The sequence below is a fragment of the Ipomoea nil genome, unplaced genomic scaffold (assembly GCF_001879475.1).
Source record: "Ipomoea nil cultivar Tokyo-kokei standard unplaced genomic scaffold, Asagao_1.1 scaffold1993, whole genome shotgun sequence".
Lineage (NCBI taxonomy): Eukaryota > Viridiplantae > Streptophyta > Magnoliopsida > Solanales > Convolvulaceae > Ipomoea > Ipomoea nil.
Window position 1 is genome coordinate 2,492,302 of NW_017618421.1, and position 72,089 is coordinate 2,564,390.

Genomic DNA, 72,089 nt, shown 5'->3' on the forward strand with positions numbered 1-72,089 from the left:
AGTCATCATCTTCTCCAACTTTATAACCCTTCCAAACACCTTCGAAACTCTTCATCTTCCATAGTCAAACTCTCTTCAAATTTTTACATCTCTCAATCTTCATCAACCTTCGACTACATAATGGCAACAATCGGACAATCAAGTTCACAAGTCAATGGAGAACAACCCTTGCAGATTAATCTCACCAAGTTGGCCACCAATGTCAAAGCAGGAGGAAGCTTCGACCCTACTGGATTTCTCAAAAATGCCAAGAATTCGGAGCATATCCATATCCATGCAATTCAAAATGGTGGTCTAATGAGGGTATGTTCTTATTCCTACTCTGGATATTATGATGAGGATGTAGCCGATTTCTATGTCAATGCCAAGGTGAATGGTTGGACCATTGATTCCACTGTTAATGGAACTCCTATCTCCATTGGAGAAAATGAGTTATACTCAACCTTTGGACTGCCCATGTCTACCCCAGAACAACCCTTGCTAGATTTAGACATGCATCTATATGACCGTACTGAGGTCTGGGAAGAGATTAGAAATGAGAAATCATCTGTTGAACCTAATCTCTCTGGAGATAAAACTGATTTGAAGCCGGGATATCAAATGTTGATAAATGTGATATATAAGTGTATTCTGTGCAAAATAAACAGTATGGAAGACATATCTCCAAAAAGAATTGGCTATTTGCATGCTATTATGACTGGTGTTATGGCAAATTGGAGTAAGTTGGTGATGAGCAGAATATGTCATTTTGTTAAGGGTGCAAAGATTAAGAATGGGAAGTTCAGCCGTGTTCTAGGATTTGGTCTACTGATTGGAGAAACTTTGAAACTAAAAGAGTTAACCATGAGATTAAGAAAACCATTTGGAAACAATCGAATTCTTCACAAAGATTTTGAGGTATTATATGAGTCCAACAAAAGAAAAAAAAAATCTCGAGCACTACCAGCCATAAAAAAGACTAGTGCAAGACATCATCAATGAAAATCTTCAACCCGTACCCCAAGCCAATGATCCTCCAAGCCACACTCATACTTCTAGCCACAATCCCAATCCAAGCCACACTCATACATCTTGCCACGACCACAACCTAAGCCAAACTCACACCTCAAGTCCTAACCAAAATTCCAACCAAAATAATGTCCCAACAACCCAACCTCTCGGGTAGAATCCATAGAGGAAGTTCAAAGTGAGATTATATGTCAATTTGATGGGTTAGACTCAGTTTTGGTGACTGAATACCAAAGAGTATTGAATTGGAGAAATTGGAGACTTGATACATATCAAGAGTTGATGTCACGTGGACCTAGTAAGGAGAATGAGGAAGTTTTTGCTTTAAATTGGATTGATTGTCATATTGTTTCTCAAGCCACAAGAATTTCAATTATTAATGCTATATTTCAAGCCAAACTGAAAGCAAAAAATGTCCAAGCATGTTCAAGTCAATGAAGTACAAGAAAATTTGCCAACTGGAGATGATTTTTTAGATGATGATGACATTGATCGAGTTATTGAAATGTCTCGACATATCACAGACCCGGAACTGGCAAGTGGCTCACAATCTGAATATTTTGGTCAGTTTACTAATCAAGGAAACAATGTGGTGAGTCCAAATTTTCTTGATATTGATCTGTATGATGTGAGTGTTTTGAATCAGACTGAGGTGAGCCATGCACAAATTGAAAATCAAGCCATGCAAGGCAGCCAGCACATTGAAGAAGCACAATCTCAACATTTTGAGAGTGGACAAGGTGATACATTTGTGCTAGAGCATCTTTGTAACACCCCGAAATTTTTCCACTTTTAAGACTTATATAATAAAGGTAAATTCTCATTAATTCCCAAAAGTATAATATAAGAGTATGGGGTGCTATGCCACACCTGTGCTAAAAAACTCAGGTGCACAGGCTAACTATCTAAAATCCTCAATAATGTCAATACGTAAGCATGGCACGCAGGCCGAAAGGCTTCCAATCTCTAGCGCGCTCAGTGTCTACTCATCCGTGACTGAAAGCCAAATATATCTGTTCAGCGAGAGATGCTAGTAACCCACTCCAACGCGTTGAAATATATTATATATATATATATATATATATATATATATATATATATATATATATATATATATATATATATATATATATATATATATATATATATATATACGAAAACTATTTTGAAGCAGGAAGATATATGCTTAAGAGCCGGGAATAGACTCAGTAAATAAGCACAACAAACAATAATAATTAGTTAAGTACAGATATCATCATAAGGAGTACGCATTTAAGGTCACAGATCACTTTCCAATTCCAAAACACATCATCATCCAATCACTATTCATATCACATAATCATTGATGGCGCCACGGGACCAATCGCATGCCCCGAACATGAGGATTAATGCTTATAGCATTAACACAGCCCCGCAGCACCCTACCTCAGTACCGCGGTATGAGGGGAGTTGATCGCAACCAACCCTTTGAGAACCACTTAGGAACTCAACGTCGGACCACGATCCGACACACCGCTGACGCACACAGTCGGTGGACCATGATCCCCTTTACAAGAGGGGACTTACGACCCTACACACACTCGATGCGCACAGTCGGTAGACCATAGTGGATCAAGCCCGGCTTACCGCTGAGCTATACTCAGTCGGTGGGCGAAGATCCTCGGAGACTATGGCCCTACACACCGCTGTCCCACCATTCAGTGGATCGCAGCCAGTTGTAGCCCTACACACCGCCTGATTACTCAGGTCGGTGGACTACAGCCTTCCTCGGCTTATTGGCCCTACACACCGTCCTGGCGCGTTCAGGTCCGGTGGGTCATAGCACCGAGGCCCATATTTGGACTTGTAGTCCAAGAAGTGTATCAATTTGGCCTTAGCCACTTCTGAGCCTTAGCTCAGGAACAATCCATTGGCCTTCAGCCACTTCCGAACCTTCAGTCCGGGAACAATCCATTCGGTCTTCGACCGACTTCCGAACCTTAGTCCGGGAACCACCCAATTGGCCTATAGCCAAAATGGGGGATCATGCAACACATAACACGTAGGAGCACGTAATAGCACATTGGGAGGGGAAAGACATATAAACAAACTTACGTGTGATCATTCACATACTAAGAATAATTCCTAAGGGCTCATACAACTTCCTCCTAGGTCCACGGGTTACCAATTCAACTAGCATGCGATTCCTAAGACTCTTTTATCCTACGAACGGTACCCGAAACATCAAACTAGACTCAGGCACGACAAACGGGGTCCATTGGGACACCACGGGGGATGGGGAACATCAAATGGGGAAGCCGGGGACCCAGGGTGGGGTACGGACCAGCGGGTAGCCGGTGGGTGGGGGTCACCCGCCGGCTGCCCGCTGGAGGGCACAGCCGTGCCCGCCGGCAACCCGCTGCCGGGCTGTGCCCTTTGGGCAACGGGTAGGTGGTGGGTTCCCCCACCCCACCTACTCCCCACTGACTCTTTACTCGTATACTCGTCCCGGGAACCTTTATGGAACCCGAAACCATGCTTAGAAACTTTTAAACTCAAATAATGACATCACGTAAGCAATTAACGGATAAAAAGCAAGAATCACGTAGGACTTATCCTATTACGACTTCTAAATATAAACAACACCCGAACATGAGAAATCCCACCCAAATATAAATCAAGATCATCACAATACAAACTCTCAATCCAACCTAGGGCTCTAATTTTACCCAAATCATCAAGAACATATTTTATCTTTAATATCAAGAAATATCAAGATCCGTCAAGAATCGTCATATCATAATCAAGAACTTCTTTTTAACATCAAGATCATCAAGATTAAGAAAGCATATAAATCATCTTATCAATCATCAAGAACATAACATCATTATCATAGAAAAATTCAATCAAGACACAAGAATTTAGAGGGAGGCCAAGGAAGGAAATTATAGCGAAGAAAATAGGTTTTGTTGAGACATGGGTTACCTCTTAGCCTTAATTAATTTCCTTGGCTAAAGGTATTTCTTTAAGATTTCTTCTTTCTTGATTTCTCCTAAGGGGATTCTTGGAACTCCTTGTGTGGTGAAAGATTATTTGTGATGTGTGATCTAGGTGCCTCCTATGACCCTATTTATATATATATATATATATATATATATATATATATATATATATATATATATATATATATATATATATATATATATATATATATATATATATATATATATATATATATATATATATATTCCCCCGGAGTCCTAATTGGGGTCTAAATACTATGGGCTTGCTAATTCTATTCCTTATAGGACTAAGGGGGTTGGTTATAAGGATGTGGGCCCATGGACTATGGTGGACCTTTCTTAGTTGATTAATGGGTTTTTAATTCTCTTTTTAGGGTAAGTGATTAAATATTTGTTTAGGGTTAGGGGTCGTAACACGGGGTGTTACAATCTTACCCCAGAAAGAGCAAGGCATGAACAAGGACAATCTCAACTGCCTGGTGACAACTCAGCTCAAGAAAGAGCAAGATCTCAACCCATTGTCCAAGAACAAGACCATGAAGCTACTGTCTCGAATGACAATTTGAAGAAACTGGAAAATGTTGTTTTCAGTCTAGTGGACAGGATGGAAGGTTTGATCCAAGGAATTTATACTCATGTGGATCATGTTGTTGTCAACACTCATATTGGAAAGCTTGAAAAATCATTTGTTGATAATCAAAAGAGTCAACAAAGTTTGATTGACACACACCAATCCTTGGAGAGACAGATTGGTGGTTTGAATGCCACTGTCAAAGGTGTACTCAATGAATTCTTTCTTCAACTTTCTCAAGCCCTCGAGAATGATAGACAAGCCAGTGAAGTGGTCTCCGTGAATCAAAGCAAAGGAATTCTCAAAGTAGTTCATCAACAGGAGAATCAACTTAGAGATGTCCACACAGATATTGACTCCATCAACACCAAAGTTGGATGTCTTCGTGGTTCCTATGACATTATTGCGGAGTTTGTTTCTTCCCTTAGAGCATCTGTTCATGAGTTGGTTGATTACGCCAAAAAGGGGGAAGAGAGATTTAGTCATTTGGAAGGAATGTTAGAAGCTATCATGACTGCCATGACTACCAAAAATATTGGTGCAAGCAGTAGTAGAGGATGCATATCTGACAGAAGCAATATTGCAAGAAAAGGAGGACTAGAATATTAGTTTGGTGGTGATGCAAGCAGTCCAGGAGGATCAAGCAGTGTTAATACCACTAACAGATCATTTCGTGATATTATTTGTGCAGGTGGAAATCATGAGCAAATTAATTGGTATAACAAAGCAGCTCTTTATTTGGAATCCACGCCAAGAGATGGCAGAATTGAAGTGCCAAGAATGGTAAATCTAAATGATCTACCAAAAGGAATGAAGAAGAGTGGTCCAAGTGATCAAAACATGGGGATTTCAAGTGAGAACTTCAGACGCATCAAAAGCTATGCAAGATCCATTATGATGATGGTGCTTCTAGACTACATCAAGATGAATGATGCAGTATTGCAAGGAGACAAGAGTCTAGAAGAATGCATAATTTGGTATGAAGAAAGTATACTACCCGGAGACAACATCATTGAAGCTTTCAATTACTTGATTGGGCATGTATGCAAAGATTGTGCTATTAGTGAAAATTTCAATGAAATCAAGAAACATATCAATCATGTGTTAGAAGAACGGAGAAACAGGATAATCAAGTGATTTGTGTGATTGATGTTACAATGTTTTGTTTGATCTACAAACTCTAAGTATGATCATGAACAATTTGCTATAATATCTTTGCTCTTATTATCTGATTATGATGCTTATAGTATTCTGATTATTATTATTTTTAATTTGTCTTGAAAGGTAAATTTTTAGCTTAGCTTGTATAAATCGCATAATTGGTAAAATTGCAAAATTCATTAACATTAAAACTCCAAATATGCGAATAGGAAATTTTTGCTAAAAATACCTTTCCTAGAGTCACAATCAATTGTTAAACTCATCATGGCTATGTCAAGTTTAATAAAATCTTTTGAAAAATAATTTTTAAAAGACAAGCCAAATGACTGAGTATAGGTTTTGGCGTCATCGAAAAGGAGGAAAATTGATAGAAATATTTTTGTAATAAAGTTTTGATGAGCCAAATGTACTTTAGATCCCCTTAGAATTTAGGTCTTTAGTACAGGCATCATAATTCAGAATATCAAGTCAGTATGCAAAGGAAAATCTACTACATGAAGAACAAAATTAATTTGGAGAATTAATTTTGGTCCTACGAGTATTCATCCAGAAGTCAAGCATTTAACAAGTGTTACAAAGAATGATTGGATGAGCCTAACGGCGAAATGGTAGAAGTCCTTACATACAACAATCACACCCAAGATCAATTCTTCACCCCCCCCCCCCCCCCCCCCCACCCCCGCGCCCCCCAAAGACTTTTTATAAGCCGGAATTCAAAGAAGCAAAATGTCAGCACAATGTCTCAAAAAGAAGGTCACAATGTGACCAAGACAAAGAAGCAAGATGTGTCAAGTCAAACAAGCAAGAAGTGCAAAATAAGCACAATGCGTCTCAAAGGAGCAAGATGTGACAAACAAGCAAGGATGATCTAAATACTAAATAAATTTGAATGACTTATCCTAGAAATAAATTCTATCAGAAGGATTTATTGCAAAGAGACGTTGGAAATTCAAAATTGGCAAGGATAATAATATTTTAGAAACAACTTGAAAATCAAGTTGAGATAAAATATTATCTTGTCAGGCAAGTTGACAATCAAATCATATTGAAGACCTACCATTGTCAACAATATCAGGCTACAAGATTCAAACTTTAAATATCAAAATATCACACTTCAACGGATATATTTGATTATTTATAAAAGGCCATGAAGACTTGAAGAAAATACAAGAGCACGAGAACACACAATAGAAGCGGATGAGCAAGTGCAAGTGCTAAATATTCATTGAAATATCTAGAAGAGAGACTTAGTCTGAATAGTCTCAAAAATAGTTGGAGAGAGATACAATTACCTTTGTATTTGTAATTGTAAAAAGAATATAGCTGTGTGCAAAATACTCTAGTGAGTGTAGCTGTGTGCAAAACACTCGTAGTTGCTAAGTGTAGCTGTGTGCAAAAAACTTAGTTGGCGTTTGAGTATAGTTGTGTGCGAAGTACTCAGAGTTGAGTGTAGCTATGTGTGAAACACTCGGAGTTGGGTGTAGCTGTGTGCAAGACATCCGGAAGAAGTGCTTGTGTAGCGCTTATTCACTATTGTAACTGTGTGTAGAAAATAGTGAATTACTCCTAGAAGTGAATGGAGTAAAGTGGACTAGGAAGATTACGCCACTTTCGAACCACTATAAATTGCCTCTCTCATTTACATATCGCACTTACTTAACTCGCTTTATTTATTTAAGTATTTGACTAACCCGTTTACTATTCACTGTAAATCTTAGTCTTTCGGGTTTAGTGTGTTTTCACGTATGCATGTAACTCAAACTTTCCATGCTTAACATTGAATTATTCTAAGCAAGTTTGACGTGTTGCATGTGACATTTATCACACGGTTGACTTAGCGCGAAGTCTTATTTATAATCTTGAATAATATTGTTAAATATTGAGTGAACCATCTCCTTTAAATATTCAAGATATTCATGTTACTTTGCACATCATCTGAACTTATCTAACATGTGCATGTGATTAAATTTATTGATTGGGCATAACTCTTTACACACATTTATTCCGCTGTACACTCCAAATTAAATACTTCTCTATTTACTTGTTATTTAGAGTTGAAATTACCAAAGAGTTATTTATTGTGAAAAAGTTTAAACAATATATTCAACCCCCCCCCCCCCCCCCCCTCTCGACTTTTTACCATCCTATCGGGACCAACAGTTAATTGAACTAATTATCCATGTATAATAATTAATAAATATTAGACTAAAATATAATATATTGGAATAAAAAAATTTATTGCAACATTTAACAATAGAATAAATCATTGTGTATAAAACACAAATCTAAACCCAAACATTATTCAACATTATTCAAGAACATCAACAAAAAAAACCCCAAATACTTAACAAACAAAAAAAAATACAACTTTAAAAAATTTCTCATAAAAAATTCATAAATAGTCCACCAATTCCCAATTAAACCCAAAACTTATGCAATTTCAAGATTTCTCTAACTTCATAATGGATTTGGCCTTCTTCCCCACATTTGATGAAAATGAATCATCCAATTTATGCTTAACGTTGTGGTTGGAAGATCCAGATTCAATTATTTCAATTTCAGCATCTTGTTGGTGTTATTCTTTTACTGGCCATGGTGACCTCACCCCTAGAAGATAATTCCTTAAAAATAAAAAACAAAACAAAAAAGTGTACATAATTTTTTATTGACTAATATTTAGGAAGTTAGAAGAATAAATATAAAAATAGTTTATTAAATTACAAAGAGAAATTACCTCAACACTATTAACTTGTCCAAGTTGTAATATGAAAAATGCATCTGAATCCTATAGAATAAAAGTACATTTATTATTTAGTTTTTATTATTTAAAAGTAATAAACTATAAACTATTAAATTATAAATAATTGAAATTTTTAGATATTTTCAACATGGTTCTCTAGCAACATAATATCACGAACTTTTGAAATAAGTCCTGGTTCACGACAAAGATTCATACATATTTAATATGTTTTCTGGCTTTACTTAATTTTAAACAGAACGTGTTGGTCAACTATAGCATCCATTTCAGGTGGGAATGAATTCATTTCATCCTAAACAATAAAGAGTATTCAATTAGTACAAAATGAATAAAAAAAATTGTGTGTGTGTGTGTGTGTGTGTGTGTATATATATATGGAAGGGATCAGGTGCATTTGGCTTCCCGTGCGGTTGTACAGTTGATTAATGTGCGTGAGTTTTACACTTAATGTGTGTGAGTCTTGTACTTAATGTGCCTGAGATTTGTACTTAATGTGCGTGAGTGTTTAATTTTAATGTGCGTGAGTTTTGTACTTAATGTGCCTGAGTATTGTGCTTAATGTGCGAGAGGTTTGTGCTTAATGTGCGTGACTTTTAACACAATCGCACAGGAAGCTATAAACAAAATACATTCAGACCACAAATGTGTTCAGATACAAGAAAAAAGGACAAGCATTATTGGCTCACGATTGGAAGCTCACACCATTCCACACTTTGAGCTTCAACCAATCAAACATTATACCAAATTTAGGAGAGGAAAATTTGGTCGGGAGTGGTGGATGGGGGAAAGTTTATGTTGTGCCTAGGGGTGTTAGCGAACAGAGCTTTCGGCAAACTACTCGTGTTCGTGTTCGGTAAGCGTTCGTTTATGTTCGTTTGTTAAGGTAAACGAACATTAACAAACAAAATTTAGAGCTCGGTTAATAAACGAACAGAGCTTGAACAGTTGTAAGCTCGTTTGCTAAGAGATCGTGAACAAGTTCGTTTACTAATGTTCGTGAACAAGCTCGTTTATGTTCGTTTAATAATGTCCGTGAACAAGCTCGTTTGTGTTCGTTTAATAATATTCGAGAACATGTTCACAAAAATATATTATATTATATTATATTAGTTTTGTAGTTGTGTTGTTTGTTTGATTATTGTTCGTGAACGTATATTATTTATTGTTCGCGAACAAATTGTGATCATGAACATGTGCAGGTGTTTGTTTATTAAGTATTCATGAATGTAAATGAATATGCTCGTGAACGTGTTTGTTAATAAACATGTTTGTGAACGTGTTTGTTAACGTTAACGAACACGTTTGCGAACGTGTTCACGAACGTTAACAAACATGTTCGTTAACGTTAACGAACACGTTTATGAACATGTTCGCGAACGTTAACAAACACTAACGAACACTTAACAAACGAACACGAACAGGATTTTCAAAAACCTTAACAAACGAACACGAACACGAACACTCCAAATTCCTTAACAAACAAACACGAACAACCTCCGTTCGTTTATGTTCGATTCGTTAACAGCCCTAGTTGTGCCGTTGAGTAATGGAGGGAAAGCTGTTGTGAAGAGGATTTGGAGCAAGCACAAGTTGGATGGGATGCTTGAGAAGGAGTTTCAAGTAGAAGTTAAAATACTGGGAACAATTCGTCATTCCAACATAGTGAAGCTCTGGTGCTACATTTCATGTGAAGACGACACATTTATGCACATTAACATTACACACTCATGCACATTAACTACAAATCTCAGGCACATTAAACACAAGACTCAGGCATATTAAGTACAAAACTCACGCACATTAACGTAACATTACACACTCACGCACATTAAGTACAAAGCTCAGGCACATTAAGCACAAGACTCACGCACATTACGTACAAAGCTCACGCACATTAATCAACCGCACGGGGAAGCACCCAACCGCACTGGAACCTTTCACTATATATATATATATATATATATATATATATATATATATATATATATATATATATATATATATATATATATATATATATATCTAAAAACATAATAAGTCTCAATCAAAGTTATATCCCTCATTTATGTCCATGTTTTTAATGCTAATCATTTTGTACATTGTGCTTTTAGAGTTGTACTATATAATTTTTTAGACAAAAATAACCCTACCATTATAACTTCCGTTATCTTTTCCAATATTGTTACCATACACATGCATCCATCGTATATTTTCTTATATTCTTTAATGAGAATAATATTTGTAGACATTATATATTGAATTATTATAATAAATAAATTTGATTTTATATAATTTTGATTAGTAGGATTTGTTAGTTATTTTAAAAAAATATAAATATTGGGCATATGTTTTTTGCGCATCGCGCATAAAAAAGACTAGTATATAACTATATATATAAGAAGCATAATATAATACAAAAAATATTTCTAACCTCCACATAAGTTTTTTTTTTTTTAATTTTGATGCAGATTTTCCAAACAACTCAGTCCATACACAATCCCATAATTGGAACGATGCATTCCCACGGCCATCAGAAACCCTTATGGTAACTTTATATTTAAAGGTACCATTGGGGCAATATTACAAATACACCAAATTTTCAATGATCATATAGTCTTTTTTTTTTTTAAATGTAATAGTGCATCAAAAGAATATAGATTTTAATAATTTTTTTCAAAAAATGTGGTGATATGTTTATTTTTCATACTGTTTGATGGAAAAGTATAAAAAAAATTAAAGAATTAATATATTCCTTTTAAGGACAGATTTCAATATGCCAATACATTTACATAATTAAGATATTATTATGCCAAAAGAATACCAAATGTAAATAACAACATATACCTCCACATCTTCAAGCACGGATTCTAAGGTTGCTCCGCGGTTATTCTTGACTTCGTAGAGACGAATCGATTGTACTTTCATTGCTCACGCAGCACTGTAGGCGTTTATTTTATTCAATAAAATAAAAATAGGAGCCATTATATTATATGTAGATTATTTTGTATAGAGAATATATATCTGAACCAGTGAGATTCAATGAAATATATGAAATTGGTAGTGGTAATATTTTTCTTGAAATGCTTGATTTGTATAGTGGTAGTGGTAGCATAATTGAAGTTAGGAAATTTGATGAAATTAATTATTATAATATTATATTTGGTAAATTGGTAATGATTTTTGTATAATTGATTTAGCATTTTTGTAATGATGTATTATGTATATAATGTATATAAAGTATAAGTATATGTAAAATTAATTAATTATTATAATATTATATTTGGTAAATTGACAATGATTTTTGTATAATTGATATAACATTTTTGTAATTATGTATATAAAGTATATGCAAAATAAATTAGCAGAATTGAAATTGATGGTAGTGGTAGTATAATTGAAGTTAAGAAATTTGATGAAATTAATTATTATAATATTATATTTGGTAAATTGACATTGACTTTTGTATAATTGATTTACATTTTTGTAATTATGTATTATGTATATAATGTATATAAAGTATATGTAAAATAAATAAATTATTATAAATTTTATTTATAAATTTTTGGGATATATTAGAGATTAGAGATTAGATATTAGTGATAGAGATAGAGATAAAGATGATTGTTTACTTTTAATTTATTAGATTCCTTATCTAATTGTTTTGCTCATTTTGTTCGTAGAAGTTCTAATCAAGCCGCCAACATCTTAGCTAAGATGGAAGTGGCTCGTACTAGTCATCAGAATTGGTTTGTGCATTGTGCGTATAATTTTTCGGAACAAGGAGTAGGACAACAAATACCTGGCGACGTCATTCAAAGAACGAAACCCACAAAATCACAAAGGGGGATGTTTAGAGCCCCAGACCACGCAGCCAAAGTGTAGCAGGAATTATTCAAAAATTAAGCATGAAGAAGAAGTCTAACTTACCTTAATTACTATTCCTATAAAAAAAAAAAAAAAAAAAAAAAAAAAAAGCATACCACCCAAATTAATTAGAACCATATATGGAAAAAAAATTACTAATAAAACCCTCTAACACCAAACAGTGTAGATTAATTTTTTTTTTTAAAGATGAAATCTCATCCACATATCAACAAAAATCAACGATCAAGATTAATCCACAATCCTCATAGGAGAAAGTGTAATCATTTGGTCCTATATATATATATATATATATATATATATATATATATATATATATATATAGAGAGAGAGAGAAAGAGAGAGAGAGAGAGAGAGGTTCTCGTGCGGGTGAACGCCTCAGGGCAGTTGTGCGGTTTAATATGAGCCATTCATCTCGCTTAAATCAACGTCTAAGATTACTAAAATTAAAAAAAAAATGCGGTGGTAATTTTGTAATTTTTGCATCTAAGTCAAAATTAAGGTGAGTGGTTTTGTGATTAATATGCGTGAGTTTTGTATATAAGGTGCGTGAGTCCTGTACGTAAGGTGCGTGAGTTCTGTGCTTAAGGTGCGTGAGTTTGTACTTAATGTGAGTAGTTGTTAAAATTTAAAGTGTAGGCTTTTGTGCTTAAGGTGAGTGAGATTTGTTCTTAATATGCGTGGAGTTTGTGTTTAATGTGCGTGGAGTTTGTGTTTAAGGTGCGTGGGGTTAGTGATTAATGTCAGTAGTTGTTAAAACTTAAAGTGTGAGCTTTTGTGCTTAAGGTGCGTGAGATTTGTTCTTAATATGCGTGGAGTTTGTGCTTAATGTGCGTGAGGTTTGTGCTTAAGGTACATGAGGTTAGTGATTAAGGTCTGTAAGTCAATACTTAAAGTGCGTCAATTTAATGCTTAATGTGCGTGAGTTTGTGCTTAATGTGTGTGAATTTTGTACTTAATGTGCGTGAGTTTGTGCTTAATGTGAGACATCTTAGAATCTTAAGTCTGTGAGTTTTGTGCTCAATGTGCTTTGTTCTGTGTTTAATGTGCGTGGTGATTTGTGTACTTAAGGTGCGTCAAGTTAATGCTTAAGGAGTTAAGGTGCGTCTAACCGCACAACCGTACGGGAAGCATAAATATATATAGAGAAGCGTTCAGGTACGGTTGATGCTTCCCGTACGGTTGTACAATTAGACGCACCTTAAGCAGGCCGGTCCTATCATTTTATAGGTCCGGAGCAAAGTAAAAATAAGGGCCCTTAATATATAAAGTTATATATATATATATATATATATATATATATATATATATATATATATATATATAGCGAGTTATCTTCTTCAGCTGAAATCATGAAGACGGAATTGTAAGGGGCATGTGCAATTGATTTTAACGTCAGGGGTAGGGATGTCAATTTAGCCCGAACCCGATGGGCCAACCCGAAAAAAATCGAAACCGACAGGGCTATGGCCCAAACGGGCTAGCCCGAAAAAACACATTAGCCCGACGAGCCCGAAACCAATTAGCCCGATACCCGATAGGGCTAGCCCGAAATTAAAAGGGCTAGTCCGAGAACCCGAACTATTGAAAACTATTCTTTATTATAGAAGTGATGTGAAACCTAACATATATGGAATAATTATTATACTTTAAAATAAATAAATAAATAAATAAATAAATATATATATATATATATATATATATATATATATATATATATATATATATATATATATATATATATATATATATATATATATATATAATTTAAATTAAAACTTAAATTTTTAATTTTATAAAATTTAAATCAACTTTAATCTAATATTTTGACTAAAAATTGATGACGACGGAATTTTTCGTCCCCGCTAAATTCTCCGCGGGAACGTAGATAGGGACTATTTTTAATTTTTCGTTGAGGACGGAGATGGGGAGTATACTTCCCGCCCCGTCCCATTCCGTCCCGTCCCGCCCCGTTGTCATCCCTACTCTAAATATAGGTACTCACTTTCAGTTTCTAATTTTAGTTCAGATGGTTCAACCCGCCCGATTAACCCGACAACCCGAAGTTTAGAGTTAGGGTCAAACCGAACCCGAGAATAAAATATTAATAAACCGATTAGCCCGAACCGATTAGCTCGACAACCCGACAGGACTAGCCCGAAACCGAGTGGGCTGGCCCGATTGATATCCCTAGTCAGGGATAACACTGGAATAATCCCCAATAAAAAAAAAAATAGAAAGGAAAAGAAAAGGCAAGAAAAATCACCGGCCATAAATCAATTATTCAAAGTCAAGATTCTATGCTCCACAGCATTTTCTTTTTTTAAATTTAATAATCTTTAATAAAAGAAAAATAGAAACAGTAAAACAACGTAGGCACGCTACCTAAAGAAAATGACGTCATCCGCGACATCAGCACAGCTCACCAAGGAGACGTGACAGCAGCATCTGCTGCGTCACCCAAACCGTTTTCACACTTCCACCTACTACCTCATCAACGCAACCCGCCCGGGTCGGGTCTTTTAAAGACTCGGTCAAACACAATATTGTTGCGTTAAACTGGATTTGCATGCATACCATTTTGCGGCATTTGATTGATTTGCATACTTTTTCTTTTAAAATCTTTTTAGGATTCCAAATTAGAAAATGAGTAAATTTTTTTTTTTTTTGATATACCTAGGTTTCTATCATCAGACAAAATGACTAATTTCCGCTCTATTGTATGCACCTCCTCTTTTGAATGAGACAGCTGACCTGAGTAAAAATTATTTTTTAAATGTCATATATATATAAACCAATTAATAGCAAGACATAAATGTATTAGAAATATATATAGTTTTAGAAGGCCAATATTAATAAAAAATAAAGTTAATCTTAAAAAAATATTATTTCCCTATTATAAAAAATAATGTTAGATTTAAAAATAAAAATAAAAAGAGTAAGTGTCTCGTGAGACCGTCTCATGGAATCATGAGTGATTATTCGAGAGATGAACCATGTCAATATAAAAATGTAATACTTATGTTTAAAAATATAATACTCCCTCTGCTCATTTTGTTTGTGATTCGATTAACGAGGCTTGACTAAAGTTATTTTTAATTTAAATTTTTATAATATTAAATTTAGTATTAATATATAAAATTTTTATATTTAGAAATAACATTAATAGATTTTACAGCAATAGTCTCTCAAACTCGGAAAGTAATAACGAAAATATCTAACTCAATACTATTAAACACATAAAAAAAAGAAAGTTAAATTTAAAAATATTTAAAAACTACTAAAAAACAATGAAGAAAGAGTTGGCTTGACAAATGAATAATAAATATGACATATAAAATAAGTCAGAGAGTACTAATAAGAAATAAATTATTTGTTATTTATAAGAGAAAGTGTTAAACTTTTGAAGAAAAATATAATATTTTTAAATCAAAATATAAAAAAAAAAATATTTTTATTCAAAAGTACTACACTTTCATTATAAATAAAAAAATATTTTATTCCTGATTAATATTACAATTACATTTTTATCTTAACCTGATTCGTCTCACGAACAAAGATTCATGAAATCGTCTAAAAAACAAGGATATGTAAATTCGCCTCACACAAGATTTTATCCAAGAAAATAAAAAGAAAATAACATTTAAAATAGTGTTATCGGGTAAAATTATCCAAGAAAATAAAAAGAAAATAACATTTAAAATAGTGTTATCGGGTAAAACATAGGTCGGATAAGTTTTACAGCTTGGAGGAAATCCAGAACCCGAATCGATCACAAATGAGAAACTTGCCCTTCGTCTGTTTTCTTCAACTCAACCTTTTGTATTATTTACGAAACTTCCCAGGGGACAAGTGGGGCCGATCTTTGTCCGTTTTCGACTCATAGTAGCGGCGGCAGCTAAATTTTTTCCTTTATTTCCAAGCTCTAATCTTTGATGGGTTTGGGTTCTGTTTGATCTTGGCAAAGACAGATGTTCTAGCCTGCTTTGAAATTGAAAGCAATTACTGGGTATTAATTTTATTGTTTTGATCAGTTTCACCTTCTCCCAGTTCAAGTCTTGGCCTTTTGGATCTGCTGTCGTGGGTTTCTGTTTCTTGCAGAGTATGTTGTAAATCTTGCTGTGTGTTTATATATGTATTTTGAAAGATTACTGGATAAGGGATTCATAATTCATTCATGTTAGTTTAAAGCTCTGATGGGTTGATTTTGTTTCTTGAAATTTTTTCTATCAATCATGTAAGGCCAGAAATTCTGAAGTAGAATTAGGTGTTGATTGAGCATATATTGAGGATGGCATTGATACTGTAAAGAATAGGAATAGGAATAGGAAAAGGAAAAGGAAAAGGAAATTGAATTTACTGATATAGGATTGGAGGAGATATGGGTAGTTCTTTTGAACCATCATCATCCATAAGTTTCACTTCATCATCACAGACATCGAATGGGTCGATTGGGCAGATTGTGCCATCTTCGGGTGGATCTAGTCTCGAGATTTTCAGTTTAAGTAAGCTCAGCAATAGTTTGGAACAACTCTTGTCTGATACAACTTCAGATTTTAGTGATGCTGATATTGTTGTAGAGGGGACTACGGTTGGTGTCCACCGGTGTATATTAGCCGCTAGGAGTAACTTTTTTCATGTGCTGTTTAGAAAAGAAAAGGAGGGTGTTGGAAAGGAAGGTAAACCGAGGTATTGTATGGAAGATTTGCTGCCCTATGGTGAAGTTGGATATGAGGCTTTCCTCACTTTCTTGAGCTATATGTACACGGGAAAACTGAAGCCTTCTCCACCAGAGGTTTCTACTTGTGTTGACACCATATGCACACATGATTCTTGTAGACCAGCTATTAACTTTGGTGTGGAAATGATGTTTGCATCTTCGGTATTTCAGGTGCCAGAGTTAGTCTCACTTTTTCAGGTAGACCAAAGTCTTTTACCATAGTATGTGCAATCTTATATTGTTCATAATTACTGTATTTTGAATAAGAAGAATCAACTTCCTGTCTGTATGGAGTACGTGTCTCTTTGATCATCTATCAAGCTGAGTACTACTGTGCAAATCATTCTAGAAATCTTTGCTTAAATAACATGGTAGATTTGTTAAACTTTTGTTAAAAATGAATTGTTGTATGTGCTATAAACTTACTTTTCTAAGCATTGAAATGATCTTTGATAATTATAATTGCAATTGAAGCATGTGCTCCATCTCAACACGTGGACCATAGTCGCTTATCGGGTGACGTAGAGATTCGAACCCATGACCTTTGGTTTGGCTCTGATACCTAATTGAAGCATGTGTTCCATCTCAACTAAAAGCTTAAGCTGATAGTTGGGTTGCACATTAATGGTTATATGCTCAACAATTGCATAGGAACGAAAATGATCTGAATAATTTATTTTACATATAATGTTGAATTGCAGAGGCGCCTTCTTAATTTTGTTGGAAAAGCTGTAGTGGAAGATGTGATCCCTATACTAGTTGTTGCCTTCCATTGCCAATCGAATCAGCTTCTCAATGAATGCATTGATAGAGTGGCTCGATCAGATCTTGAAAGCATATATATTGAGAAAGAGGTCCCCTATGAGGTTGCTGAGCGTATTAAATTGCAGCGGGTGAAGTCTCAGGCAGATGAGAATAAAGCCATGCCACTAGATCCACTGCGTGAGAAAAGAATAAGGAGAATATACAAGGCATTAGACTCGGATGATATTGAACTTGTCAATCTTCTCCTGACTGAGTCCGATGTAACACTAGATGAAGCCTATGCTCTTCATTATGCTATCACACATTGTGATCCCAAGATTGTGACCGAGGTGCTGAGTCTGGGTTTAGCTGATGTCAACCTTCGGAATCCTCGGGGTTACACTGTGCTTCATATTGCCGCAATGCGCAAGGAGCCATCAATCATAGTGTCCCTTCTGACTAAGGGGGCTTGTGTATTGGAGTCAACATGGGATGGACAAAGTGCAGTGAGAATCTGCAGGCGGTTAACTAGGCCGAAAGATTATCATGCAAAAACAGAACAAGGCCAGGAAGCGAACAAAGACAGGATATGTATTGATGTCTTAGAGAGGGAGATGCTCAGGAAACCAATGGCTGCTGATGGGTTATCCTCTTCGCCGATGATGGCTGATGATCTGCACATGAAACTCCTTTACCTGGAAAATAGAGGTATATTTCTGGATATTCTAGTCTTCGATTCTCCACATTGTAGCAAGGCATACTTCTGGAGACTGCATTCTTTGTCAATCATAGTAAAACATCACTTATTGCTGACAACAATGTGTGTCTAGATAATGTTTATGCATGGGTAATGCCTAAAATACTATTTTGGATGGAGTTAATACCTCCAATGGTCCTCTGAGTATTAGCGATTTACCAGCTGTGGTCATCCGAGTTTTAAATGACCTCCAATGGTCTCCCATGTTTTAAAAAATAACCATCCGTGGTCCTTTTAGGACGCCTCGTGGTCATTTTAAACTCGAGTTTTTTTTAAGAATTAGGACCACGGGAGGTTATTTTTTAAAACATGGAGGACCATTGGAGGTCATTTAAAACTTGGATGACCACAACTGGTAAATCGCTAATACTCGGAGGACCATTGGAGGTATTAACTCATTTTGGATGAATGGGGAGTGGTTACGACCTGGTGGGTCTTTCTCAATAGGCCGATCCATCTGACCTTTGGGAACGATAGATGAACCTGGTGCAGCATCCATATGTTTCAATACTTCAAAATCTGACTGAAATATATCCATAACCTTAAAGCTATGAAAATGATTTAAGCATTAAAACTGATTTTTTTTTTTTTTTTGTATACAATCTCGTATTGGAACTGTTTTACCATTTGCATGCCTCCAATACTTCTGGCAGCCTATTTCTCAGGACGGGTAATTTCTACTTTGGATGTGTCCTAACTTGGAAATGCTGATATACTGCAAATTATATCTGTTTTCCCAGCATGAGACTTGTTAACTATTATCATGAATTGTGTGCTCCTTAGTATTCTTTCGTTGAAACTGTTTTGATTTTGGTAATGAATGGGGTTTGTGATGATAGTTTTACCTGATGTACATTCATATTACCTATTACAGTGGCATTTGCACGACTACTATTCCCCCTTGAAGCTAAACTAGCCATGGAAATTGCAAATGCTGAGATGACAGCTGAGTTTGCTGGTTTCTTGGCATCTAAAGGTTCAAATGGGAATTTGAGGGAGGTGGATTTGAACGAGACACCAATAATGCAGAATAATAGACTTCTGTCAAGGTTAGAAGCCCTCTCAAAGACAGGTATCTTCTCCCTCTCACTCCATTAATTTCATTTTGACCGACTTATGTTCAGGTTTGCCCGCCTTTCCATTAGCCTAACAACTTCATGTGTGTACAGTGACATGAAATTAAAGAGGTGTATCAATCAGAATTATTCCCCTGCTTATTTAAATACAACAGAAAGAAAGAAAGCAAAAAAAAAAAAAAAAAAAACGGAGAAATGAGCCATAGTAAGAGGAATTAATTAACAGCCCAAGCAAGCAATTACTTATGTGTCACTGATGTGACATTGAAGTCCACTGAATACAATGTACATTATTTTTGTACTGAATGTACATTATTTTACAGTAGACAAAATATGGTCCACACAATAATGATTGGCGATCAGACGTAATTGAAAATACTATTTATCTCTGATTGAGAAAAAGTTGGATATATTGCATCATTGACAATTTCACTAGAGAATAAACTCCATTGAACTTTCAAATGTGGCATATAAAGGTAATATGCAAATAAAATAAAAAATGAGAGAAAAATACTATTATATAGAAGCAAGGATGAAAGAGAACGTTGAATTTGCACATGGGTTTATAGTGTGAGTTTGAATTCATTTTTTCGAACCTTGAATTCCAAAAGGTGTTTATAATTTGGCAGTAGTTTCATCTTTCAAAAATGTTCTAATTTTCAATCTCATGCGTATTGTTATCGAACTTAAATTTCTTTTACCTAGTAAAAGACCTCTTGAATTTCTGTTTCTGGAATTATTATTATTAAATTGCCATTTTTATGAGGTTGAAGTGGAGCTGGGCCGACGTTATTTTCCCAATTGCTCTCTAGTTCTGGATAAGTTCATGGAGGATGACTTGCCTGATCTATTCTACCTAGAGAAGGGCACTTCAGAGGAGCAAAAAATTAAGAGGAAGCGATTTAAAGAGCTCAAAGATGATGTCCAAAGGGCATTCAACAAGGACAAGGCTGAAAATCGTTGCTCTGGTTTGTCTTCATCATCGTCTTGCAATTCTCTGAAAGACCATATGAGTTATAAATTTAGGAAAATGTGAAAGTATATAGTGGATCCACTCTCACAAGTACACAGTTTTGAATGGAGAATATGTTGTCCTCAAAACTCTCATGTAAAAGGAAAATATTAAGAAGAGCAATTACTGTTGCTTACCCATATTTTTATACTTAATGATGCTTACTAGACTACTTTCAGATCTTTCTTTTTTTTTTTTTTTTTTTTTGGGTGGATAGACTACTTTCAGATCTATAGATTAGAGTGAACTAAAGCTCTTACACAATAACTTAATGTTGTGCAGATTTTCCCATTTCCTTCCTGTAATTCTACCATAGCAATAGTTTTGCTTGACACATTTGTTGTCATTTCTGGTATACTCAAATTAAGCATGGATGACAAGACCCCTTGTAACTTGATGTGTAGAAACATATGGAAAGTCATTATATTGTGTAGAAGCAAAGTTTGTCAATTGTCATTTTTGGGTGTAATCCAGAGTTCTACTGACGGATACAGTGATTAATTCTCTTGTTGGATTGTAGGCACTTCTAAGGGTGAAATGATTGGGTTGGAGATTAAGGTTCTTCTACTCTTCCGGTTCATATAGGCAAATGACAATTTAAAATCATTAGCCACCACAAATTACAAACACAAGTTAAATAAATGTATTATAGGAATTACAATTGTGCTAAGAAAGGAAAAAGACTTAAATTGTTATTTTTTTCATATCAAGGTAGGATGGGAGGTAAATTGCTACTTGAGTTTTGGAATAAAATTCAAAACTCACGAATAACATACCAACCCAATGTTTTTTGGTTCAGACAAATGGTGGAAGCATCATTGTAGGCAACAAGGCAACAACTAAAGTTAGTAAAGTAGTAATTAGTAAAAATTAAATAGTTAATATTTGAGAACTAAGAACTAATAACTAAATCAAAGGGAGAATGATATACCACATCAGATGACCATAAGATTCACTCAAGTTTCAATGAATCAAGGCAAAAGGCTTAAAGACCTACATAAACTGATATTGATACTTGTTTTTTTTACTAAAGACAGTCAAGGGCCTCATAGAAAGGAATCAAGAGCAGTAACAATCAATTGTAACCAAGCTATTGTCCCAATTGTCACTTGTCAGTTTGCCCCACAAATCACAATTCAATAATTCACAAAATGCATCAACATATTCACAAAATTGGAATGAAAGTTGAAATAAATAAATATTAAAGGAATGACTGGAAGGGAAGAACTAGGTCCAACACACCTAATTCTAATACACACAGCGACCAACTCTGCAAATAAAAAGTATTTAATTTAAAAATAGAAAGTAAAAATTATTAAAAAGTAATAACAGAAATTTAAAATTGAATTGTGAATACCTTTTTCAAGATTTTCAACCTCATCAAGATTTTCCTCAATTTGTATTGGTTGATGTAAAACCCCCGAATTCCAATCATAGAGCGTAGATTAATTATAAGTTACGCAGCAGAATAAACCAAAGGGTTCTATTAAATTAACATAAAAGTCTAGAATCCATAACCATCATACAGGAATGTTACCGCCACAACAACCCACCCCCAGATAACTATATCGGCTAAAATCCAGGAAACAACATTCACAAACTAGAAATAAACAATGGTTCTAAGACCCAGATGTCTACGCATCATACAACGCACGGGAGCAACAAAAGAAATACGACAGATTCATAGCCAAGTACTACAGAATTTACAACCATAAGTCTACCAGTATCAAACTAACAAGTCTAACAAGTCACAATAACAACATGAGTCAACTAAAAGGACTACTCTAACAAGATGGAACTACCGAAGGATAAGTTCCCTAAATAGGCGCTTATCATGCATAAGTCAAACCTAAAAAGGGGTTAAATTTGAAAACACAAGAAATAAACAGTTAGCATAAAATGTTAAGTAAGAATCACTCAGCCCCGTAAAATAAGTACATTTGTAGTTTAGAAAAGAGATATACTTTGAAAAATAGATTTTGGTATTCGTAAAATCATAAGTTTTGAAAAGATTAAACAGGCCCGGCCCTGGGCAAGTGCAAGCTGGGCCCTTGCCCAGGGCCCACATATGAAAGGGGCCCACTACCCTATCCCAGGTAAATTATGCCCTGGAAACGTGTTCACCATGAATGGTGAACACGGGTCCAAACAGCGCCGTTTTTACGTAAAAAAAAAAAATAAAATAAAATAAAATAAAATAAATCGCGAATGTGGTGTTAACGGCGCGCGTTTGGTCAGATTATGAATTTTCTGTTATGAGATTATGAATGTACTGTAAATTCATAATCTCATAACAGAAAATTCATAATCGCATAAAAGAAAAACATTTATTAAATTATGAATTTTCTGTTATGAGATTATTAATTTACTGTAAATTCATAATCTCATAACAGAAAATTCATAATCTCATAACAGAAAATTCATAATTTCATAACAGAAAATTCATAATTTATGAATGTTGAAGAAGCTTGCGCTAGAGAGGAGCAGCCATGGTTTCGGACGGGAATGTGTAGGCATGGTTCCAAAGTGAATGTGCAGACATGGATTCATAATTTATGAATGTCCGAAATCATTGCTCACCTCAAATTAAAGTGAAACCGCGAAATGTGAAAATGAAGAAGAAAAGTCACGCGATTAAAAAAAAAAAAAAAAAAAAAAGATAACGGTGCACTAACACCGCTGAGATCGTGTTCACCATGGATGGTGAACACGGTTCCATGACATAACGATTGCCTATCCCATTATCTCTTATATATATATATATATATATTAATATACTATAAAATTTTATATAATTATTTAATATACATTTATGTTATAGAACTCTAGGTTGGTTATCTTGGTATGACTTGTAGTTTGTGGTTTGTATACTTGTATGGAAAAGGGGTTGAATCCTTTCACATGAATTTTTCCTCTCTACTCTTATTAATTTTTAAGATATTATTATTATTAAAATCATAACATGAAATTTATTTCTTTTTCTAATTTGTATTTTTTAAAATTTAATTTGTAATTTTGTGATTTTTTTTACCTTTTTATAATTATAATGAGATTTATAATATAGATTGATTTGTGATTCATATCAAATTTTGAATCTATCTTTATTCGAGTAATTTACTACTTATATTTAGAATATGTGCTATTTTGTGAACTTTATAATGAGTTATGTATATGTAATATATTTTGTGATTTAGTTATGAAAAATATTTTAAAAGATAATTTAGTTTTTTTTTTTATGAATTATCTAGTTAATGTATTTTGGAAGTTCTATTGTGTGTCATCATCGTATTCAAATTAATCTAGAAAAGTTGAAATTGATCTAATTAAAAAAATATTTATAAATATGATATCAATATAGAAGATGTATGATTTATTATGTGTTTTTTATTCGAACTATTTTATCCTATTATTTATGTTTCAATTCATATTTTATTATGAATATCTTCTTCCATTTATTATGAATATCTTTTATCGCGTTTGAGTGTTTTGATTTATTGCTTCCAATAATTAAGATTTTATGCTATGTTCTTATTTGTAAGTTTTGTTTTATAAATTTTTATTAACAATTACTTTATTATTTATATAATAATAATGTGATTGCATGTTTATAAGCTCATTTGGTTTTAAATTATTTATTCATTTTTATAAACTATACTATAATTCTTTATTGATGAAAGCACTGATGTGGTGATGCGGTTATTGATTATTTCGGATTTAGGAATGCATCTATAATTGTTTTCATGTGTATGTAAAATTGTTGAAAACTTGTGAATCTTATTTCAAGTTATTTGACAATTATATTTTCTCTTATTTAATTTAAATTTTACTTATAAAATATATATTACTTTAATATACGGCCCATTTTTGTTGATATGCCCTGGGCCTCCAAAATGTTAAGACCTGCCCTGAGATTAACTAAAGATTTTAGAAAACATTTTCAAGGAATTTTATAATAATATATCTTTAGACAACACTACATCAAAATGACAAGGACTTAGCATGTAACGCACGCCAAAACCAAAAGAGTTTCCAAGACAAATGTTTAAGTTCAAATCCAAAACATTGCATGCATAACACAAGACATTCAAGGCAAAATATTATGTAGCACACTAGTCATTTCAAAACAATGTTACATATGGAGGGATTTACAAAGCCAAGTAGTATTGCTCATTCACTCCAGAGCCTCACATGTGATAACAGCGTGAATAGGTTTTCGAACCCATTCACATCAGCGTCACGCGCGTGACTACGGCATGAATAGGTTCCCGAGCCCATTCACTCCGTAGTCACGCTAATGACGCCTCATTCACGCATCAGCGAAGGGAGGTGGAATTTAGCACTTTAAAAGGCTGAAAAATCTGAAATTAGGGGCCTCAATTCATTCTTCTTCCATCCTGTAATGTTTTAGAGAGAAAAAATAGTTAGATTAGCTAGGGTTTTAGATTTGCTAAGAAATTCTTGAAGGATTCCACATCAAAGTGTAAAAGAAGAGATGCAATTGAAGGTTCCTTGGTGGTAACAATCTCTACTTCTAATTCAATTTATATCTTGTTATCTTGTATTGATTAATTTTACTATCTTAAATCTTTCTTGCATTTCCATAATCAATGATGTGTGGCTAATAATTCCTTGAAGTTGGAAGTGTACTTTGTGATTATGCATTAGGATCTTTAATTACATAGAGATTTGGTGTGTAGTTTGTGAGTCATGCTCTTGTTGTGGACAACACCTTAGTTGCTCTTCATTCCTTGATGGACACAATGAGTGAGGGTGTGTGAGAGAGGGGAGTTAACGAGAGATCATAAATTCTCGGAGTCTTTGTTGTCCACATTCCACACCCTTCGATCCGAGAGGGCAAGGTTCGGGAAGGGACGTAGGCAACATGCTCGATAAAATGCCTAAGTCAATTTTATTGGCTTAAGAGGCTAGGCACATCGCCTAGTGCTTGCAATAGGACCCCCAAAAGCCACCGTAAACTACACTCTCCAAACCCCACATCGTAAACTAATGCATAGGAGCAAAGTACACCTTCCGACTTCTCTTTCCCACTTGCCTATTCTTTGTAGCATTGTACGTCGTATTTGTTCTCAATTTGCTCTCATGTATGTGACCGTGTTAGTGGCCCTTGTTATGATTTTTCTTGGATAACTCGGCACCTTGCCTCTCTAAGTTGTCATCCATGAGAGAACGACACTCGGGAGTGACCACTCCTGTTTTACCCCATATTATTTCCTGAACATCTCACATCCCCAACTCACCCTAAAATACTCCTTCAAAATGGCGCCGTTGCCGTGGATGGCAAACGTTGTTGAGTAAAGTGCCTTAAAAGTTGTCTTAAGAATAGTCTAGGCAAGGGACTTAGGCTTACTCTAACCTTGATTGAGTTCCTATTGCTTATACATACTTGTTTTGTTGTTGGTAATATAGAATTTACTACAAATTGTTGCATACCATATCCATTGTAAGCAAGCTCATCTAGTTGATAGTTGTTTGTTGATACTAACAATTGGTGAAGAATTGTTCATTGAAATGTATTCCCAAAATACACCACACCATGAGAGAGAGGGACCTTATGGGTACCCACCCCACATAGGAGAATTTTGGAGACTCCCTCCAACTCACTCTTATGAACCACATCTTCATTACCCCCATCCCCCCTTTTCACACCCCTATCCCATACCCCCATACAACTATCCACCACCACCACCCTATCCGCTTGAAAGAGTACATGCTACCTATTCCTACACACCCCAACATGCATACCTACCTGAGGGCCAATTTCACCTAGCACCTTGGCGGCACGAGGACCACGCAATTGCCCACCCGAGCAATTATGCTTGTTGGAATGAATCATGTTTGCCTTGAAAGGAAGGTGTAAGAGTTCATACGGGAAGCTAGAGAAGATATGGCTAATCTCAAAGCCTCGGTAAAGAAAGAAATGGAGGTCCTGCTTATTCTAGGGAGGTCATTCTTGGCCGCCGATAGAGCCTTGATTGACGTAGGAAGCGGGAAACTAGTGATTCAAGTTGGAGACGAATCCACTAGCTTCGATGCCACCAAATTAACAAAGTACCCATTGGAGGGTGACGACGCATGCTTTTATGTTGATAGCTTGTATAGTCACGTGGATTATTTGCTTGATTTCCCTTGTGATAATCATGTGGGTGAAAACTTCGAATGTCCGATAGGCAAAAAGGATGTAGATGTAGAAGATGATGAACATGTCCTAAATGAAATGCATATTAACATGAACCTTGTGGATCGGTGCTTTAAAATTTGTGATGAATTGCATAATGATATATCTTGTGATGATATAACACTGCTTGGTGAAGACAAGGAGGATTTGGTTGATATTGATCGGGCTGTCTTTGATGAAAGTGATGGGCAAAGGGAAGATAGGATCGGAAAGGAAAATGAAAGTACAAAGGGAGCAGAAAACGAAAAATGGGAGAACAAGGAAAGTGAACTAAAGTTGTTGCATAGTCATCTTGAATATGCTTACTTAGGAGAAGTCAGAACAAAACCAGTAGTGATTGCTTTTGACTTGAACAAGGAACAAAAGGAAGAATTGGTAAGGGTCTTGAAAGAGAATAACGAAGCAATCGGAGGGAAATTAACGGATTTGAAAGGGATTGGCCAGCCATATGCACGCACAAGATACTGATGGAAGATAGTGCGAAGCCCGTAGCACAACCTCAGAGGAGGTTGAACCTGAATACCTGCGAAGTTGTAAAAAATGAGGTTATCAAACCTCTAGACTAGGTATGATATACCCAATCTCATATAGTGCATGAGTGAGACCAACACATGTGGTGTCCAAAAAGAGAGGAATCACCGTGATTGAAAACGATAAGAAAGAGCTAATCCCGACAAGGAAAGTCACTGGCTGGAGAGTTTGCATCGACTATCGGAAATTGAATGACGCAACCCGAAAAGACCATTTTCTGCTACCATTCATAAACCAAATGATTGAGAGGGTAAGTGGCTATGCCTATTTCTATTTCTTAGACGGGATAAGCGGGTATTTCCAGATCCTAGTAGCACTAGAAGACAAAGAGAAAACTACATTCACATGTCCCTTCGAGACATTTGCTTTCAGGAGGATGTCGTTCGGGCTATGCAATGCTCCAGCAACATTTATGAGATGTATGATAGCAATCTTCGAGGATTTTATAGGATACTTCATGGACGTTTTCGTGGACGACTTCACGATATTTGGAAATACCTTTGAAGAGTGTTTGAGAAATTTAGAGAAAGTCCTAAAGAGGTGCCCAGAAGTGAACCTCTCCCTATCTTGGGAGAAGTGTTATTACATGGTGCATGAAGGTATTGTCCTGGGACACAAGATCTCGGGGAAAGGAATCGAGGTAGACCGAACAAAAACGATTGTGATTGAGAGCCTACCACCTCTGCACTCAGTAACCAAACTTCGGAGCTTCTTAGGGCACATTGGTTTTTACAGACGCTTTATAAAGGACTTTTTGAAAATAACAAGTCCCCTCACAAAGTTGCTTGAAAAAGATGCAAAATTTGAGATGACTATTGAATGTTTGGATGCCTTTGAGGACCTGAAAAAGATATTAATCAGTGCAGCTATCTTGGTAGACCAGACTAGAACAAACCCTTCGAACTTATGTGCAACGCAAGCAATTTTGCAGTAGGTGCAGTGATAGGACGGGGAAAGGATAAAGCATTCCAGCCTATAGCATATGCAAGTCGAACGCTTAACAAAGCACAACAAGCATACACTACCACAACGAAAGAACTACTGGCTATCGTGTTCGCGCTGGATAAGTTTCGTTCTTACCTGTTAATGTCTAAGATCACGATACACACGGAAATGGAAAACTAGAGAGATGGATAAGGAATATTGGAAAACTGGAGATGGAAAAACATAGAAATGAAGTAAACGACCTGTTACTACTGCTCTGCTTCTACGTTCTCAGGCAAAAGAGAAATGAGACGGGATGGATGGGGGAAAATGAAGATGAATACTGTAGCATTTTATATGAGCACCAAAACCCTAGGTCGACATTGATTTCAAAAATGCAAGAGTATTCTAGTATCGTACATTGGGTTGGATACTTGGGCTGAAAGTTTGGGCTAGAGATTGGGTTAAAGGGGATTTTTTTTTATTAAAAACAAATAAAATAAAATAAATCAGATTTTGTTGTTGTCAAATAGGGTAGTTTGAATTGGGCTCAAGTTTGGGCTCATAATAGATTTTTGGGTTAAAATTTTGAATAGGATTTATATTATATAGATAGAGCTTATAAAAACACAAGTAACCTTATAAATATTTTTACTTTACATTTGTTTTAAAATTTATGCTGAGACATCACCCGTAATAAAATAAAAATAATTTTGTTTCAAAACCTTTGTAGAAAAATAATTTTATTTTAAAATTTTGGGTATCACAACCTATCCTCTTTAAAATAAGCTTCGTCCCCGAAGCTAGGGTTGGGTAAGAAAGAGCGGTTTAAACGGAAACTAGAATGACGGTTCCAAAAGAGTAAGGATAATAAGGAAATTGAATTTTACGAAGGTAGAACAAAGGTCAAGGAATTCGGTTCAAACGAGTGAAACGAAAACTCGAGGTGAATTTGATGTAACATGCAAGCAACCAAGCAATCAAGCAAACAATAAATTACATTCCCCCTAATGGAATAGGCTAAACTTAGAAAGCTAAAGTTAATACTAGGAACAAGATTCTATGATGCACCTCCTTGATAACCAAAGCTCGAACCTTGCTCCTGATGGGTCATCTCTGGAGGAACCTCAATTCCAAATTTGGATTCAACACTTGTCATCCTTCAATGAAATGTAGGGAAACCTTGATCCATTCTTGTACCATCTCTGGAGAATCCTAACTCCACACTTTTCTGTAGTTCATCCATCATTTATAACACGGGTCCTCAGTCTTGACCTTTCTTTGTTCTTGTCTCTTTCAACCTTGATTGTCATTTCCAGGAGCATTTGCTAGAATCCCACATCTCATAACCTTCCTCATTCTTATCGTCCTTACCACTTTCCTTGATCTCAACAGCCAAGCTCCTAAATTTTCTTGTACGGAATCTGATGGTAATCCTCAAGCACTTTCCTCTCATCCGCTGGCAACACTCTAATCTCTATAAAGGTAAGGTACTCACGATTGTCCATCTGATATAAATCATAATATCTAATGTTTGGGGCATTAAATGCCGCCCTTGCAAACCGTTTACCATTCTCACCCATCACTGGTATATTCATATGAGTAAAAATCCAATCTTCATAACACCATCATATTCACTTCATCATCATAAATAATAAACTTCAACAACAACACTATATTTCATCATCATCAATACCTCATCATTACTTAACCATCCAATAATCACTATTAGCCACAATCGAACCCCCAATCAGCGTACTCAACAATTGTAAAATCAAAGAATTTCCTGGCAGATTGGAGAGAGGCAACAAATCCAAGCATTCAGAGAAATCAGTGTAAGCAACGAACAAATCAAATGACAACCCCCTCAACCAGGGGTTTGGCATGGTTAATGACAACCCCCTCAACCAGGGGTTTGGCATGGTTATGAGAGATGAGCGTAGCACATTCATTGCATTCAGAGGAGTTACTTTTCTTCAACATGCAGAAGCAAAGTACATATTCTAATGTTCACTATTCACATTTGAAATATATAATTTCTTCACTGAAGTGTGGTATATTAACTTAGATGAATTGATGTGCAGTGACTTATCAATTTACAACATACTAAAAATAATGAGCCTGGATAAAATTAGGCAGTCAAACAATATACCAAAAAATGAATGGGTAAAATCACTATTAGCTTGCATGATATACTTTTTTCAAACTCTCCCACATTGCTGGACCTTCTGGATGTACATCAACAAAATATTTTATAAAGCGCGCTTCTGAACATGCAAGGAGAGTGCTTAGCGACAACATGGGCTTTGCCACGCCCTTTTCCTTAAGCCATGCATACATTGAAAACCTAAGATTTATTCTGTCGATATCATAGCATAGGTAGGACGGAAATGACAAAATTGATTCCACGGGATACCCCAAATGCTTTTCCAAACTACCCAGTTTCTTCTCGAGCACATCTTTGGTCTGGTTCAGTAGTGTAGGAGCCTTTTTAACCATGCTTACTACAACGTTGCAATCCAAACCCGCTTCTACTAGGCAATCGAACCTCTCCTGTAACTGGTCTCCTCGGCCACGAAACATTTTTAAAGCTTTTGTCATCTCATCTGAGTTTTCTACGTAACCTAACTTCAATAAGAATGCCGTTTTTTCTGAAGTGTTAGCAGGATTCCGGAAAGCGGTCTGCTCAATGCTCTTAATTTCCGACTTGGAAGCTAGCCTGAACAAGTTCAGAGGGTCTTCCGTTATAGTTTGACATAAATGACGGCTATCACCCTTGAAACACTTCAAGACAGTCTTGGGTCGTTTCAGAGAATTTGAACCCAATAATTGTATATGGCTAGATACAATTTTCGCGATGTCCTTGGTCTCCATTCCAATCTCGAATAGAAAGTTCATTGCCTTCCAAAGCCTTTTAGTGCATTTCAAAGATAGGATCTCGGGATATTCCAAAAGCAATGAATGAATTTCATCCATGTCAAGACCTAACTTCAATAACTGAGCTACCAACACGTAAGTGCACTTCCCGGAGCCTTCAAACAGCAATGCCGGATTCGCCTTAAACAGAGTGCCCATCTGTGGCTCATTATATCCAACTTCACTGAGAAAGAATGTCGTACCGAGTATTCTACTCCAATTGTACGAGTGTTCACTGGACAAATAACTTCCAATCCAATCATTCCTAAAACCCATTTTTTTAAATTTCTCAATCACCTCAAAAAGCTCATTATTTACATCCCCAACCAAAACAGTAGGTGAGCAGCTCACCAGCTTTATTACCGTGGATCGACTTAAACCCAAATTTTCACAAGCCATCAATTGCTTATTCAACACCCCGTCACCATACTGAAAAACCTCAATCGCTTCCTTATAAATCTTCCCGATATTACTGCGAGGAATCCCATAACTAGAAAGAACATGGAAGTTATCAAACAACAAATGATTATCAGTCAAGAACATCAAGTTCCGCGGAAGTAGCAACGCAATCTCATCCGGGCTCAAACCCAGACTTTCGAAAAACGGCTCAAATTCATTAATGGGATGGTACCTAAGGAACCTCGATAAGGCCCTCGACACATCCTCCTCATTTTCAACCTTCAATAGCAATTTCTGAAGGAAACAAGGTGAGCTCTTGCTAATATGCTCAGCATCAACAAAATCGAATCCTCTAGTATAATGCAAATATTCAAAGAGTGCAGCCTGCGCATCATTTCGAGCCACTCGGGAGATTTTGGATTCAGTTGCGGTGGCTTTGGAGTACTGGCTAAGTCCAGAACTTCGAAAACTTCGATTTCTCATCAATGTAAACGCCTGTAAACTCTGTGAAACAGAAGAAGAAGAGCCTCCGCTCTGACAAACAGAAATATTAGAGGAAAACAACGCGTGGTTGAGCTGGGAAATCATTTTCCGCGACACCCTTTTGTGGAATTTATGAATCATCATCGCAAACCCAACAATTAACAAAGAATGGCTTTTTAGCTCAAAATGTTTCTTGGGTGATGGGTCCTTAGCTTTGTCTCACAGTATGTACGATCAAGAAAATCTTTAGAGTGATTGAAGAAAGCTCTATATAGCAGCCAGCACAAATTGAAGAAAACAAAGCGGGGAATTGAGAAATTAACAAAATTTTGAGACTTGGGAGGGAGGTTCAAAATTTGTATACTCCGTACCTCTGAATTAAATACTTTTCTGAGAAACCTTTGAGCAGATTTGGCCTCTGGCTTCAGAAAGTAATGGAATTTCATCCGAATGAAACTTTCCGACGTTTGGATACACATAAAACCCAAGAAGTAGGGTTTAAGGTTTCCTCCCCATTTTCTTTCTCCTATTGGCTATTGCCGTCTTCTTCAGTTTTTTTTGTTTTGTTTTGTTTTTGTTTTTGTTTTTTTTATTTTATTTTACTTTTAAAAGGGAAATTCTATTTGCACTACCCATTTTGCTATTTACACCCCCTATTTAATAGGTGTAATAGCTTTATAGGTGGTGCAAATAAAAAGGTGCTATTTGCACCACCTCATTAAATGTAGTCAAACATTAATCTTTATTTTTTTATTTAATAATCAATCTCTTTATTATTATTATTATTATTATTATTATGTTTTAATGCCTAATTATTTTGTACAATATTTTTTTAAGTTTTTATTTTCAATACATATATTTTTTTTTTAAGTTTCTATTTTCAATACATCTTTTTTTGTTCAATACATGTTTTTTAAGTTTATATTTTCAATACTTATTTTTGTTTATGTTTTAATTTTAAATAAAGAGAAATAATAATTAATTTTGTTATTCTAATATTTTTTTATAACTCAAATTTGTTATATACATTATTTTAAATTGATTTAACTATAAATTGAAATATAAAATGATTACTAGTGATATTTGAAATGAATAAATATAAATTGATTTTCTACCTATCTTTTTATACTGTAAATACTGTAACAATTTTATAAAGATATATGTGGGTTAGAGTTCTAATAATTTTAATGTAGTTAAAATTCTATAAAGATATGAGGGTTAGAGTTCTATTGAGACTTTGAAATATAAATTGATTTTCTACTTATCTTTTTATACGGTAAATACTGTAACAATTTTATAAAGATATGTGGGTTAGAGTTCTAACAATTTTGATGTAGTTAAAATTCTAATCATAAAATAAGTGGAGGTCAAGGTTTCTAATCATAAAATAAGTCTGCATGCGTTCCTAGACACTTTCTATTTTGAATTTTGTATTTATGATTGTCCTTCAAGTCTCTGTAGAATAGTTTCCTACAATTGTGTATTCTTTGTAGTATATATTGCTCTATGTACTCAATATTACTCAATAAATTGATTTTCTACTAATCTTTTTATACTGTAAATACAATAAATTGATTAATTTACAACTATATTCCCAACAAATTAAATTAATTCAGTATATAGATAGACTCACCGGCGGTCACCCAATAAATAAATCTCAAATTCAATACTCTTTATACTATAATTTCCTCTCTTGAAATGGAACAAAGAGTTTGTTATTTAGTCAATTGAGAAATTATATCTAATTTAAATGAGTCCTAATTACCTATACTAGCAAGCAAGAACAAAGTGGCTTAAAATACAAATAGCAACACCCATAGAAATAAATAACAATTCAATTCTACCTATCTTATTATACGTAAATACAATAAATTGCTTAATCTACAACTATATTCACAACAAATTAAATTAATTTACAACTATATTCACTAAATTGATTAATACTATAATTTTCTCTCTTGACATGGAACAAAGAGATTGTTATTTAGTCAATTGAGAAATTATATCTAATTTAAATGAGTCCTAATTACCTAGCAAGCAAGAACAAACTGGCTTAAAATACAAATAGCAACACCCATAGAAATAAATAACAATTCATTAACAATTCAAATAACAACTTAAAATACCTCATAATGTCCTTGACTTTGATTTTGATCATTGTAACTAAGTAACTGGCTTTGATTCTGATTATTGTAACTAAAAAAATCTTCTATCCAATCATCCATGGCGTATAGATTGTGTGATACATATACATAACACACACCCCACATATATATAGAGTCATATGAGTCCAAATTGTATTCTCTGCCGCCCAAATTATCAGTAATTTCATCTCACAAACATCAATATTGACTAATTGTTTAAAAAAAATATGTATTGAAATTATAAACTTAAAAAAATGTATTGAAATTAGTAACTTAAAAAAATGTATTGAACAAAAATTATATATATTGAACAAAAAAAAAATCTATTGAAAATAGAAACTTAAAATAAATATGTATTGAAAATAAAAACTTTAAAAAAATATTACATAAATAATTAGGCATTAAAAAAAAAGAAAAAAAAAAAAGAAAAAAGAAGCAAAACAGTGACGGGTTCATGAGGTTCATCTTTTTTCTTTTTTTTTTTTGTTTAATTTAATGTTTTAATTAATTATGTTTTGAATTAAAATATTATTAATTACACCTCATAAATGAGGTTTGACCAAGGTGGTGCAAATAGCAAAATGAACCCTCATTTGGCTATTTACACCACCTATGTAATTATTAAATGTTTTCACCTTTTTACAATTTCAAGATACTTTATACCCACTTTTAGTCAAAGGATGGTGCAAATAGCAACACCCTATCCAATATAGTCCTTGACTATAGTGATTTTATTTGATTTAATTATAAATGATTTTAGGTGTTGCTATTTGCACCACCCTTTGGTCAAAAGTAGGTATAAAGTATCTTGAAATTGTAAAAAGGTAAAAACTTTCAATAATTACATAGGTGGTGTAAATAGCCAAATGAAGGTTCATTTTGCTATTTGCACAACCTTGGTCAAACCTCATTTATGAGGTGTAATTAATAATTTTTAATTCAAAATTTAATTAAGAGAAAATGACACTTTCCCCCCCTAAGTTATATACTTATAGTACTTTTTACCCCTGAATTATTCATGTTAGCATATTAGCCACCTCAATTATTCTAAAAGTGACGATCCCCCCACCCCCCCCCCTCCCCGATATATTAAATTGACATTTTTACCCTTCAAGTAAACATTTTATTTATTTTTTTTCTCAAACAAATTATTGTGTATACATAGGGATGACCACAGTTCAGTTCTAACTGAACCGGACACTATAGCAATCGAATTAAAAGTTTACTAGAATTGTAAGGAATAATGAGACGATTTTATTTGTTACGAATATACAATTATGCAAATTATTTCTATTCACAGATTATTACATATATAAAATGGATTAATATTTGATGCGCCGCCGGTGTATAGATGCTATACACCGGCGATAAAGGAGAAGATGCCACATCATTACAAATCAAAGTCAATATTAATCGGGTCCTTTTTTGTAAAATATCTAAGAATTTTATTTTATTAGGAAACTCTTTTATTTCTATTTAACAAATTATATCTACTTTCCTTAATATATTTATTACTTAATTATTAGGGAAAATGGCACTTTTTCCCCCTGAGTTATATACTTATAGCACTTTTTTCCCTCCAATTATTTAGGTAAGCACATTAGCCCCTTCAATTATTCTAAAAGTGGTTGTTTTTCCCCCTAATATATTAAATTGACATTTATACCCTTAAAATAAACATTTTATTTATTTTACTTCTCCAACAAATTATTGCGTATACGTAGGGATGACTACGATTCGGTTCGAACTGAATCGGACACTATAGCAATCGAATTAAAAGTTTCCGGTTATGATTCAGATCTAGAACCCAATATTTGGATTTCAATTTATTAAAATTATGAATCAAAAAAATTGGATCCTGAACCGTGAACTGGCGGTTCCGGACCCAATTCGCGATTTTGAACCGTTTTTATTTTAAAATTTTATTTTTATTTTAAAAATAGTATAAATTCAACAATAAATGTATTTTATTTTTTCAGCTCGGAACATGAACCCGTTCCGGGATTTTAATAAACTCTAAATATCGAGTTCCGATTCTAAATTGTAATTGGAATATTTCGGTTTGGTTGCTATAGTGTTTATTTGGTTTGAACCAAATTATGGTCATAATTTGTTGGAGAAGAAAAATAAATAAAATATTTATTTTAAAATATGTCCATTTAACATTTTAGGGGAAAAACAGCCACTTAAATAATTGAGGGGGGAAAAGTGCTATAAGTATATAACTCAGGGGGAAAAAGTGTCATTTTCCCTTATTATTATATACCTAATTTTCTACACATTTTTAATTATTAGATACATTATTAGTGATTAACCATATGCACGGCTGATAATTGGAAATAATTAGATGTTCTAATTATCATATTTGCACGGGTTGTTAAATTATTATTATGTTCAAATATGATTATTATGATTTAATTTAATTATACTAATTTAAACAAACATGATAATTAGAACATCCCGCATAGGCAGCTCAACTGGTCACAGAGGTAAAACTTTAGAAGAAAGACCAGGGATTGTGTCTCACCAGTGGTAGTGTGGGAGCAACTTCTGGTTCGCTTCGAACAATTTTTTATTTTATTGCCAATTCAAAATTTATTTATTTATTTATTATAAATTCTATTTCTTATTTTTAAAATAATATAAATTCAATAATTATTTTATTTCATTTTTCGGTTCTTAATCGTAAGTATAAGAAAATAAAGTTGCGTTGTGCCTTCACAATTAGTTATATTTGTTCTATATTTTATTAAACATTTTTAACCCTAAGAATCTAAGCTCCACTCCCAAGGTTTGGACCTATGACCATTTATTTGAAATGTCATCATATTACATGATAGTTGGCTTAATCATATTATATATAATATAATAATCATATAAAAACAAATTGCTGTTAAATCAAAGTAATTGTAGATTACTAGTATATATGTCCTCTAATGAAGGTGTGCATTCCTCAAAAAGAGAGAAATCAAATATAATCTTAGATATAAAATCACACTCCAAAATGTCATTGGAACGTAATGGATTGTCAACTTCAATATGACTACGAAAGCCTAAGAAATCAATAATGTTTCCTCCTTTTTAACTGGAATGAAGTTCGAAAGAGTAATATATAACACATGTGGTTGCAAATTAAAACAAACTCCCTTTGTCTTTGCTTACGATTCAGAACCGAAAAAATAAAATACAATAAAATAATTATTAAATTTATTTTTTTTTTTAAAAATAAGAAATAAAATTTATAATAAATAAATAAATAAATTTTGAACTGGCAATAAAAAAAAAAATTGTTTGAACTGAACCGTGACCATCCGTACATATAAACAATAATTTGTTGGAGAAGAAAAATAAATGAAATATTTAGTTTTAAGGGTAAAAATGTCTATCAAACATAAAAGGAAGAAAACATGCCACTTTTAATATAACTAGGAGGCAAATGTGGATACATGAATAACTAAGAGGGAAAAAGTGTTAAAAACATATACCTAAGGGGAAAAAGTGTTATTTATAATAAATATTTGTTAAAAAAAATAATGTTTGACTAAAATTAATGAAGGTGGTGCAAATAGCAATTTTTTATTTACACCACCTAAAAGTTATCACATCTATTAAATAGGTGGTGTAAATAGCAATTAGGGTGGTGCAAATAGAATTCCCCATTGAATATTAACTCCTCACGTAACATTACACTATGCTAGTCATTGGCTCATTGCCGCATTAACTCTCCTATCCATGTCATCATTGCCCATCATACATCTTGAATAAAGTAATATTACATATAATATGAGTTAATGCCATCTGAGTTTTGTCACATTTAATCCTAAACTTTCAAATTAATCACTCGTGATCCTTCGACATTTAAATTGTTACCATTTGCAATTTTTTTAGTGGTTAACTTGAACTATATATGATAACAAATTGAAAGTCAAAGACCACGAGAGATTAATTTAAAAGTTTATGACTAAATGTGACAAAACCACTATACTTTCGAGAGTCTCATATGGCATTAACTCCATATAATATATTTTTCACTATATTTTCTATTTTCATTTTTTTCTTTTAATAAAATAAAAACATGTGACTTAAATTTTTGTTTTTTTTTTATTTCTAAATAAACTTATAATTCTACTATGAGATAATATAAATTCAAAATATTGTTATTAAATTAGGCAAAATAAAAAAAATCAATATTAATAAAAATGACATATTAAAAATTTAATATTGTAACAAAATGACTAAAATTAGTATTTAATCCGTAACGGAAAAATCAAATCTTATTAACAATCGTTTAAATTTCATTATTTATGAGTTGAAAAAAAAATGTTCAATAAATTTTACGAACATGCATCTGAATAGTGGATAGTGGATACACAACAGTGGTCAGTGGAACTCGCGGCATAATGGAAATTCATAGGATCCAAAGGAGAAATCTTAGAAAATGATGAAATTAAGGATTCCTGTACAGGAGTGGACAAATCACAATGTTTGGTACATAAGAACATGTAATTAACAAAACACAATAAAAAATACAAACCCATGTGTAGTTTCAGGATGACAATAGAAGTTAAGAGCAGCAAGAAGCAGTAGCAGTTCTTTCAGCTGGTCTATCCATTAGAACCATGCCCGCCGGATTTGCCGCTGGTTGCATGCGAGGCAGTCGCTTGGCTGCATGTATAACACAGTCAGTTTGGCAGTTATAGCGATTACATCCAAACAAAATAATATCGAAGGCAAAGATCATAGCAGATGATCACCTACAACTGCAATCTAAATCTATAACGAGAACCATTTAGAAACCAACTCATAAATTTTATTGTATTAGGTCAATGCCAAACCACACAAAAAGACTGAATTCAATCAATTAGCTAGTATAGGATTGGACCTCTCCCGGGAAAAAAGCTTGGACGCCACCACCACGGGTGACATACCATGTTATAATCTAAAGATTGGGCCAAGGTCACTCAATTGGATTATAATGCACATGGGCCAAACCACACTAAAAGATTGAATTCAATCAATTAGCTAGTATAACCAATGGCCATATAAACCTATATATTCTCTCATATATTTTCAATGTGGACTCTTAACAAAGACAAATAGATTCTTGAGCAGTTATCTAACTGAACAAATACACACACTTAAGTAATGCAGTTCAAAATACATGCAGAAGTGCAGAACACATGAGATTGAGCAAACAGAGCCAGATTTACATGGGGCCCGATCACAAAAAAAACATATGCATTGTAGAGCCATTTAAAGCAAAAATCATTATAACAATTTGCCAGCCACAACACATAATGATTTCTACATTTTAGGGGTGATAGCATATCTGAGACATTCAATTGAACAATTATTATTATAGTCTCCAACTTAAAGAACGGCAAATCAGCCCACTCGATATTGATGTAAGCACATGACAACTATTAAAAAATAGTTTTTCATACAACTGCCAATAATTGTGACCCTAATATCAGACTCCATATGTGCAAAATGGGAAGCTTCAAAAACATCGGTTTTGCAGCTGTAATAAAAGAAGAACGTAGAAAGTAGTATCTTAAGTGACCATGCTAAGTGGTGTGACCTTGGCCTGGGTGAGTGTTAAGGAAAAAGCAGTTGCACCTTGAAAGTAAAGTCCTTGAATAAAAACTTACCTATTTCATAGAAAATACTATTTACATTGGTTGCAGATTTTGCAGAGGTTTCCATAAGGAAAAGGCCATTTTGCTCTGCATATTTTTGTGCTTCCTGCAACAAAAGTAACAAAAATTTCAGTAACAATAATTCTCAGAGCTTAAAATGTGTAGTCCAAATTACTTTTCCTGTTAGTATTGTAACATAATCAGAACCCTGTTTCAAGCTGTGCATATCTTATCAACAAAAGTCAATCATGTGTGTAGCAATCACTCTATTTTCCCTAGAATATGATCTTTCTAATTTGGAAGAAATAGAATTATAATTGGAAGGGAAAAGGGGACAGAAAAACGAAAAGAACAAAAGAGTTGGCTAAATACTTGGTTATTTATAGAGTCAATTGTTTGAAACAAGAACCAAAGAAACGATTGTCAGCTCTGTTCCATGATCAATTGCACCATCAAATACTTAGAACATGCTTTTGTTGGCAGCATTTCAAACCCAGAGAATCGAATTAAATGTACTTGCCTCTGTTTCCACCTTCCTTGCATCTACCAAGTCAGATTTATTTCCAGCAAGCGCCATAACCATGTTTGAGTTACCTAGCCACAACAGCATGGAGGACAGAAGTGAAACTAAAACTCATTCACATAGAGAAATCAGAAATTTTCTTTTTTGATTTTTTGTTAGACAACAAGGTGTTCTGAGTAGGCCCTAAATCACAAGAAAAATAGAAAAGCATCAAGCAGAAACAAAAATAAACCGGGAAAAAAAGAAGCAACATGAGCATTAGAAACCTTGTGCCTGAAGTTCCTGAACCCATTTTTTGGCTCTTTGAAAGGATTCCTACAAAGCGAAAATCAAGAATCAAACCTAAATTAATTTCTGCAATACATACAACTTTACACGGTAATAATTACGAAGCTTCCTCTTTACTTACTTGATTAGTTATATCATACACGATTATAGCAGCTGCAGCTCCTCTATAGTACATTGGAGCTAAACTATGGTACCTCTCTTGACCTGCTGTGTCCCATATTTCAAATTTAACAGTAGCATCATTTACTGCCACTGTTTGAGAGAAAAAGGCAGCTCCAATAGTTGATTCCTTCATTAGCAGATAGAAGAAATCAAGTTTAGTCAAATTCAAGAACCAAACCCATCTCTGTAAAAACAAACAAATAAATAAATAAATACCAAATTAACAACTAACCTGGAATTCAACAAACTGTCCTTTAACAAAACGCAAAACTAAACTAGATTTTCCGGCCCCAACATCTCCTAGGAGCACCTGTAGGCAACTCAAACACAGAAGATGTTATTTGCAAACAGAATCTACTAACTAAACATAAAATTTTGCAACCGAAAGTCAAGGATAAGTACAAGTTTCCAAATCACAAGATGCGGTTAACCATTTAAGCATAGAATTTCTCGAAAATTGAGAAGAGTTAGAGCAACCCAGATGAGAAATCGCATAATGAAGCGCCTCCGCCCGCCGACACACGCACACAAGAAAAGAAAAATTAAATATTTACGGACCAGCTTGGCGTTCATATTTTTGTTTCCGCTTGTGGCCATGGCGTTGATCGATTCAATTCCGATGCGAATTCAGTATTTGTGCTTTGGATCAAGAAACAATAAAAGGAGAATTATTATAGTTAGAAAACGAAGGGTTTTGTATTCAGGATCGAATATTGACGAGGAAGAAGGATTAGGTGAATTGAACCAGACAAACCCCACTCATACGATAGTTCAACGTTGACGCAGTAAACCGGTCGTTTCATTGTTCTCTCGAACTTTCCGTTTACAATTTTATCCAACCTTCTAAAAATTTGGAAAATGTTATTAACTAATGTTAACTAAAATTATACATGTGCGATGCACGGATATGAGTTATGTTAAGTAATGTTACAAAGAGTTAATGAACGATTTGGTCCCTCAACTATTAGTGAATTGTCAATGTAGTCCCTCAATTGCTTATTCATCGATTTGGTCCGCGAAAACAATTATTTTTAGTCGATTTAGTCACTCAGGTCGTCTTCCGTCGACGGCCAGAGGGACTAAATCGACTAAAAATAATTGTTTTTGGGGACTAAATCGAGGGTCGGAGGGACTAAATTGACTAAAAATAATTGTTTTTGGGGACCAAATCGATGAATAAGCAATTGAGGGACTACATTGACAGTTCGCTAATAATTAAGGGGCCAAATTGTTGATTAACTCTTACTTAAATATTAACATATATATATAATAAATTGTAAATAACAACATATTTAATAATAAAATAAAAACAATATATTGATATTTTCAATGACTTCATATTGGGATAAACGTACATACTTTTATTTGTAAACTGTATTTGTTTAATTATTGTAAACTAATTGAAGAGTTATTTTATTTACATTAGAATGTTTGAGCATTTATATCTAACATATTGAAATTAAATCATCACAATGTAAAAAATCAAATCAATCAATTTAACTAAAAAAAAACAGGTTTGGGCATTTATATCTCTAACATATTGAAATTAAACCATCACAATACAAAAAATCAAATCAATCAATTTAACTAAGGAAAATACTTGGTGTACTCCCATTTTAAACTCCCAACTTGTACTCCCTCTCACATTCTTTTGATGTAGACACTTTTCGGTGGATCCACATGATGAGGGAGTAGAATTTTGGGAGTCTATATAGCAGAACTCTTTAACTAAAAAAAACACTCACATATATTACATTGTAGTATCTGTTCAAACATATTTTCTTAACTTAAGAGTCAACAATGCCTCTACTTAGATTCAATCTCATGACCTCCCACATGGGAGAGGTCACTACATGCTATCTAAGCACAAGGTGCTTGGCCTCACCAATGTTACTTAAATATTAACATATATAATAAATTGTAAATATTAACATACTTAATAATAAAATTAAAACAATATACTAATGTTTATATTTATAATTTATTTATTTATTCATCTATGTATTTATATTCTATATTTAATTACATATATTAAAAAATAAGATGACTCTTTCGAAAGCAAAAAGATGTTGCAGCTCGTAATTGGTGTAAATTATGATTTATTTGCATCCTTAAGATTGCAAAGCTTCGAAACAAATTTGTCTAGAACTTTGTTATAGAGAGACATAGAGAGGATATAGTGGTTTCAGTGTGAGGACTATGGAGACAATCTAAAGAAGTCAAAGCAATCCCGAGACTTCATGGTGTGCTCTGCATTCAATGTCCCTCTCATTTTTCATTTGCAGGTTTTGTTGTTCACCTGTAAACATAAATGATTTTTTACATGAAAACTGTTTCCACTTTACACTGACTAAGATGTTTTCACTTATCACTGTCTAACGGTCTAAGAGTTTTTTCCCTAATATCTAGGGATGGCAACGGGGCGGGGCGGGGCGGGGAGTATACTCCCCGTCCCCGCTACCACGACCTCGTCCCCGTCCCCGTCCCCGCGGGGAATTTGGCGGGGACGGGGAATCCCTATCCCGCGGGGTACGTTATGGGTGCTCAGCGGCCCCACCCACGGGGTACGTTATGGGTGTTGGCCGGGGATTTGTTCCTCGTGATTCTTTATTCTCGGTATTGATTTTTTGACCCCCCGTTGTTATTTTAATGGGCTATTTGTGAGTCTTCTTGATGTTTCGGGTATGTCTAGACCGGTGTGTTAGGAATCCATGATAGGATTTGGTGTCTTGAATCGTGCTAAGGGTCCAACTTTGTGATTCGTTGGGCTAATGTGAGTCTTGAATGTTCTTTGGAACTACTTTTGGTTTACCCGTTTGATAAGCATGCTAGTTTGATGTTGAAATGTTAGTATGTGTGGTTTGTTCCTTCTTATTGGGATTGGCAACTTGTGTTGACAATCATTTGGCGTTGGATTGAAATCCTTTGTTGTTGGGTATGATCTCATGTCTTTATTGTGATCTCTTGATTGCTTCCTATGATGTGAACGTATGTAAATCGTTGTACCCTTGTTGATAGTTGATTGAGGTTATTTTTGAGCCTTAGTCTTCTTGGTAATGATGATGACCTTGTGTGACTATGATTGAGATTGGTGGCTTGTTACTTGAGCTTTGCTCACGAGTTGGCGGTTGTGTGAATGAAATTAATGGTACCCTCGTGTACTGAGAGATCGGTGGTAATATGGGTTTGTTGGAGGGGGGACGACGGTCCCCGGAGGCAAAAGGTTGGACTCAGAAGTACAGGGTAGCACTAGGAGATAATGGTTGGAACCGAAATAAGGCCGGGGGTAGCCATAAGGTTGGAACAGGGCATAAGGTTGGAACTGTGAAACTTGTGACATGTAGTTGTCACCGTGTGAATGTGAACTCCTTGCTTATGAGCATGTCTTGATGTATTCTACTTTGTGATCAGTAGAATGCATCCTGAGTTGTGTTGTCTTTCATGTTTCTAGTCTTGTTGTTGTTGTGAGGATGGTGATCATAGTTCCTTTTGAGAGTGATTGATGAGTCTTTGGTGTTGACTTCTCTCTTTGGTTTTAAAATGATATATATTGTATCCCCGTTCCAAATGGTTTTGTTTATATCTATCTATATATGATATTTAACGCGTATTGATGGGTTACCAGCAATATTCGTTGACCGGGTGTTATCCCTTGATTTTACAGGTTTTGAGTAGATGCCGAGTGCGCTAGATGTGGACTTAAATAGAATAGATCCCTTGCTAGACGGTTATCCTTGTTGGCCTGTGCGCCTTAGTACTGTTATGTTTTGTTAGATTGTTGTTGACTAGCCTGTGCACCCATGGTTTATGGGTGTGGCATAATGCTTACTGATTTTATATAGCTTCCGTTTGCTTTATGTCTTGATGATTAGATGTTTAACTTTGAATTTAAGTTTTAAAAATGTGGTAAAAATCGGGGGTGTTACACAGAACCCGCCACTAAGAAGTTTTTTGAGATATAAGTCATCATAACATCGTCATTACCTGTCGCACCACCTCCCTCACCAACCCGCCCCTCACACCCAAACTGCCTTCCCCAACCCCTCTCACGACCACCTCCTCCCTCACTCCCCCTACCGGCACAAGCCACGAATGGCCAACCGGTCTCGGTCGACGCGGTAAACCCGCCTTCATATCGGCCCCGAACGGATACTGATCAACAGCCAAAGTTGAGTTTCTAGCTTGTAAACAGAACTTGTACGAGTGCCCCAACAAACCACAGAAGAAACATAATGTATGCAATCTCTCGTATTTAATACTCACCCAACACCAAGACCCATCACGTTTAATTAGCTAACCTCATACGTCGCTGTAATGGCTTTGCTACCAGGATACTCACACGAATCCGGTAGAAAGCCTTCTAAGGTCTATCATCGAACCACTCATCCCCCTTCACAAACGTGCCCAGGAAATTCCCCACCTGCTCCAAAATAATGGTCGACGTATAACCCATAGGGAGGTTATACACCTGAACCCACATGTCAACACTATCCAACACCACATCCAGGGGCAACACCCCCTCCGCCACTGGCCTACACACCAACGTATGATTGTCAAACGACCAAGGGCCTTCATCAATAACATGCTGCAGATCCGTTTGATGAAAGAACACGAACATGAAGAGGTTCGGCTTTAGCTCCGATACCTGCACCCAACTCACAGGTTGCTAGGCTGATGCAAGTACCTGCTGCATGAACTCCACCTTCACCAATCGTCGCGTCAGAAACCTACCAATCAAGACCTAGGTTTTGCGACCTCCTCGTGCCTCTCCGACATGCACGTCACCAACCGGGACCAGTACTGCCTCATCGTCATGCAACGAGATACCAGCGTATCCTTCTACCAACTCGTCATCCAGCACATCTGTCGCACGCCGCTGCATCCAAACCGAAGGACTGCACAGGCGCACCGGAGATTAAACGGAAAAGCTTGGCAAAACCCTAGAGAGACAAAGAGAGAACTCCAGAAACCCTAGAGAGAAAATGCATTTAGTTTCATTGGCTTAACTAAATGTGTTAGTGCAATATATTGCATTAAAGACTTCTTCCTTATAATCTCTTTCGTATAGTAATACAAACAGTTTCCAATGTTATCCCTCATCTTTTAAGTTTTTCTTTAACACTATTAAATCTCACTGTTAAGTCATAATTAATTGGAATTAAAACTATGTTAATGTAATTGACTGCATTGATAACTTATACAGTGAGCTTTCTTAATTGTACATTTACAGAAACTTCATAACTTTACTATTTTCTTCTTAGTTTTGCCTACAACATTTCAATCGTAAATATTTGATAATTTTTTAAAAATCTTTCTATGCGTTTTGTTGAAATTTATTTTATAATTCTACTTTTTAACCACATAATTTTTTATAGCGTTGGTATATATATATTTTTTAGCTCAAATCTTGTGATGGTTAAAAAAAAATTTAATATTTTATTTTTATTTCGTTGAGTTTCAACAAAATGAAGCAATTTAATAGTCAACTACACATAATTATATAGGAAAGATGTGTTTTTAGTTCATCAATTGTTCCTTACTAACTATTTTAGTCCTTGACTTCTTATTTTTAATATTTCCCTAACTCTTCAAAAAAAATTATAGTTTTTGCACATAAAATAATAAAACTAATAAACTCTATTAAAATTTTAGTTAGTACATAGTATTTTAGTACTTTTTAATGTTTCTTTTTAATTATAATTTTCTTTAGTCTCGATATTTCATTTGTAACATAAAAATACATGTTATTAATAGGTTTGTGTAGGGAATATAGGGACAATATACCATAATTGAAGATGACAAATTTAATGAAGAAGGTCATCAAATATATATTTGATGAAATACCAAAACTAAAAAGTCATAAATAATAAACATAATAAAATTATAAAATTATAAAATATGCATGTACTAAGTAAAATTTTAATAGAGTTTAATAGTTATGTTTTCCCATCATTGGGCTATTTTTTAAAAAATGGTCTAAAAGATTCTGAATATGAATTGATCTTTGAGTGACTAATGACTCATGACTTGTGAATGAAGTCTGCAACTTCTATTTTTAATGCTATGTACTATGCAAAAATGTTATGTGCTTAACAGCTAAAAGTGAGTCAGACCATGTTGGTTTGCCTGAAGCAAACAAATTGCTAATATTTGATAATATTTTGTTAGGAATATATTGTATAAGTTTTGATGAGCCAAATGTATTTTTGTAGTCCCCAATTTTATTTTATTTGAGTCAGTTCTGGTTCACAAAGTATGGTGCACCCTTGCCATGAAGCCTACGTGAACACCTTATTGGTGGAGGAATAAATGTAAGCGGGATCATAGCTTAACACATTTATGAAGCGTTGGAGTCATCAAAGGTTGAGATGGAAAGAGACTTGTTGAGGTATATTTAATATACTTGATACTTGATGATCTATGGTTCAGTTCCTATTAAGAGCATTTTTGTCTAAAAGATTAGACAAGCTATGGTTATACAGGAAGTGATATCAAGCCAAAGTTTTTTAGACATGATATTCCTTTTTAGACGGATGATGACGTCACTACATGATATGTTTCTAGACGGGTTATGGAACCCATGTGAAGAGAAGACACAAAAGGAATTAAAGTTATGATATATATCAAAGGGTTAATTAGCGGAGCTGGAAGAAGACTTGCAAAGCTACCAAATGATACACAATTTGACTCTCACTTGAAGCAATTTTTGATGTTAGACATGATACAAGTTAGATGGGCTAAAGTTTTAGACATGATATACAAAAGCCTGAGACGGGCTATGACATCATTCTTAGACATGCTACAACTTTAGACAGGATGTCTTTTTGGAACCCTCATTTTTGCGAAGGAAGACGAAGGAGTCGAAGAAGCTGATTCACAAAGGAAATCTTTTTAATACACAAGCAAGAATCAACAGATAAATTATTTGATCAACTTGGCATATCAGATCAATAATTCAACAAAAGTCAAGCCTGAGATTAACTCAAATTTGGAGGTTACACATTCCAAGAAAAGTTTTTGTCAGATCAATGAAGAACAACGACAAGATTATTCAAATCTTCTGACAGACGGCAAATGACTTTTGCAGATCAAGTTGACACAATTATTTGATCAACTACAATTCAAAATGGACGATCGAGATCGAAAGTTGATCAACGGACAAATAGCTTTCATTTGCTATAAATTGTCCAAGCAGACTTGAAGACAAGTACGGTGAAAAGGGTGAACCACGGCTAACAACAAGAGATTTACAAAGAGAAAAGCAAGAAATATTTTTAGCCAGTAAAGGGGGAATTAGATCTTCATTAGAAAAATTCAAATCTGAGAGAGAAATCATTGTATTTCATTGTAAACACTTCTACTGAGTGTAGAAAAGGGGTCGAGTAACTAGAGAGAGTGAAAAACCCGGTTTGAGTGTAGCTTTGTGCGTAGCACTCGGTTGTAAAGGGAAGAGTAACAAGAAAAGCTTGTGAAAACCCTGTGAGATCGTAGCTTTGTGTGTAGTTCTCGTGGTGTAGGAGTAGAGCTTGGTGCGAAGTACTCGGGAATGTGGAGTAACAAGAGGAGCTTGCGAAAAACCTTGGTGGAGTGTAGCTTTGTGCGAAGCACTCGGAGAAGTGTCGGTGGACACTTATTCACTATTGTATCTGGGTGATCGAAGAATAGTGAATTTCCTCCTTGAAGTGAAAGGAGAAGAGTGGAGTAGGAGAATTACACCATCTTCGAACTACTATAAATCTCTCTCTCTCTTTACTTACTGCTCATTATATTTCGTGCATGCGTTTATCAACTGTGAACTAACCCGTTACGATTTATCGCATATCTTTATCAGTCTGGATTTGATAGTTCCCACGTTTGCATGCAAGTGAAATTTTACATACATCATCTTTAATCTATATCAAGTGTTTCTAACGTGTTGCATGTATAGAATCTCTCTTTGAGCACTGCACAATCAAGCATAACACTTTACCGTTACATATTCCGCTGTGCACACTCTAAGTTGTTTAACTTCACTAGTACAAAACAGCTCATTAGCGTTTGTTGTAAGAAGCAGTAGGCATCTATTGTACGCTAGACGCCTATGAACCAGACGCTAATAGTCTATATTTTTGGCGTCTGTCGTTCTTAGGCGTCGGTTCTTTATATATAACCGACGCCTGTAGTAGGCTTTTTTCTTTAAAAAAAGACAATAGGCGTCGCGTTCTCAAAAAGAACCGATGCCTATTGTCCTTTTTTAAAAAAATAAATTTCTTCACTGTATTTTTCAGCGATATTATTCAACAATCAACATAATCAAATTAAATCATCCCAAATAATCGTCCAATCCTACAATAATATTCACAATATAACGCAATCCACAACATAATCTAAATTACAACACAATCCACAAAATACATATTAGATGATCAAAATATTCGATCAACAAACTTGTCTGAAGTTACTCAGATACAATTCTTTAACAAATCATAAACATAAGTTAACAATATTAAAAATAATGTTTAAACCAAATAAAATTACACGCACTCATTTACAAAATATTGTGGCCACGACAAGATAATACTAATACTATTTTCTTTCAGATTATCTCCCTCTTTTCTCTTTGTAAATAGCACAGAGAGGAGTACATTTTAAATGAGCTACCATTTACTGTATGCAAAACAAATTAATACAGTCCAGCTCTTTCATTTCCAAGTTAGATGAAAGATCCACTGAAATACGCAAAAGTAAAGAAAAGGTAAAGTTACAATTAACTTAAATATGTGATGATATTCAAACCTTTGAACTCTGAGCCTTTCCACCACTTGTCTCACTTTGGGAAGAATCACTGGGAAATGCAGCCCCATCATTTGCATTTAGAATTACACAATAGCAGTGGTCCACATTTGTCAAAACCTGGAAAAGATGTTATTTGGAGGCTTCTAGCCCTGAAGGCATGCATGATTCATCAAACTTTAAAACATTTGGGACACATAAATATATGCAATTGGGGAAACAGCCTCATCAAAGTGAGTTTGAACAGCATGCTAAAGCTTGAATGCATCTATGAACAGCAACAAGTGTAACAAGTAATTCTACCAAGTACCACCATTTCTGCAACTATGGTTAAGCATTCCTCTTTATCTTATTAAATCTGCCAGAGTCCAAAGCTAGAAAAAAGGAGAAGATAGCATTTCAAAATACTAAAGAAGAGAACCAATGCATTACCACTGCATCAAAAGTAGAATCAAAATCATCAACGACAAAACATATATCTGGATACGCAGGAGTTGTTTCTACTTCCTGCAGTGTACGTGTGAAGTTGTCAAATAAAATTCACTAGAATACATGGAGGGATCCACATTAGCAAAACTTGCCTTTCTTGAGTCCAAATGAAAATTAATACGACTTGGATCATGAAATAGACGGTGTTCAGGTGTATCATAGCGACCGTCACAGAGATCAAGACCACCCAAGAAAGCTGTAATTTTTCGATTATTACCATCACCCTGTGTATCCACAAGCACACACTTCTGGTGGTGTGTGAACATGGTTCCAACAATCTGTGAACAATAGCCAAATTCACAAATCACAAACACATTTCTCAGAATGTCAAGATGGGTAAAAAGGAATCAATCCAACAAAAAAAAATAAAAATAAATAAATAAATAAAAAAATCATAATTCAAGAGCCACTGTGCCAGTACAAGTCAATGTCAAACAATAACTGAACCCCAAGTAGACAATGTATATATCATTACCAAAAAGAAAACTGAGCAAGTGTTTACACAAAGTCAGACCTGAAAAGAGATTACAAGATCTACTAGCACCTCCACGCCATCTACCCTAACTTCTTTACACTAAAAAATAACAGGCCAGGGATAAACATTTGGCTTGACCTATGTGAAGGGATTGGTGCTCCCTAAACAGTGCTATTGTTTTTTCCTCTTTTTTTTTTTTTTTTTTTTTTTTTTTTTTTTTTTTGGGTTTCATGTTACCCACATCAGACAGTGAGGGATTGTTTCCCAGATTTTTCTAACAAAGCACTTCACCCCCACAAGTTCTCCAAATAATTAGGCAATCCTTGATGCATTTTATGGCAAAAAATGGCCAATGAGTTTGAAACAAAAACCATATTTATCCTGCATGTTTGCATTTGATGGAATGATATTGATTCATCCCACTGAAGGGAAGACAAGAGTTCCCATCAAGCAACAAACAGCAACGCCTTTTTTAAAACCCTCATGATTTTTGTTCAACATTGAAAAATTATTCTCGACAAAAACATGCAATGTTAAAGCCAGTAATATGCTCTGAATAGCCAAGACAAAACTGATGGAAGGTATGTGAGCTGTTGAAAGTTGTATAAACAAAGTATTACATACAGATGAAGTAATAGAATATAAGAGAACTCACTTGCTGCTTAATAAAGCTATGCTTACTGCTGGCATAACGAGGTGACAGAACACAAATCACAGATGAGTGTTTAAAAAACTTCTTGGTCTCCTCATTGTGGGTCGCCATTATTCCTGCCTGCATCCAGTGTCATCTTGAATAAATATTATAAACAAAAATTCAAAATAAAAATATTCATCAAAATAAAACTTACAGCATGGATCATCACCATCAACTACACAAACAAACAGTGGTGAAAAATTATCTTACAGAACAGCATAAACCTAGGTTTTTACACATTTTGCACTTTAACAATGTCATCTTCACTTTTCATTTAAATTTTCCTTTCAACTTTACTGTCAATTTGGACTAGAAATTCATTGTATACACACATGCAGGATTGTGTATTGGAGACTATACCATGATGGTTGATAAAATAAATCCCCCAAAAAAAGAAAGAAAGATGGAACCTTATATTGTTTAAAATATAGTCTCTTCATGAACAGCAGGGCTTTAAGTCAAGCAAATTGCTAGTGCAGGGATAGCAACATATAAAGTATAAATAGTTCAATGAATTAACACAATGAACTTTTATTGTTATTTTATTCTGTAAAATTTTAATCTCAAGCCTCTTCTCTATGAATAATCATGTACACAATGAACTTTTTACACTTTTCCTCTAAGAATCACATATGCAACAAACTTTGGACTTGGACTTCTTCACTACAGACACAACAAACTTTAGATTTTGACTTCATAGTCCGTCACGAACACTTGAATATACAAATGACCCCTTTGGGTCGACTAATAGATGCTTGGTTACAAACACTTGAATGCTATGCATGAAGGTTTAGATCAAGGCTCGATGCTCAATTATAATTTGATGCTTCATCATGAACAAAGGTGAGCAAATGCTAATAGAGGCTTGGACTTGATGACTTAAAGAACCAATTAATTGATAGTCTTCTCAGAACTTGATACCTACTTTATTCTCAAAAACTAGGGGATATAAAAACATTGCAACAAGTAACACAACATATTTTAGAGATGGTTAACTGAAGGCAATTAAACCATCAAAAGAGATTAAGACTTATATCATTGAACAGTTTTTGTAATACAGAGTAAAACACAAAACCAAACTCATACCTTGTTAATGAAGAACTTGTCGTGAGAGGTCTTGTCATCCCAAACTAATAACAGAACCCGAACACCTTCCTGGGATTTGTACTTGAGCAATTCACCGAGAGTCAAGTCCCCGACGGCTGGCAAGTCTCTTGTAGGCTCTCTTATCAATTTAATCTTCTGCTAAACAGACCATCCGACAATGTATATCAAATGACTATTCCAAATATATAATAACTACTGTAGAATTAGGGTAGAGAGAGGAAGGCAGACCTTGGGCGAGGGACGAAGACAAAGAGGAAGAGAGAGGAAGGCAGAACTTGGGCGAGGGACAGAGACAAAGAGGAAGGACCTTTAGTGACAGACACAAGGGAAGTAGAAATTCCGGCGACGGCTTCAAAATACATCATCTCGCCGCCGCTATTCTCGTCAGATGCTGCTGCTGCTCAAGCCGCCGTCGTCGACAAAAGGGAGAGGAGTCAGCCGCCGTGACCAGGCGCGCCGTAGACTAGGGAGGCGAGGCGAAGAAGGCGTAATCTGAATGAGAAATAGACTAGGGTTTTTTCTTTTATTTCGTAGCACAAAGGCCACCGTTCATTTTAAAACAGTGACCAAAAGTGCCCGATTTTTTCAGACTACACTTTTAGCAACTGTTATGTTATTACAACAGTTTTTAAATGTTGTTTATAAATTTTAAAAATGCCACAATGCATGCTTTAGAACTTCCTTTTTTAAGAACAGATGCTAATGGTCTACTTTTTTTGGTCAAATTTGTACTAGTGCTTGTTTATGCTTGTTATTTAGAGTTGAAATTACCAAAGTGTTGTGTGCTTAAGAAAATTTTGAAAAGTTAGAGAAGTCTATTCACCCCCCCCCCTCTAGACTTCTCGCCACCCATTCGGGACCAACAAGTGGTATCAGAGCGGTTGTCTATTTGAGTCATTTCTTGACTGCTAGGCAGATCTCCAAACTTCAAAATGCAGAGAGATATGGTTCTTGCTCAAAATTTGCTTTTCTCACTTGATAAATTTGATGATTGGAAAATACGTATGCATGTGCACTTATCCGCTTTAAATGATGAAATGTGGGAGGTCATCACAAATGGTCCTATTTCGATCATGCACGCAAATACCACTACTGCACGAGATCCAACGGCTCCACAATATGTTCCAAAGCAAAAAATGGAGTGGACTAGTGAAGATAGAGGGCGAAATAACTTGGACAATATTGCCAAGGATATTTTGTTCAAAGCGGTTGATGACACCATATTCCCAAAGATTTGAAAGTGCACCACGGCAAAAGAAATATGGGATACTCTCATTAGTATCGGTGAAGGCGACGAACAAGAAAAGGACAACAAGCTAACCATCGCCATGAAAAGATTTGAAGATTTCAAAATGCTTTCTAACGAAAGTATTACCGATATGGAAGCTCACTTAGTCAAAATTCTTGGTGAAATAAGTGATCTTCGCAAAACCATTTCCCAGAAGGAAATATCACTCAAAGTATTGCGTGGACTACCTTCTAATTGGGACATGAAAGTAACCGCAATGCGAGACCATAGAGATCTAAGGACATTATCTACGGATAAACTATTTAGTGATCTTAAGGCGTATGAGTTCGAGATGAAGACACGAATTGAAGAAGAACGCGATGAACGAACATCCGCACTAATGGCAGATCAACCGTCTACATCAAGGTCAGTAGGAAATAATGATTTTTTATCGGACAAACAATTTTCCTTATTTGTTAGGAAATTCAAGAAGTTCACGCGAAAGAACAAATTCAAGAGTTCACCACAAGGAAGCTCGTTTAGAAGACCAAGGAAAGAATCAGTCGAAGATAACATAAATGTGTGTTATAATTGTAGAAAGCTTGGACACTTTATGGCCGAATGTCCACACCCCAAGGTAAGCAAAAATTCAAATGCTTCTAACCCTTCGCAGGAAGAATACAAGTCCAAGGAAAAGAGATTCAAGAAGAATAAACAAAAGGCTTTGATAAGTGATCCGCTAGAGGCAAGCGAATCCGAAGAATCATCCAGTGATGAGAGCGATTCATCACAAGAAGACACGGGCATTGCTATGTTTAGTAAGTCAAACATACGAGCATGAAGAATGCCTAATGGCGCACGAAAATGAAGAAGAGGTATCTTCTAGTTCCTTTAGTTCCTTTAGTTCAGTTGACACTTCTTTCAAGACTTAAGAATCATTTCTAAGTCTTATGGAAGATTGTCAAAAGGTCATGGCCACTCATACTCAAATCAAAGAGCGCAATAATACGTTAATCCTTGAAAAGGATGAAATAGCACGTAAATTGAAAAATGTTCTAAATGAAATGAGTAATTTGAAAGCCGAAAATGTTCGACTTCAAGAAGAGTGCAAAGCAAGAGAGGTTCGAGAACATAACCTTCGGGAAGTAATCGCATCATTTACGAATTCATCCAAAATAATGGATAAAATGGTAAACATGCAAAAACCCGCTGGAGATAAAGCCGGACTAGGCTACGATCCATCATGTTCAAAACCCCTCAAAAAACTGACTAATTCTACTACTACTTTAATTAATAAAGTTCCAGTGGTAAAATTTGTGAAAAGTCAGTATAGCACAATGAGACAAGGAGTTGGAAACAAAATTAATGCCAATAAAAATGTTGCAAGGCCGAATCAACACAATGATATCTCGGCAAGACAACGAAATTCTAAAAGGCAAAAATTTGTATCTCAAAGGAGAACCAACAAGTCAAGTGCAATAAAACCTCATAGGAATATGGGAAGAATTCCGAGAATTGGGGCTGGGAGATTATATCCCTCAGAAGAAGATTGGTTGCTTGAAGACAAACCACGGACCAAGTCCAGATTTGCTCTATTTCATAGAATCAAGCAACTATTAGCTTCCCAACCCGCACCAAAGCATTATTCGCAAGTGCGTTATGATTATAAAGTTTTAAATGGTTACAAATCACCTACTCTTGGATTAGTGGGATCTAGGTGGATTTGGATGCCAAAAATTACTAACGCAAAAGGACCCAAACAAATATGGGTACCTAAAAATAATTAATTTTATTGCAGGAAACTTGGTATTTCGATAACGGATGCTCTCGACACATGACCGACAATAAAGCTAGTCTAGTGGAGTTCCAAAGTATCGAATGACCAAAAGTAGTTTTTGGAGGAAACGATCGATACGGAACAACAAAAGGCACCCGAACAATTGTGAAGAATGGCTTACGAATTGAAGATGTATCATTTGTCGAAGGATTAAAGTTCAATTTGTTTAGCACAAGTCAATTTTGCGACAAAGGCTATCTCGTAGAATTTTCAAAGATAAATGTCAAGTCAAAGACGAATCTACGAAGGAAGTCGTACTAGCCGGATCGAGAAAGAAAAATATGTATGTTGTTGATTGGAGTACAACGAAGGACTCTGTATGTTTGATGGCAAGCAACTCAAATGAAGCAAGTTGGGAAAGGCACAGAAGGCTAAATCATCTAAACTTCAAAACCATCAGTAAGCTCGCACGAAACAAGCTAGTTGATGGACTACCCAACATTGTATTCAAAAAGGATCAAATTTGCGATGCACGCCAGAAGGGAAAACAAATCAATGCATCATTCAAATCCAAAGCTCAAGAGTCAACATCAAGACCTCTAAGTCTACTACACATGGATTTATTTGGTCCAGTAGACCCAGTAAGTATAAGTGGTAAGAAATATACTTTGGTTGTTGTTGATGATTTTTCCAGGTACACATGGACGTTATTCATGAAGAAAAAGAGCGAAGTTGAATCAAAGTTGTCGGAACTACTAAAGCAATTACAAGTCGAAAAAGACATGAAGGTTACAACTATTCGAACCGATCGAGGAGCCAAATTCGTGAATGGCGTGATTCAATCCTATTGCAATTCACAAGGGATTCTACACCAACTATCTGCCGCACGAACGCCGCAACAAAATTGCGTAGCTGAAAGAAGAAACAGGACACTAAAAGAAGCTGCACGAGTCATGATATAGCCGCCGAACTACCAAAGAGATTTTGGGCAGAAGCTATCAATACGGCGTGCTATACTCAAAATCGCAGTCTAATCCACAAGTCACATAACAAAACATCATGCGAATTATGGAAAGGGAGGAAACCCAACCTCACTTATTTTCATACATTTGGGTGTAAATGTTTTGTACTTGTTAATGGAAAGTCTCATTTAAAGATTTTTGACGAGTGTGCGAACGAAGGAATATTCTTAGGATATTCATCTTCTAGCAAGGCGTACAGAATATTCAATAAATCAACAATGGTGGTAGAAGAATCAATTCATGTTGTGTTCGACGAAAACAACGACAAAGAAATCAAAGATAAGGGAGGTAACTCTAATTTAAATAATTCTAACAAAATCTTTGAGGAAAATGTGTTGCAGGATATAGAAGAAACAAGTGACATGAGTACTCATCAATTTGAATCAACACCCAACGTGACACGTGAAGTACCAACTGTGACCGTACCCGAAATTGCACCCGAAATCCCAATGGAAGAAATCCCAGTAGATGAACCCGAAGAAATACCCGTCAACAATTCGCAACAAGAGGAAATCCAACAAATGATGTTTCAACAACAAGGAAACTCTGAGAATCCAATGAGTTTTCAACCAAATCGAAAATGGCTAAGAAGTCACCCACATGACTTAGTCATTGGAAATCCAAGAGACGGAGTAAGAACACGATCATCTACAAGGGACTAATAAGATGTATCAACAAGGGATGCAATGTTCTCATGTTTTCTATCACAACTTGAACCAAAAGAAATTGATGAAGCTCTAGCCGATCCAAGTTGGATAGATGCAATGCAAGAAGAATTGGATCAATTCAAGCGCAACGATGTATGGGAACTTGTTCCAAGACCAACGCACCAAAATGTAATCGACACCAAATGGGTCTTTAGGAACAAAGCAAACGAAGACGGCGTCATTGTTAGGAATAAAGCAAGATTAGTCGCTAAGGGGTACTCGCAAGAAGAAGGAATAGATTTTGATGAGACATTCGCCCCCGTCGCACGACTCGAAGCAATTAGAATATTCCTAGCATATGCAGCCTACAAGAACTTCACAGTGTATCAAATGGACGTAAAAAGCGCATTTTTAAATGGCTTACTTGAAGAAGAAGTTTACGTCGAGTAACCACCCAGATTTGAGGTAAAAGGCACTGGTGATCAAGTCTACAAACTCAAGAAGGCGTTGTATGGGTTGAAACAAGCTCCGCGAGCTTGGTACGATACCTTGTCGATGTTCCTAATTGGTTGTGGATTCACCAAGGGCCTAGTCGATAAAACCCTTTTTAGAATTCAAGAAAATGGTCATATTTTATTAGTGCAAATTTATGTTGATGATATTATTTTTGGAAGCACTGGTATATTTTTGTGTGAGAAATTCTCTAAGCTTATGCAGAACAGATTCGAAATGAGCATGATGGGAGAATTGAACTACTTTTTGGGACTTCAAGTCAAACAGCTCAAAGAAGGAATTTTCGTGAATCAAGCCAAATATACAAAAGATCTTATAAAGAGATTTGGGCTCGATGGAAAATCTTCAGTCAAAATTCCCATGAGTACTTCTCAAAAATTGGACAAAGATGACGAAGGCAAAGACGTTGATCAAACGATGTATCGAGGAATGATTGAATCGCTGCTATATCTAACCGCAAGTAGACCGGATATATCCTACTCAGTTGGAGTATGCGTGAGATTTCAATCAAAGCCGAAAGAGAGTCATCTGATTGCAACCAAGAAGATAATTCGATATTTAAAGGGAACAATCAACGTGAGATTATGGTATCCCAAGGTAGGAGATTTTACACTAACTGGTTATTCAGATGCAGATTTTGCAAGGTGTAAAATAGATCGAAAAAGTACCTCAGGGACATGCCAGTTCTTAGGGGGAAGATTGGTCTCTTGGTTCAGCAAGAAACAAAACTCCATAGCTACGAGCACTGCCGAAGCCGAATATATTGCAGCTGGGAGTTGTTGTGCACAAATTTTATGGATGAAGCAACAATTATTGGACTATGGGATCAAATGAGAAAATGTTAGTATTTTATGTGATAATACTAGCGCGATTGCAATAACCCAAAATCCAGTAATTCACTCGCGAACCAAACATATCGACGTCTGACATCACTTCATACGAGACCACGTCGAGAAGAAAGATTTAAAGATCGATCATGTTCCCACAGAAAATCAAATTTCCGACATTCTCACAAAACCGTTGTGTGAATCTCGTTATCCAACTCTAAGGCATGAAATGAGAATGATCTAAATGAGCTAAGTATTTTGAAAATTTTTAATTCGAAAATGTGTGTACGTGTTTGGCATGAAATTGCATGAAATTTGTTACCTATGTGTTCTACGTGATTTAATTTGAGTAATTTGTTACAATTTATTTGAGTACAAGTTTGTAATTTTATCTTACGAATTTGGGTACGTAGAAATTGGTTATTTGTTTTTAATTATGTAAGGGGTATATAATTTAGGGGGAACTAACATGATAGTGGATTAAATGTATGTATATGGTTTATGGGGAATCAACATGATATTGGATCAAATAGTTGCAAGTTGAAAATGGTGCACTGTATGCAATTTGAGGATAAAGATGAATTATGTGATTAACAGCTTTATTTAATTCTTACCTGCTCAGAAGTCAACTAATGTGATTTTATTTAGAAATTCAAAATGTATCTGGCATCAATTTTAATTGGAACTTGCAACTATCTGTCTGATTTTATTTATCTATCGCTCAGAAAAATTTATCAGATTTATCTGATCTTAATCTAAAATTGTTGACGTAAATATATTTATTGCACTAACAATTATGTGTCGAAGAAATTTTTGCTCCATGAACATCTACATGTGGCAGTTAATTGAAGCTTAATTTTTGGCGCCATGTACCTACAAATGGAGTATTAAAATCTAAGTTGGCAAATTTAAATTAGTGAAAGTTCGAAGTTGCCCTCATTTGTTCTACAATCTCTTTCTATCCACTAAAGGGCAAGATGGTAATTTTCCAAGGCAATTTAATTTTGCCTCCAACGGGTAGAAGAGGAAGAGGAGTTCTTGTAAGATTGAACCTCCATCTCCCTCATTTCCACCGCCGGCCGAAAGCAAACAAGAAGAGAAGAATGCTCTAAAATCTTCTAAACCTACCCAACCCATCCCAAATCTTCCACACATATCTCTTCTACACATAAATACCCATTACCCACCCTCACCATTAACCTTAAAATCACTCACAAGCAAAAACCCATCCCATTCAACCCAAATTTCGGACTGCCGAAATCATCACCGAAAAACCCACCTCAAAAATTCCAAATTTGTGTTCTAATTCAAGATGGAAGTAGCTACAAATCAAATTGAAGCTGAAGGATCAAGGAAATCTACACGGGTGATTTGCGGGATGATCCTAGACCTTGAGGACTACAACAAGCATGTTCAATCAAAAGACTTGGGGGTAAAAATTTTAAAATTTTAAACTCTCTTGAATCTAGTGGGTTATTAAATTTTTGCTCTTTCAAGTATGATGGTTTCTACAAGAATGAAGTGATAGATTTTTATAAGCATGCATATGTCGAAAATGGCTTTATAAAATCTAGTGTTGGAGGTGTAGAACTATCAATTGGATTAGGTGATGTTCGAACCAAGTATAATTAGTTGGAGAAAGGATTAAGAATTGAAAATCATGGATTTGATTTAAATGCCTTTTGGAGTGAAATATGGCATGATGCCGCATCGGTCGGGACTTGCAATCATGGCAATAAGGTGTTATTAAAGCATGAGTATGGGATGTTGCTAGATATTGTGCATAAAATTATTGAATGCAAGTATGCTAGTAGAAACTATTTTACTAAGGAGAAGTTGAGCTTGATGCATATTATCTTGAATAATGTTGCTGTGGATTGGGGAGTTTTTCTGTTTGGGCGATTGATTGAGCAGGTTGGATGTGCGAAACCATTGGTTAATGGTTGGTTTCCTAATGATCTTGGATATGGCTTTGTTGTTGGAGAGTTATTGAAAACCAAGAATGTCCCTGTCTAAGCCAAGACGACCTATCCAAAACCAAAACTACATCTTCAGAACACCCACCCCAGCCGAACCTATACACGAGACCTTTCTATTGCTACGAGGCTATCAGAGATTAATGAATGTTTTATGAGGAAAGTTGCCAATAGCCGAGGAAAGGAAGTAGCACAAGATTTTACCGATGTTGCCGTTGAGACAATTGATGGTTTTGCTCGTGATGATATTGTTCGTGCTATGAACATTTCGAGAATGGAAGCACACGGACCGCCGGGAGAAGCATCAATCTTGAAGGAAACCAATGGTGAAAGCTTAAATGATTTGGATGCATTTCCTTAGACTTATGGAGGAGATAATCTTAGCTTTGATGCTCTTTCTCCACACACGGCTACAGATGTGACAAAATCAGTGCATGAAGGAAGCTTGAATGATAATCAAGTCACACTCAATCCTACCTCTTTGGTGAATGGAGAAAATATTGGTGATGTGAATGTGTGTGAAACCCGTGACAATGCACAAGAAGAGGTGATGCAAGTTGTGCCGTCTAGAGCCGGTTGATCCTACCATTACTGAGCCACTAGTTCTTGATGATACAACCCAAGTGGATGCACTGGAGCCGATAGATTCCACACTACCGAGACCGCCACCTATGACACACACCGAGGTACATTCCCAGTCCATTGATGTTGAAGCTTTAAGGCAAAATATTGTGGGAGATGTACGCAGGGAAATTCAAGATATGAAGGGGAGTGTTTCTCAAGAACTTGGAAATGTTCATCATCGAATTGGTAATCTTGATACCAAATTAGATGATTTTCACAAAGGCTTGTATGAAAGGGCCGAATCATTGCTACTTGGCCAAGGCTCAATGAAAGGTGATATGGCTATGATGACTAACAAGCAAGAAGAACACAACCGTGAAGTCTTGAAGATGTTTCTTGAATTGGGTAAGAAAGGTACCGATTATGAGTCGAGACTACGGTTGGTGGAAAATCAATTGAAGGCCTTACTCATCAAACCGGTGTGAACAACGATTTACGTGTTGGAGTTCGGGAGAGCCAGAACAATGCATCAGCAAGCTTTCAAAATTATGTTGCTGCTGCCGAAAAGGGGGAAAGGGCTAGAGGAGCTCCAAGTCATTTGGTAAACCATTTGATTGGACCATCATCACAACGTCAGCTCCAAGTCATTTGGTAAACCATTTGATTGGACCATCATCACAACGTCCACTTGTTGAACTTATTCGACCTCAAGGAGTACCACGAGGAGTCTCTCCTATGCCAAAGAGTCAAGGTCGAGGTCGAGGAGGAAAGATCATGGAGTACCTCGTGACTGCTCAAAGTTCGGATTTACCAAATCCACAAGAATGCCCAAGATCATCACCTTCGAGATCAATTTATGATGAAACCAAGATGAAGTTGGTACGAGAGTTGGAGACAATTTTCGGGCACTCAAGCAACGAGATGGTAAATGGAAGATCATTCGAAGAATGAGTTGCTTGGTACCAAGCCGGAGTGTTGCAGGGTGACAATATTCAAGAAGCGTAAGGAAATTATGTAACCGAGCAAGTCACCGCACCATACCAACTCAAGGAAGGTGAAAATGATTTCAAGAAGCTAAGGGCACACGTGAATGCCTTGATTGGCAAGAGGTAAAATGAAGTCTCTTATTCTCTTTTGATGTATATAATCCTAGCTAGCTTGTTCAAACTATCTTTTTTGGTACGCAATATAATAGCTAGCTCACGGCTTATCTATACTTTAATTGTCTAGTGTGTTTAATTGCTTTAAGTCTCAAGATTTTAAAATTGGACTTAGCAAATGCATGTAATGCGTATAATTGAGAAAATAAAATTGAAAGGGGGAAGAAAAATTAAAAGATAAAAATCAATACGCAAACCCCGCGTCTTAGTCTCAATATACGTTTAGGACCGTCCAAAATTAAAATCTCTAAGTCATAATTGTGTTAAACCCGTCAAATGGCTAGTCGCAATAAAATTGGACAAAAAGATTATTTTTCAAAATTTGACATAGCCAAATGACTTAGGTATAAGTTTCGGCATCATAAAAAAGGGGGAAATTGTTAGGAATATATTGTATAAGTTTTGATGAGCCAAATGTATTTTTGTAGTCCCCAATTTTATTTTATTTGAGTTAGTTCTGGTTCACAAAGTATGGTACACCCTTGCCATGAAGCCTAAGTGAACACCTTATTGGTGGAGGAATAAATGTAAGCGGGATCATAGGTTAACACATTTATCAAGCGTTGGTGTTATCAAAGGTTGAGATGGATGAGATGGAAAGAAACTTATTGAAGCATACTTGAAACATACTTGATACTTGATGATTTATGGTTTAATTCCTATTGAGAGCATTTTTGTCTAAAAGATCAAGCTATGGAAAGTGATATCATGAAGTGTTAGACGTGAAGTGATATCAAGACATGATATTCCTTTTTAGACAGATGATGACGTCACTTTTAGACGGGTGATGACGTCACTACATGATATGTTTCTAGACGGGTTATGGAACCCGTGTGAAGAGAAGAGACAAAAGGATTTAAAGTTATGATATGTATCAAAGTGTTAACTAGCTGAGTTAGAAGAAGACTTGCAAAGCTACCAAATGATGGTTTAATTCTCACTTAAAGCCTGAGACAGGATATGACATCATTCTATGTCTTAGACATGCAACAACTTTAGACAGGATGTCTTTTTGGAACCCTCATTTTTGCGAAGGAGTCGAAGAAGCTGATTCACGAAGGAAATCTTTTTAATACTCAAGCAAGAATCAGCAGATAAATTATTTGATCAACTTGGCATATCAGATCAATAATTCACAAAAGTCAAGCCTGAGATTAATTCAAATTTGGAGGCTACACATTCCAAGAAAAGTTTTTGTCAGATCAATGAAGAACAACGACAAGATTATTCAAATCTTCTGACAGACGGCGAAATGACTTTTGCAGATCAAGTTGACACAATTATTTGATCAACTACAATTCAAAATTGACGATCGAGATCAAAAGTTGATCAACAGACAAATAGCTTTCATTGGTTATAAATTGTCCAAGTAGACTTGAAGACAAGTACGGTGAAAAGGGTGAACCGCGGCTAACAACAAGAGATTTACAAAGAGAAAAGCAAGAAATATTTTTAGCCAGTAAAGGGGGAAATAGATCTTCATTAGAAAATTCAAGTCTGAGAGAGAAATCATTGTATTTCATTGTAAACACTTCTACTGAGTGTAGAAAAGGGGTAGAGTAACTAGAGAGAGTGAAAAACCCGGTTTGAGTGTAGCTTTGAGCGTAGCACTCGGTTGTAAAGGGAAGAGTAACAAGAGGAGCTTGTGAAAACCCTGTGAGAGCGTAGCTTTGTGTGTAGTTCTCGTGGTGTAGGAGTAGAGCTTGGTGCGAAGTACTCGGGAAGGCGGAGTAACAAGAGAAGCTTGCTAAAAACCTTGGTGGAGTGTAGCTTTGTGCGAAGCACTCGGAGAAGTGTCGGTGGACACTTATTCACTATTGTATCTGGGTGATCGAAGAATTGTGAATTTCCTCCTTGAAGTGAAAGGAGAAGATTGGAGTAGGAGAATTACACCATCTCCGAACCACTATAAATCTCTCTCTCTCTTTACTTACTGCTCATTATATTTCGTGCATGCGTTTATCAACTGTGAACTAACCCATTACGATTTATCGCATATCTTTATAAGTCTGGGTTTGATAGTTCCCACGTTTGCATGCAAGTGAAATTTTACATACATCATCCTTAATCTATATCAAGTGTTTCTAACGTGTTGCATGTATAGAATCTCTCTTTGAGCACCGCACAATCAAGCATAACACTTTACCGTTACATATTCCGCTGTGCACACTCTAAGTTGTTTAACTTGTTTATGCTTGCTATTTAGAGTTGAAATTACCAAAGTGTTGTGTGCTTAAGAAAAGTTTGAAAAGTTAGAAAAGTCTATTCACCCCCCCCCCTCTAGACTTCTCGCCACCCACTCAGGACCAACATATTTCAAATATTTCACCATCTAATACTTCTTTTGGCGTTTAATCTCCCTAAGAATGTCGAATGTTTCACTCATTTTGTCCAATGTGTATGCTTACCCCGTATCTGATTTTATATGCCATTTGTGGTTAATTTTATATACATTTGACAACTTATTATGTTGCGATAATCTTTATATTTTAGAGACCAATTTTTTAATTATGGCATGACCAATTGGGTCTCTTAGGGGAAACATAATGAGTTAGATATTACAATTTTTATCCACATGCGTATTTTATAGAGCATGTGTGAAGGAGAAATTACTGAATTATTTGTTTTGGGGATATACTTTTGTTTTAAATCCAAATCTAACTCACTGCATATCACAAATCAATCCCTCAAGGATTTTTATGATTGTTTACCTAGTACATGGTTTCAAAATAAACATTTCCCTATCTGCGTTATTATTTATAGTGCGCAGTTTATTTCAAATATATCACCACCACAGCGTACCTCTAAAAGGGCTACTAAAGATGCCTCCGTCTCTTGATTAATTAAATACCTAGAGCCCATGATAGGGGATCAATAAATAATAAAGCCAAGGTACGCTGATTGCATACTTTATGAAGATTGGTTTACGGCATTAGGGGGAGATATGAACCCAACTTTAATGGAATGCCGAGAATTTTCATAACATGAAAAGATCTTCATTATTTAAATCCATGTACTAGTTAGTTTGAACTAGAAGTTCAAAAGATAATCTGCCAAACATATCTATTGATCATAATGATCATAAAAGAGTGACTAGTTCCATATACCTTCCTCAATTTGGACCAAATATATATACCGATACTCCTTGACAGTAGAAGTGTAGGAGATCTATCGGTGAAAGAGATATGAATCATAATACTAGATCTAGTAAAGAAACATTGTCACTCTTGAAATAGCTTGAACAATTATGTCCTGTAGACGTTCGTCCAGATGACGAAAAACCCTAGTAAAATTCATAGGTGCACCAAACAAACGTAATACTAGGGGTGCGGAACGACCAGATCAAAGTATCATTGGGAAATGTCTAGAATCTGGTTATTTTAGAAAATTGCCATTAACTTTTACAAATATGGGAAACATTTATAAAAAGGTTATAATTGTCGACAATACAACTGCCATTACAAATTGCTCGTTATATGATAATCTGGATCCAGAGTTAGGCACCGGAAGTGTCATGACTATTTAACATATAAAGGAGCAATTAAGGCATAGCTCGACTCGCTAAAATGAATAAATTCTCTTTATAACAATACACCGTTGAACGTTAACCCTGAAATTACAAATGGGTGTGTGCATGAAAGAGAAATAAGAATAACGAGATGATAATATATGAAACGAGTTTGTAGCCTATGGGTTTACGTAGAGACCCTTAATTGATTTTAAACAAATATACTCTCCCACGTAAAATGACATTAGGTTCCGTTACATAATACAATTGGCAGAATAATAAATTTAGATATGCAATTAAATTTATTTTGAGAAATCCCTGATAGATTTATAATTCTCGAGATGGGGATTTATTTAATATTATTATGTGCCATTATTTACTCTTTAAAGAGTAACGAATGTGGTTATTATCCTCATATAGAAGGAATAATATGTACCATTATGTGCTCAATAAAGAGTTGATAATGGACTTATTTATTATCTCAGTCAATATTGATGGTGTAAACAACAATGAAATATATAAAGAGCTTGATGATGTCAGTTCATGTTTAAAGATTGAGATTTTTGAAATAAAAAGCTTGTGAAAGCTATAAGTATTATCTCGACTTGAAAATCGAATTTTTCCTTGAAGAATATTTTTTATACACCAGTCAGCTTACATCTAAAAATGCTTTTTCACATGTCTATATGCATAAGTGTCATGTTTTTATCAAACTAAAGGTTGCCTAATACTCTCCTGAAGCAGATAAGGAATCGTTTGGATTCGAAGTCCCTTACTTTATTATCATTGGAGCACCATTTTAGAACCAAAAGTTCCATAGTCGCAACAGGCATGCTATTTGCGATGAAATTGCTAGCAAAATCTAGTGCTCCTCCTACAAATGAAGTACTTGAATAATGATTAACATATCCTCGGGTATCTTCGAGATACAAAGACATCATTTATGTAAGAAACTATGATACGGTTTTAATAGGCTACTTGGGTACTGACTATTTTGTTTGATCCCCGTAATGCCAAGTCCAAACTGGTTATACAATGAATTTCCCTAAATGTTCAAAAAGAGGACAATGACCCTTGTGTTGCAAAAATGTTATATGAGCTCTAGAAGAGCCATAAGATTATTGTACAAGATATTTACTCTAGTGACAATCCAGAAGATTTGTCCAATCCATTTCTTCAAATTTTGAAATACATTTTATCATGTAGAACTTGAAGATTGTTATCTTTAGGGGGAGACAGGAAGTACATTTACTCGAATCAATCCGTAAGATTGAACGTAAAATCCTAAAGATTAAGTCATAAAAGACTAACAGTTGCGCACTATTTGCAACACATAAATACATAAATATCATGTACTCTTTTCCTCACTAGTTTTCTCCCATTGGGTTTTTCTAGTGTGGTTTTTAACGAGGCATGAGTATGATATAATGATGTAAATGGGGAAATGTTGCAAAATAATTGCTTCAGTAGACAAACCCCAAAATCCTGAAGATTATGTCTTGAAGGCTTATAATTGTACTCTTTTTTCCTTAATTAAGTTTTTCCCCACAGGATTTTCTTAAGTTAAGGTTTTTTAATGAGGCAATCGGTACAATATGTGATTTTACAAATATCATGTACTCTTTTCTTCAACTAGGTTTTTCCCACGTGGTTTTCCTAGTGAAGTTTTTAATGAGGCATGTATATATTCAAATATGTTATCCATATACCTTGTACTCTTTTCTTGTTTAGGTTTTTCCCACAGGGTTTTTCTAGCAAATTTTTAATGAGGCAAGATCGTGGTGTTATAATGTCCAAGGGGGGTGTAACACCCCGTGTTATGACCCCTAAAACCAATTAATTAAATAACCCATAGCCCAAGAAAAAGAATAAATTATAATAATTAATTAGGGAAAAAGGCCCACCATAGTCCATGGGCCCTTATCCCTAAACCCAATCCTTAGTTCCAAAAGGAATAGAATTAGCAAGCCTATAATATTAGTTCCTAATCAGGACTCCTAAATATATAAATAAGGGACTTAAGAGGCACCTAGAACCCTCCCACAAAGAATAACGCCCCACCACCCCAAAAAGAGCTCCAAGAATCCCCTTAGAAGAAATCAAGAAAGCTTAAAGAAAGACCCTTCATAGCCAAGGAATTAATTAAGGCTAAGAGGTAACCCATGTCTCAACAAAACCTATTTTCATAGCTATGATTTCCCCCATAGGATTTCCCCATATTATTGTATATTGATGATTTGTGATATTATTATTGATGATTGATGGGATAATTCCATGGGTGATCTTGATATTGGGAGATTCTTGATAATGATGATGTTCTTGATGATTATGTGGAGTTCTTGATGTTTATATGTCGTTCTTGATAATTGTTTGGCATTCTTGATGCTTATGTGTTATTTGTACCGAATCTTGTAATTAGAAGACGAATCGTATTCTTGTTGTTATAAAAGTGATTAGAACCCTAGGTTGTATTGTATGATATCATTCTTGGTGTATCGGGTGGGGAAATCGCATGTTTGGGTGTCGATTATGTTTAAGAAAAGCATGATAGGTTATGTGCCGTACGTTTCTCGTATTTGATCCGTTAATTGTCTACGTGTTAATCGTTAATTGCGTTGTAAAGTGTCTAAGCATGGTTTCGGGTCCCACAATGGTTCCCGGGGCGTTTTGTGCGTAAAGAGTCAGTGGGGGGTAGGTGGGGGGGTAGGGGACCCGCCACTTACCCGCGGCCAGAAGGAGCGTCTCCGGCAGCGGGCAGCCGGCGGGCGGGCAGCTGCCCGGCGGCGACCCGCTGCCCGGAACAGTATTTACCGGCGGGTGGCCCCCCACCCACCGGCTACCCGCTGGAAATCATCCCCATTCGGGACCCCGGCTTCCCCGTTTGATGTTTCCCCGATCCCCGTGGTGTCCCAACGAACTCCGTCTATCGTGCCTATGTCTAGTTGGATATTTCGGGTACCGTTCGTAGGTTGTATGAGTCTTATATATTGCATGCTAGTTGAATTGGTATCCTGTTGACCTAGTGTAACACCCCAGATTTTCAAGACTTTTTTAAAACTTATAATAAAGGTAGAATCTTATTAAATCCCAAGATATAATACAAGCGTTCGGGGTGCTATGCCACACCTGGGCTAGAGAACCCAAGTGCACAGGCTAACTAACTAATATCCTCAAAGTGTGATTTCATAAACGTGGCACGTAGGCCGAAAGGGAAACTATCTACTTCTACCCACCAAGTTCTAGCGCGCTCCAGTGACTTAATCTTCTATGCCTGAAAGCCAAATATATCTGTTCAGCGAGAGATGCTGGTAACCCACTCCAACGCGTTGAAATACAATACATATAGAGATATATATAGATATACGAAAACCATTTTGAGCATGAAGATATATCCTACGAACTCTAGCTTTAAAACCGGGGATGACTCGACAGATAAGGCTAGACACAAGCAACAGTTATAACAAGCATATGCAGTTCATAAAAGGCAATGCAGATAAGGCAAGGCATAATTAATAATCATAACCCAACATAAACAATCCCCAGCATAAATCCCTTAGTCACATCCCCCAATACACTCATAAACACAACTCCTCCATATCTCATCATATAGCATACTTTGTTGGCGCCACAGGACCAATCGCATGCCCATACATGAGGGTCAGCGCATATAGCTCTGACACGGCCCCGCAGCACCCTGCCCCGTCTCACATTACGGAGGAGCCGATCGCAACCGACTGATGGACCTTTGTCCTACATAATATTTATATACCTGACCGGTCTTTACCAGCCTGGTTAACAGTTGTGATGGTTCTCAGCCCATTCAACTGCCCGTATAGTGGACCTTTGTCCTATATAATATTTATATACCTGACCGGTCTCTACCAGCCTGGTTAACAGCCGGTATGGTTCTCAGCCCATCCGACTGCCCGTATAGTGGAACTTAGTCCTATATAATATTTATATACCTGACCGGTCTCTACCAGCCTGGTTAACAGCCGGTATGGTTCTCAGCCCACCCGACTGCCCGTATAGCCCGATTGATCTTAACCAACTCGGGGTTAGATGCACACCAAACACATAGCAAGTACATGCAACCCACATTAACACATTGGGAAGGGGGAGAAAACGTATAACAAAACCTATGCGTGATCCATCACGTACTAAGAATAGTCCTAAGGGGTTCATGCTTCTTCCACCTAGGTCAACGGGATACCAATTCAACTAGCATGCAATATAATAGACTCATAAACCTACGAACGGTACCCGAAATATCAAACTAGACATAGGCACGATTAACGGAGTCCGTTGGGACACCACGGGGGACGGGGAAACATCAAACGGGGAAGCCGAGATCCCGAGTGGGACGAATTTCCCCCCCACCCACCGGCTACCCGCCGGAGTGTACTGTTCCGGGCAGCGGGTCGCCGGCGGGTAGCTGCCCGCCCGCCGGCTACCCGCCCGGCAGCGGTGTTTCTCGGCTGTGGGTAGGTGGCGGGTCCCCTACCCCCCACTGACTCTTTTCACACAATAACGTCCCGGGAACCTTTGTGGAACCCGAAACCATGCTTAGACACTTTACAACGCAACTAATAATTAACACGTAGACAATTAACGGATCAAATACGAGAAACGTACGTCACATAACCTATCATGCTTTTCTAAACATAAACAACACCCAAACATTCGATTTCCCCACCCGATAAACCAAGAATAATATCATACGTTACAACCTAGGGTTCTAATCACTTTTATATCAACAAGAATACGATTCGTCTTCTAATTGCAAGATTCGGTAAGAATAACACATAAGCATCAAGAGCATCACACAATTATCAAGAACAACACATAATCATCAAGAACTCCATAATCATCAAGAATCTACCAATATCAAGATTATCAAGATCCCTCATGGGATCATCACATCAAACATCAATAATAATCATCATATCTCGCCAATACAGAATAATATGGGGGAAACCCTAAGGGGGAATCATAGCTATGAAAATAGGTTTTGTTGAGACATGGGTTACCTCTTAGCCTTAATTAATTCCTTGGCTATGAAGGATCTTTCTTTAAGCTTTCTGGGGGATTTCTTGATTTCTCCTAAGGGGATTCTTGGAACTCTTTGGGTGGTGAGAGATTATTGTGGTGGGGATTCTGGGTGCCTCCTAAGTTCCCTATTTATATATTTAAGACTCCTAGTTAGGGCCTGAATGGTATGGGTTTACTAATTCTATTCCTTATAGGGCTAGGGCTTACTTTAGGGATAAGGGTCCATGGTCCATAGTGGGCCATATTAATTAAAGAGGATCCTAATCATAATCTGAATAGTAAAAGGCCTACTTCCTTTATTCCTAACAGGCTTAAGACTCTTATTCGGGCAAGGGTCCACGGTTCAGGGTGGACCTTACTAATTAATTAAAGGTAAACCTAACATAATTAAATCATATTTAATTATTATTAACGGGATTAATTAAATAATTAACCCGGGATTAAAGGCCGTAACACGGGGTGTTACACTCTCCCCCCCTTACGAGAAGCTTCGTCCCCGAAGCTTGGAAATCATTGCAGGGTTAACGGGTCAAGGGTAGATCCGTGGTCCTATAGAGAAGGTATTCCACGGGGAAATTGTATACTTGTACGCCTATGCGTGTTGGGTTTTTGGGAACGATTATGTTTACAGGGCTAAGAGAGTGGGTTTCAAACTTGAGGACACGGTGAATTCAGGAATTAGGATCAAGTTTTCAAGGTTGCAACTTAGGTTGTGAGGTTGCCACTTGTATGGAATCGTTAAATCATGGGATTAAGAATGGGGTCTGAAGGGTAGAAGGGTTTTGCAATAAGGAGGGGGCCGATTTTTCCGAGGGAGGGAAAGGAATTCGGCTAGTATGGGTTAAGGTTTCTCGATCCCAAGTGAATAATCTGGTTAGATGCTTTGATCACGATGCGTCGACGAGCTGATGATCCTCCTTCCTTGGTGTTGGTACTTGCTTGACTTTAAGATCCTTGTTAGACCTTGCTTCCTAGGCTAAGGTTTCATCCTTCTCTTCTTTCTCGAGGGAATTTCCCGTGGTGATTCAACACTTACTTCTTTAATGCGCCCAAGGTCTTGACCAAGTTGGGTCAACCAAGCCAATCTCTTAGGGCGCACTTCCCAAATTCTTCCCAAGGTCTCTTGGGAGTCGATGGACTTTGGGTTGAATTTCTCTTCTTATTGAATTTCATCTCCTCTTTAGTGGATGAAATTCTTAGTAAGACTTCATGTCTTACCCGAGGTTCGGCATTGTTGTGCCCTTTTTGTGTTAATTTTAATGATGAAGGTGTCCTTGCGTGCCCTTTTTCTTCTTAAAGCGCAGTCGGTTACCAAATCTCGTTGTGGGATAACTCGGCGACTTTACGAGTCACCTCATTTCCTTGTGGGTCCTTAATGACCC

At 35.7% G+C, this 72,089-nt stretch overlaps 3 protein-coding genes and 1 long non-coding RNA gene across 5 annotated transcripts; 1 reads left to right on the forward strand and 3 right to left on the reverse strand.

The window, feature by feature from the left end:
• The first annotated feature begins 16,172 nt into the window (after positions 1-16,172).
• On the forward strand, positions 16,173-20,863 carry LOC109147435 (regulatory protein NPR3). Of its 2 annotated transcripts, none has more exons than XM_019295092.1 (4): positions 16,173-17,300; positions 17,804-18,554; positions 19,478-19,748; positions 20,331-20,421. In XM_019295092.1, the coding sequence occupies exons 1-3, from the start codon at positions 16,764-16,766 to the stop codon at positions 19,699-19,701; spliced, it is 1,512 nt and encodes a 503-aa protein (XP_019150637.1). In that variant the 5' UTR covers positions 16,173-16,763; the 3' UTR covers positions 19,702-19,748; positions 20,331-20,421. The 2 variants fall into 2 exon arrangements, with proteins under 2 accessions (XP_019150637.1, XP_019150636.1); XM_019295091.1 differs by lacking the exon at positions 20,331-20,421 and adding an exon at positions 20,453-20,863 and having other exon boundaries at positions 16,764-17,300; positions 19,478-19,675.
• Positions 20,864-30,324: 9,461 nt separating this feature from the next.
• Positions 30,325-32,687, reverse strand: LOC109147439 (transcription termination factor MTEF18, mitochondrial). The gene has a single exon (XM_019295096.1). It carries the CDS (start codon positions 32,282-32,284, stop codon positions 30,521-30,523), a length of 1,764 nt encoding a protein of 587 aa, XP_019150641.1. The 5' UTR covers positions 32,285-32,687; the 3' UTR covers positions 30,325-30,520.
• Positions 32,688-38,661: 5,974 nt separating this feature from the next.
• Positions 38,662-41,689, reverse strand: LOC109147440 (ras-related protein RABF2b-like). The gene is made up of 7 exons (XM_019295099.1): positions 41,455-41,689; positions 41,129-41,206; positions 40,856-41,023; positions 40,713-40,761; positions 40,444-40,517; positions 39,936-40,029; positions 38,662-38,949 (listed from the first exon to the last, which is right to left on the reverse strand). Exons 1-7 carry the CDS (start codon positions 41,491-41,493, stop codon positions 38,849-38,851), a joined length of 603 nt encoding a protein of 200 aa, XP_019150644.1. The 5' UTR covers positions 41,494-41,689; the 3' UTR covers positions 38,662-38,848.
• Positions 41,690-49,857: 8,168 nt separating this feature from the next.
• On the reverse strand, positions 49,858-52,597 carry LOC109147441. Its single transcript, XR_002048658.1, has 3 exons — positions 52,413-52,597; positions 51,288-51,404; positions 49,858-50,435 (listed from the first exon to the last, which is right to left on the reverse strand). It is a non-coding gene; the product is annotated as an uncharacterized LOC109147441 (long non-coding RNA).
• Between the last annotated feature and the right edge of the window lie 19,492 nt (positions 52,598-72,089).

What these genes read in the sequence shown, in the direction of transcription:
- LOC109147439 (XM_019295096.1), bottom strand. Translation starts at nt 32,284, where the DNA reads ATGATGATTCATAAATTCCACAAAAGGGTGTCGCGGAAAATGATTTCC.
- LOC109147435 (XM_019295091.1), top strand. Translation starts at nt 16,764, where the DNA reads ATGGGTAGTTCTTTTGAACCATCATCATCCATAAGTTTCACTTCATCA. An exon ending in AGTTAGTCTCACTTTTTCAG is followed by an intron (nt 17,301 to 17,803) that starts GTAGACCAAAGT and finishes GTTGAATTGCAG; the next exon opens with AGGCGCCTTCTTAATTTTGT. An exon ending in AGAAGCCCTCTCAAAGACAG is followed by an intron (nt 19,676 to 20,452) that starts GTATCTTCTCCC and finishes ATGAGGTTGAAG; the next exon opens with TGGAGCTGGGCCGACGTTAT.
- LOC109147440 (XM_019295099.1), bottom strand. Translation starts at nt 41,493, where the DNA reads ATGGCCACAAGCGGAAACAAAAATATGAACGCCAAGCTG. An exon ending in GACAGTTTGTTGAATTCCAG is followed by an intron (nt 41,024 to 41,128) that starts GTTAGTTGTTAA and finishes CTGCTAATGAAG; the next exon opens with GAATCAACTATTGGAGCTGC. An exon ending in TGTATGATATAACTAATCAA is followed by an intron (nt 40,762 to 40,855) that starts GTAAGTAAAGAG and finishes TTCGCTTTGTAG; the next exon opens with GAATCCTTTCAAAGAGCCAA.